General features: G+C 55.3%; 3 protein-coding genes across 4 annotated transcripts in view; all 3 read right to left on the reverse strand.

Annotated features, from left to right (window-relative positions):
• Nucleotides 1-15544: 15544 nt before the first annotated feature.
• Nucleotides 15545-26528, reverse strand: TXN2 (thioredoxin 2). 2 transcript variants are annotated; one of them, XM_036019571.1, is made up of 5 exons: nt 25832-25853; nt 25295-25557; nt 23096-23219; nt 16081-16201; nt 15545-15592 (listed from the first exon to the last, which is right to left on the reverse strand). In XM_036019571.1, exons 2-4 carry the CDS (start codon nt 25555-25557, stop codon nt 16088-16090), a joined length of 501 nt encoding a protein of 166 aa, XP_035875464.1. In that variant the 5' UTR covers nt 25832-25853; the 3' UTR covers nt 15545-15592; nt 16081-16087. The 2 variants fall into 2 exon arrangements, with proteins under 2 accessions (XP_035875464.1, XP_028388022.1); XM_028532221.2 differs by lacking the exon at nt 25832-25853 and adding an exon at nt 26355-26528 and having other exon boundaries at nt 15559-16201.
• Nucleotides 26529-40309: 13781 nt separating this feature from the next.
• Nucleotides 40310-56896, reverse strand: FOXRED2 (FAD dependent oxidoreductase domain containing 2). The gene is made up of 9 exons (XM_028532172.2): nt 55663-56896; nt 53555-53806; nt 53136-53399; nt 51778-51944; nt 49053-49218; nt 47464-47705; nt 46143-46313; nt 40900-43144; nt 40310-40701 (listed from the first exon to the last, which is right to left on the reverse strand). Exons 1-8 carry the CDS (start codon nt 56208-56210, stop codon nt 42885-42887), a joined length of 2070 nt encoding a protein of 689 aa, XP_028387973.1. The 5' UTR covers nt 56211-56896; the 3' UTR covers nt 40310-40701; nt 40900-42884.
• Nucleotides 56897-60864: 3968 nt separating this feature from the next.
• EIF3D (eukaryotic translation initiation factor 3 subunit D) overlaps nt 60865-68596 on the reverse strand; it is a 13079-nt gene continuing 5347 nt past the window's right edge. Inside the window, exons 7-15 of the mRNA XM_028532998.2 lie at nt 68123-68235; nt 67229-67361; nt 66614-66761; nt 65877-66007; nt 65126-65211; nt 64888-65017; nt 61962-62104; nt 61484-61767; nt 60865-61019 (exon numbers count right to left, since the gene is read on the reverse strand). Of these exons, the coding sequence (XP_028388799.1) occupies nt 61006-61019; nt 61484-61767; nt 61962-62104; nt 64888-65017; nt 65126-65211; nt 65877-66007; nt 66614-66761; nt 67229-67361; nt 68123-68235 (1182 nt within the window). The 3' untranslated portion in view covers nt 60865-61005. The remainder of the gene's footprint in view (nt 61020-61483; nt 61768-61961; nt 62105-64887; nt 65018-65125; nt 65212-65876; nt 66008-66613; nt 66762-67228; nt 67362-68122; nt 68236-68596) is intronic.

A 68596-nucleotide genomic window follows, 5' to 3' on the forward strand; every position in this document is an offset into this window, starting at 1 on the left:
TTCAGCCCTGCACATCGTGTTGGGCTGCGGACCTCCAGAACGGCATTAAATAAGGTCATGAGTTTGTCTCATTTCAAGCCATTCAGCATGTGGTCATTGACTATGCGAGCCGTAGAAAATTCACCCAAAACCCAAGGCTCAGAAGGATGCGGTGGCAGGGACAGGACTTGGATGCAGCCTTTCTTCTGTCTGAGAGAAGAAGCCCAGACACCTAACCACCAGGCTGACTCAGCCACCGCCCAGGTCTGGGAGTGGAAGGCCCCAACCCATTTTCCCTTCGGAGAAGACAGGACCCTGGGGGGCGGCAGAGAGGAATTCTGCTGTTGGTTAATGGCAGAAGGGTTGTTATGGGAGAGAGGAATGTTTGTGGGGAGGCGCAGCAAGGAATTCCCATCTATTGGACAAACTCCAGTCGACGAGAACGGCTGCCTGAGCTCTGCGCAGAGCGGTACATCTTAAGGCTGAGCCCAGGCTCCAGGGGAAGTGCGCTGTGACGGGCAACGCTGATGTGCTCACTCATACACTGAGTGTATGCATATGCTGCTATGGATTCAATTCCCCGGGGCTGGCACTGGGTTTGACTCATCTCTTTCTTCCCAGGGTCTAGCGGTGCGCCTGAAGCAGAGCAGGCACTCAACATGTGTTAGAGGGAGAGAGGGAGGGAGGGAGGGAGGGAGGGAAGAAAAGAGGAAGGAAAGGAGAGGGAAAGCAGGGCAAGAGAAATTTATTTTCAGGGAGGCCAGGACCAAGACTAATGAGAAGAGTTTGAGGCCGGAGAGCTTTGCTCTTACCTCCCAGTACTGATTGTCGCAGACCCTTGCTTTGGGGTTCCTCCCCGTTCCCCTTCCACCTGGTTAGAGCGTGACTGCCAATCACAAGGTCCTGTCCGTCCTACCCAGGGGTGGGCCTGTGACTCGAGCCAGGCTGCCCCACTCTGTTTCACAGAATCTGGACCTTTTCCCTGATGGCCACATCCTGGAGGGGTGGTCCACACACCCAGCCCCTGAGGAGGAAGTGGTGGAGCTCAGAGGAACCCAGAGCCATGGGACTGCTCGGACAGAGCTCCCCCCATACTCCTAACCGTGAGGTTGTCTCTTTTGCGATCCACAGCCCTAGGCGCAGGGATCAGGAGGAAGGTAGCCTGCCAGTGAGGTCCAGCCGTCTGGCTTTTCCTGCGTTCCAGCATCTCCGCTGGTTGTGTTCCAATAAATACATCCACCTCCATCTTATTTTTTGTAAGATTTGAATGAACGTATTTTTAGAGAGACAGAAAGGGAGGGAGAAAGACAGGGAGAGAAACATCAGCTGGTTGCCTCTTGCACACGCCCCTAACCAGGGACCGAGCCTGCAACCCAGACGTGTGCCGTGATGGGAAATCGAGCCGTCTGCAGGACACCGGCCAACCAACTGAGCCACCCCAGTCAGGGCCACCCACCTCCATTTTCATTCTGCCCAGTTATTCAGAGTAGTCAGTTCCCATGGCTTGAAACCCAAGAACCCCCAATCCACATTATACAGTCTCTCTAGAAGGAGGAGCCAACAATCAGAGCTGTTCAACTTTGGAAAAATCTCTTTAGTCAGGGACTTAAGAAAAGAGGGTACAAGCCCTGGCTGGCATAGCTCAGTGGATTGAGCGCGGGCTGCAAACCAAAGTGTCGTAGGTTCGATTCCCAGTCAGGGCACATGCCTGGGTTGCAGGCCATGGACCTCAGCAACTGCACATTGATGTTTCTCTCTCTCTCTCTTTCTCCCTCCCTTCCCTCTCTAAAAATAAATAAATAAAATCTATAAAAAAAAAAGAAAAGAGGGTACAGGCAGAAAGGCTGTGTCCCCTGAAATTCTTACGTTGAGGCTCCCACGGGATGGTATTTAGAGGTGGGGCCTGTGGGAGGTGGACCCTCACGGTGGGAGTGGCATCCTTCGGAGAAGAGGGAGAGAGCTGAGGCTTCTCTCTCTCCCTCCCCAGCGAGGCCACAGTGAGAAGACAGCCACCTGGAAATGGGGATGGGAGCCTTCAGCAAGCACCTGGCCCTGCTAGCACCCTGATCTGGGATCTCCAGCCTCCGGGACCATGGGGGACGAATGTCTGTTGTTTAAGCCCCCGGCCTGTGGAATTCTGTCACCACAGCTGCTCTAAGACACAGGGGCTGGGACCCGTCTGGTGGGAATGTCGTCACGTCGGGTGGGTGGGTCATGGGAGGGAGGGTCGAGACCCCCATGGCCAGTGAGGCGAGCATTAGGTTCCCTGCCCATGAGCTGTAGGGCCTGGGTAAGTCCTTCTCTCTCTGAGCCTTGGCGTCTGGGAAAGGAGGCGATGAGCATATTTCTCTCACTGGGTCCCCCAAGGCACACAGGGACAGTGCCGATGAAGCACGTACAGCCCAGGGCTTGTCTCCTCTCCACGAGCTTGCACCGCACAGTGTGCCAGTCTGTGAACACGCCCCTGCGGCATCTCATTAGCGAGTGCCTGCCGCGTGCCAGCCACAGCGCTAAGGACTCGAAGAACGTCACCTATAATCCTTCATCTAATCACCAGATGGTGGCAACTATCTTCAGTCCACAGAGGAGGGCTCTGAGGCACAGAGAAGTTAAAGACGCTATCCTCAAGGCCACCCTGCAGGCCAGCAGGGGCTGGAGCTTGGACCCAGGCACTTTCCATCGTGAGCCCCAGATCTCAGCCAGGACCCATGCTGGCCCCTGCGCCAGGGGAGGGGCCTGAGACCTCTGCCTGCACTCGAACTCCCTGATTGCAGATGTAGGGTCTCAAACTTTGCCCAAACAAGCCGAGGGGCCCGTTGGAGAGGAGACACCCACACAGAAAAGGAAAGAGAACTGGAAAGGCAAAGCGTGCGGGGAGGGAGGGCCCATGGAGCCAGAAAGACTCTGGGAGGGGGCAGGCCCCTCCACCTGGATTTCAGGCCCGTATCCAGTGTCTCCAGAAAGAAAGGACGAGAAGCCACCACCCTAATCCTGAGGCCCCAGGGGGAGCGACAAGCTCCCCGGAGAAGACAGGTTCTCACAAGTTTCATGCACCCTGTCACTCCTCCAGGTGCTCAGGCTCGGGGTGGGGGGGCAGGGGGGGCGAAGAGGAAGAGAGGGGCTCCCCCTATGTTGGGGTGGGGCAGGAGGGCTCCCCCACCCACGCTCACACAAGAGAGTGCAGCGTGGCTCAGGCTCAGAGCCCCGGGGCTGGAATGACACTTGGGTGATGTTTTCCAAACTGCAGGTCACAACCCACTGATGGATCTTGGAATTAATTTGCTGAGTCCCACTCAGAACTTAATATAATAACGATGCTGATAACAAAATAGGAGAGAAAACATCAGAGTGAGTCTTGGGGAGTCCATCGTCTCATGAAACTTGTTTCAGTTTTGTGTGTTGTGCCCGGTTACGATTTACGTAGGTCTCACTCCTAGTCACACAAACAACCTCGCCAGCCACTACCTTCGATTATGCACCTAACCCTTTGTTCACCAGCAGCAGGACGTGAGCTGGCTCGTGAGACGCTTTTCAAAGGGCCCCACCTCCCTGTTTCAGCTCCCCACGCCCCGACCACAGGTTCCTGCCGCACCCAGCGGGGGGCGGGGGGGATGGGCCCACCCTGGGGCTGCACACGCTTACACCTCTGCTCCTTCAAATTCCTTTTTCTCTCAGCCTAACACCAGCCCTGCCTTCCCCCAAGGAGGGCCTGCTCCAGTGACAACTCTCATCCCCCAGGGGGCCAGGCAGGACAACCCCTCCCTTGCTGGTGGCGCCAGGATCTGCCACGGCATCGCGCTCACCCACGGTGCATCAGTTGGCTGGGCCACATCAGGGCAGCGCGCCACATCTGATGGATGAACAAACTCAAGTCCATTCGTAACGAGGGGATAAATCAGTGGTTGAAGGTTGAACTGCTCTCGGTGAGGGTTCTGTTCGGAAGCCTGCTGCTTTAAGTCATCCAACAATTGCCATGCACCTACTGGGCGCCTCGCACCCCACAAGCTACTGGGGACACTAGACCAACCGGAGTACAGCGACTCTCCTTGAGGAAGTCATGGTCCAGAGTGAGAGACAGGCCTGTCAAGCAGCCCCCAGCGTGATAAGAGCCTCAACAAAGGCACATGCAAGGGGACCCCATGCAGCCAGGGACTCTGTGCTGACATCTAGGAGGGGGCGGGGAGCCACCGCCAAAGGACTACAGTAGGGCGGGGTGAGTGAAAAATGTATTTTATGCCCTGACTGGTGTAGCGGTGGGGAGGGGGCGGGGGCGGCAGTCAGTGTTTCTTGCACGGATAGTTCTCTCCCTCTCTGTCTCCCTCCCTTCCCCTCTCTCTAAAAATAAATCAACAAAATCTTTAAAATGTTTAAAAATTTTACTCTTAATTATTTCACTCCCGCACTGAATACTAGTAAACTGCAGGACCATGCCTCCTGAGCTACCGGCCACTGCTGAGCACCATCTCTGGGGAGGCGTCCGAAGGCGGTAAATATTCACTGCAAATGGCCCACATTGGCCCGAGAGTGAAATGCAGGGACGGAGTGCCAGCCCCGAAAAGCACCTACGCCCCCTGCTAAAGGCTGGGCCTTCGGCCCGCCCCGCCCCACGCAGGCACTCCCCAGCGGAAGTGTTTAAATGGGAAAGAGGCGGGAGGTAAGACTCATGGTTTAGGAAATTCCTCTGGCTCCAGGGTGCAGACTGAGTAAGTGCCTGGGACCCGGCAGCGGAGACAGCGAATGCAGAAGTAACCCAGGCGAGGAGACTTGAGCCTAGAGGCAGCCAAGGGGGGCGCCCTGGCGCCGGGCAATGCGAGAGTTGCAGGTGGCGGCAACTGAGGCCCAAGCCAGACTCTGGGGGACGCGGCGGGCCGCGATCGCCCCTCCTCCCGCCTCAGGTGGGAAGGCGAGGCCCCGCCCATTCACTGGCCCGCCCTGCAAAGCGCCCAGCGCAGCCCCAGGCAGTCCCTGCAGAGCTCAGGCTCAGCTTCGCCCTTGCGCTCCTTTGTACTTTCATGCTTCTCATCTTCAAAACCAGCTCGCATTTTAACACTGTTCTGTCTTTTAAAAAGGACCGTGAGAGGGATAGATGAAGGGTCGTGGTGCTGTTACCCACCCCCGCCCCCCGTGCCCTTGTATGTCTGAACATGATCACACTAAAAACATCGAGGGAATGCTATGTCAGGACCATGTATGGAAAGCCAACTGCCCCGAACATTCATTCTAACTCTCCTTGGAAACTCTCAAGTCACCAAACACGAAGTCACGTTGTTAAGTGTGCCTAGCTCCCACCTTCCGCCCAAGGCTCGCGTCTGAGGGCTGTCTTCCCTTTGCTAAAAAGGGACACTGCTGAGGAGGTGTCAGAGACGTTCCCGCACAAGCTGTTCTGTCTCCTCGGCCCCAGTCAGGATTCACTGGAACGTGAAAACAAGTGCCTGGATGTTTTTTTAAATTCTAACCTGCGCGTATGCCCCCCCCCCCCACACTGGCAAGCAACACCCCGGTCTACCGCTGAACTCAGGGCCAGACGCTGGGATTTGGGTCTCACCTTTGACCCTTGAGGATGCAACCTTTCAGGGTCCATTATTTATCCAGGCTCTGCAAACCATTCTGCCAAAACTTCCGAAACGTGCTATCTTGATGTCAACACATTTTGCACTCAGCGGCCCCCTGAGGAGCGGGCCATTAGCACCCCCATTTTGCAGATGAGGACACTGAGGCTCGGAAAAACGCTGCGACTTGCCCACAGCTCACAAAGCCAGTAAACAGCCCAGCTAGATTCGAACCCAGGCTGTTGGCTCTTACCAAACCATACCTCGAAAGTTGGCACAGCCGATTTTTTTTTAAATTGGGTTCAAAGCCAGACACTGAGCAGACACCGGGTGGGCTGGGGCGTCCTGGAGGAGGCTGATTTTCTACCCCCGCCCCCCCCCCCTCGCCCGCCACCGCTTTCGGGTATCCCAGAGTTCCCCCCAACCCCGTCCTCACTTTCTGGCCCGACAACTCCCCTCCCCCCCCGGGGCCCCACCGCTGGCGCCGCAGGCCCAAGGCTCCCATGCAGAGGAATGGGACCGGGCACACAGGTACCGGAGACCCGGCCCCAGCCTGGGCGTAGTCCGGGTCAAGCGCTCCAATGAGAGCCCACACCGGGCAACCCAGGGCAGCCCCCGGGGATGGCGGGGCGCCGCTGTTCTTCCCGGCAGGAAGGCAATGGGGGGGCGTGGCCTTGGACAGGTTCCCCTCTTCTGGCGAGTGTCGGCAGCGGGCAGACTCAGGTGACGACGCCCCGGGGGCGCGCAGCGCAGTGCTCACCTTATATGGGCAGGCGCGGCGCGGGAGGGCTGGGACCGGACGTGGGGCGGGGCATGGGTGGGGCGTTCTGCCCAGTGGACCCCGCCCCGAGACCCCGAGAAATTGTGTGGGGGGACTTCTCTGCGAGGGCAGGGTCTCCTCAACGGTGCCTCCAAGTTCCCCTGCCTTCCCCTTACGCCCCTCACCTTGTTGAGACCCGTGCTGGGCCCCGCCCTACAGGGGCTGAACGTGACTGTGTGTTTCTTCCTTCACCCCACCGCTGCTGTAGCCGGCTGGTCCACACTAGGTAGCTGGTGCGGGGAGACCTTTAGTGCCTGCACCTTAGAGCTCACAGTTACCAAGCCTGTGGTCAGATAGTGAACCTTTTGGGCCCCTAAGGAGTCTCTGTAACCCCAAGGTCCGCCCGGGGCCTTGCGAAACATTAGCATTAATCCGAAACATTAGCATTAATCCCTCGGAAGTGCTTGGTTGCCCTTGTACACACTCAGACAGATACTCATCCTTCAAAAAGAAAACAGAAGCCCCTCCGTGACTTCTGTACTGGTTATTTAACCTTTCCAAATCTCAATGTCTTCATCTGCAAAATGGGAATTAAATAATCACCTCCTAACTGAGAATTCAATGAGTTCATGTCTGTACAATGCTCAAGGAAGTGCCTGGGTCCTGGTTGGTGTGGATCAGTGGATTGAGCACTGGCCTGCGAACCAAAGTGTGGTTGGTTCAATTCCCAGTCCAGGCACATGCTTGGGTTTCAGGCCAGGTCCCCAATAGGGGGTGCATGAGAGGCAACCACACAATGATATTTCTATCTCTCTCTCTACCAATAAATACAATCTTTAAAAAAAGAAAGAAAGAAAGTGTTTGGCACATAGTAGGTGCTCATGAGAATTTTTGTTGAATGCATTCATCCTACTGTGCTCTGGCTACCCATGCAGGTGCTCCGAGTTCTGTGTCTTCCTTCCCTGCCCATGCACATCCGGTGCCTGGCACATAGTAGGTGCTGATTAGTGTTTGTTGGTGAACGAATGAATTTCAGGCGGTGGGCGGGACGAGAGGATAGGGTCTTTCACCAGGATGGCCACTGCTGAGAGTGAGAAAACAAACCTCAGTGAGGTCTGCTGGGATCTAACTTTCTCATCACAGTCTCCTAGGAGCTTTGTGGCAACCCAGGGGACACGGGATAGATGTTAACCCCATTTCCCAGGTCACCCTCTGAGATACGGGGAGATGAAGGGACTTACCCACAGTTAGACAGTGAGTGGCAGGGTCAACACATGTCCCACTTGTACCACTCCAAGTCCCACGGTCCAGGACTCCCTTAGGTCTCAGGCAAATCAGGGTGGTTGGCGACCCCGGATCAAGCTCCTAGTCCCGGAGGACCCCACCCTCCATCCTCTCCTGGGCCAGTGTGGTCGTCCTAGAGCTTTTCAGTGAACTTCCTTAAGAGGAGACAATGCTGTCTAGCCCAGAGGGTCTGGGTGTCTACAAAGTCACTCTCTGCCAGACTCACGGCACAATGGGGGCAGGGGCAGGGGTGGGGTGGGCTGAGGGACAGGAGCAGCAGAAGGACCCAAGCTTGGTGCAGGAGTTCGGTTCACTCTCACACAGCCTCATGGGCCACTCCCGTCCTGGGGAAGGAGAAAGCCAGCCTTGCCCGCTAGGGCTCTGGGCCTGGTCGTGGAGATGAACGTGTGGGCAGGCGGCAGCCTGGTTGACGAGCAGCTGGAGAAGGGAGGAGGGAGCTGATGCCTCTGTGGGGTTTTATGAAGAGTCACCTCCTGGTTTAGCCACTCCCCAGCTGGCTGCAAGCTCACCATCCCGGTCCCCCCAGCCATCTCCCCTCCCCCCGGCCTGGTTTCCTCTGTAAACCCAGCAGCAGTGGGAGCTGGTCTCTGAGGGCCTTCCTGCCCTGAGGTTCATGACTTGGGGACAGCAGAGTTCTGGGAAATGTGGCCTCTGGAGGGAATACATCAGAGGCCAGGCACACGTACCCAGGCCTCACATGCACAAACAGCCTCATCTTCCCAGGCTGCCCGGGGCCTGAGCAGGCCCAGCGCTGGCCCCGCCTGCCTCATTCTCCCGGGCCACTGTCCAGGGAAGCCCTTCTCTCTCTCTGCCTGTTCCCGGAGCCCGTGGGGCCAGTGCCGGGACACGGAGGGCCTGGGCCCAGCCCAGCAGGGTCTGAGTGCTTCCCTTGGCTGAGGAGAAACCCCACTCTGGTCGAGGGCTGAGAGCTGCAGCCCTGGCGCTGGCCTGGCAGCGGCTCCGTGGTCAGGGCCAAGTGCTGAGCAAACACCAGGGCCACCGGGCAGCCAGGCCTCCACCTCTGGCCACTGAAGAGCCATTCCTGGGCCGAATGGGGTGCTCAACCAGGCAAGCAAGTGCAGGCATGGAAGGAAGGGCCCCCCCCTTCCTGGGGCCAGGGATTGGGCAGGAAGAAGGGAGCCCCGGGGGACTAGTTTCTGCCCCCTCCCCTCCTTCAGAAATCATCTTCCCCCTCAGCCTCCCTGCCGGCCTCGATCAAGAGCAACCCCGAGACTGGCAGTGGGAGCCCAAAGCCACCGCTGGGTTCTCTCCTCTTGCTTGCTGGTTGACCTCAAGCAAGAACCCTGCCCTCTCTGGACTTCCATCTTCCTCTCCTCGTCCAAACGTGGTAGCGCCCCTCCCTCACCTCAGCATCATAGTGACCCGTAGGGAATAATAAGGGAACAACAAACCCGTCTGTTTTGGGGGGAGGAAGGACACGCGGTGGCTCAGGGACACAGAGAGGTGCCCAACGTCCTGTGGGAGTGGCAGAGGTGCTGGGGCCCAAGAGGGCCTCCTTGGTGGGGAGAGAGGGGCCTTTATAATGGGGTCTGGGCAGTGGAATAAGGGTGCAGTCCGGGCTGGTCATGGGGCCTGGCACAGAACAGCTCCTGGGTAAGGTTACACACTCGACTCATTCATTCATTCATTCATTCATTCATCTTGCAGATTCCTGCGCCCTCCTCTGTGCCCGGCCCCAGGAGCAAGTCAGGGGTGTGGAAGGAAGGATCATCAAGGAAGAGGTGGAAGAGGATGGGCTTGGAAAGGGCTTTGGTCTTAGGAGCTGCGTTTTCTCAAAGTGTCGGTCGGGATCCCCTGCATTTAAATCACAAGGGCTTTAAGAATGAACATTCCGCCCTAGCCAGTGTGGCCAGTGTGGCTCAGTGGGTCGGAGTGTCGTCCCACAAACTGAAAGGCCATAGGTTTGATTCCTGGTCAGGGGACTTGCCCTGGGTTACAGGTTCAGTCCCAGGTCCAGGCACATGCAACATGCAAGAAGCAACTGATTGATGTCTCTCTCCCTCTCTCCCTTTCCCCCTCTCTAAAAAAATTAATTATTTTTTTTAAATGAACGCACATTCCCAGCTCCCACTCCAAACCCATAAGCATAACCAGATTCTTATATGATGGTTGCTTTGGACTCAAGATCTCTGAAACACAAGAATTTAGGGCCTGGAACTTTATAAGGCAGAGGTGGCTGGAGGTGGGACAGGTCCGATGACATTCCTGCTGCTCAGCCTCCCCTCCCCCAAAGTAAACCAGCCGGCGGGAGGTGCGGGTGCTTGGAGGGCACCCAGCTCCATTTTCACACTTGGGGACACCCCTTCCGGGCTCCGAGGGACAATAAAACTCTCCCTTGGCCCTGGGAATCCCCGTCTATAAAATCCAAAAGAGGAAATAAACTCTATGCCCAAATACGTTCATTCCAACCTCACTTATAACGCACAAACATATCAACTGAAAAAAATACCTATATATTGGAGAATGGGGGAAAGGTTAAAGGTGTGCCCCTAGCTGAGTGACTTCCCCTGGTTTTCAATAGGCTCAAGGCTGGCTGTGGGCTTGCAGGGAGGGGAGGGCGGGAGAAGCGCGGGGACCCCGGAGTCAGACCGTGAGCTCTGCATCCTGCCTCTGCCCCTGGCCGTGGCTGACCTGCAGCCGAAACTAACCGCAGCTGGTCATAGACCTCTCTCCTAGGGCTGGGCGAGCGTTGAAGGAGTCACTCACTGCTCAGAGTGCTCACAGCAGTGCCTGACACCTCTGTGTGTTCGCCGTCGCTATTAAACCTTGTAACAGGTGCTAGGGGCTGAGTCGTGTCCTCCCCCGGGTATGTCGAAACCCGGACTCCTAGGACCCCAGGGGTACTGTGTTTGGAGGGAGACCCTTTGCAGAGTTGATTAAGTTAAACTGAGGCCATCAGGGTGGGCCCTGACCAAATGTGACTGGTGTCCTTACAAGAAAAGAAAACTTGGGCCCTGGCTGGCGTAGCTCAGTGGATTGAGCGTGGGCTTCAAACCAAAGCATCGCAGGTTCCATTCCCAGTCAGGGCATATGCGTGGGTTGCAGGCCATGACCTCCAGCAACCGCACATTGATGTTTCTCTCTTCTTCTCTTTCTCCCTCCCTTCCCTCTGTCTAAAAATAAATAAATAAAATCTTAAAAGGTTTTAAGATATAAATAAATAAATAAATAAAATCTTTTAAGATTTTAGACAGAGGGAAAGGGAGGGAGAAAGAGAGGGAGAGAGACATCAATGTGTGCTTGCCTCTCAAGCGCCCCCACTGGGGACAGAGTGTGCAACCCAGGCATGTGCCCGGACTGGGGATCAAACTGGTGACCCTTCGGTTTGCAATCTGGTGCTCAATCCAACGGGCCACACCAGCCAGGGCTGAAGTCTAGTCTCTTTTTGTCACCTTGCATTTAACCCCTTTTACCCTCTGTCCCCCTCCCCCCACCATGACAAAACCCTTCTGGAATGTCACCTTCTCTCCACAGCTCACCTGACAGCCCTGACCGATTTGCTCCTCTTGACGACTTCCAATCATTCTGTGCTTTATCTTCCCGATGGTGAATGGCATTTGTTTGTGCTGTGATATTTATACTTTAGATTGTACCGATATGTCTGCTGTGAGCTCCTTGAGGGTGGGGCTGTGGCCTCTGCTTTGAAGTCCTAATTCCTAGCACCAAATGGCCCTGCGGGGCACTCACACACCAGCCCACTGAGGTCAGGCGCCGTGTGGGGACTGGAGAGAATATTCTAGCCTGAGGAATAATAGATCCTGAGCAAAGGGAGTCTCCTGCCTCCTGCAGGACTCAGGGTGGGGGAGGCAGATGAAAGCGAGAGGCTCGAAGTCCCCGCTGTGGGCATGAGAAGAGGGCGTCTTTGACCATCCTCGGGGTCACAATGTGGCAAAGGGAAAGGCTGAGGGATTGGTGGGTCAGCCCACCCCAGGCCCGTTTCCCAGGACTCGGCTTGGGCATTCTGCACCACCTCGCTGGGCCTCAGTGTCCTCGTGTGTGAAATGGGCACAACAACCGCTACCTCCATGGGCGCTGGGAGGGTTAGATGTGGGTGGAGCATCGGGCGGTGTGGGGCACCAGGGAACAGATGCCCAACTGCCTCCCTGCTGGGAGACCCAGGCAGGTGGCAGACCAGAGAGGGACCGCCGCTTGCCAATGGTTACTCAGTACGCTGGCCGAAGGTGGGGAACCAGCTCACCCCGATTAGTAATTAGTAACACAGGTGCTCCCACCGGCAGCTGTGTGTGGTGGGCTGGCTCAGAGAGGGAGGCGTGGAAAATGGTGTATGGACCAGACAGAGGGTGCATTCCAGTGGGCACCACCTCTCATGCCCCGGGGCTGCCTGAGTCACAGCTGCCCTGAGCCAGCTCCAGAGCAGGAGGGGGTGGGAGCGGGGCCAGGACACAGAGCCAAAGGTAAAACCCTCAGGCTGCTGTAAGGACGGAGCCCCTCCCAGGGTGGGTACTGTGGTCCCGATCTTGGGAAACCTGGTGTTTCTTGTTTAAGATATCGCTTCGAGTAGGGGGGACCTGGGGGCGGGGGCGAAGCAAGGTGATGGACACTTCTTGAGTGGCTACCAGGCTTGCATGTGCTTTGCCATTTCATCCACACTGTGACCTCATTCGGCAGTGATTAGTACCAGCTCCAGCGTGCAGATGGCGCCCTTGGAGTTCACGCTGGTGAAAAGCCTTGCCCCAAAGGGAGGGCAGTGTAGCCCCTGGGTGAGGACACGAAGACTGTGGCGTGGGACGCAGCCGAGCCCCGATGCCTGTTAATGCCAGCTGACTGCAGTTCCCTGAGCCTGTTTCCTCGTCTGTGAAATGGAAACAATTACAGTCCCTGCCTCTTGGGGCTGTTGTGACATTTCAGCGAGATGACGTATGTGACACGCACTAAGCCAGCGCTGGCCAGCATCATCCCCATTTTACCGATGAGACAGCTGAGCCTCAGAACGGCGAGGCACCTTGCCGGAGGCCATGTCAGGACTTGAAGCCAGGTCTGATGCTTCCTGTGCACCACTGTGGAGCTCCCAGGGGTGACGCCTGGCTTCCAAAAGGCTGTCAGGAGGGGACTGGAGGAGCGAGGCTCTTTGGGACAACCCGCAGCTCAGATTTCTGATTGGCCGTGGGAGCTGGCCCTGGGGCTCGGGGCTCGGGCTCAGGCCTCCGGGCGGCAGGGAGCGCGGCAGCTGCCTGGAAGCCTTGCGTGTCCCGCGGCGTCCTGGCCGGCCACCGATGTGGGCCCAGCATTGTTCTCCGGACGCTCCCGGCCCAGGGCCCGCACATTAGGGATTTCCGGAGTCCTGGCCAGAACTGCGTTCCCTTTCCGGAGAAGCTTACCCCCCGCGACTGGAACGGGGGCTGAGCTGGACCCGGGCCCCCTGCGCGGGGCAGGGACTGCTGGGAACAGCACTGGCGGCAGCCCGATCAACATCCCTTTGACCCCACGTGTGTCCTGGCCCCAGAGGCTGCCCCTCTCGCTCACCTCCCCTGGAGCCGAGGGCAGAGCAGGCCGTGACTCACTTTCACTTTCAGGCTGGCTGAAGTTGGGGCGCTTGGCTTCCAGCCCCTTTCACAAACGCACCGTGACCTGGGCACGTCTCCCCCTCTGTGCCCTTAGGACGGAGACTGGAAAGTACCCGAGGTCCCTTCCGTGTCTGCCGCTGGGCCAGGAGTGACCTGCAGCCCCGTGCTCTGCTGTCTGAGCAGCACCTTCTGGAGGGCGGGGCTAGTTCTCCTGGAGTGCACAGTGGGCGCTCAGTCTGCACACCCAGGAGGTGGGGAGAACCCTGCCTGGCTGGCAGGGGCCTGGACGGGGTGACAGCAGAGGACCCCAGTGAGGGAGCCAGCCCAGCATACTCAAGCGCCCACCCCCACCTCCCCCCCAGGCCAACTGGATAAACTCTGCATTGGAATCAATATCCAGAAGCCACACCCCAGGATGTCTGGGAGCTCGGGGCGCCTGTGGCCGAGACCCCCTTCGGCAGCTTTCACAGGTGTCTGTGCTGCAGAGGGCTGGAGGCTGGGCCCCTGGCCCCTCCCACAGCAGGACCAGCAGGGGACCACCAGGCCCTGAGGCCTCCCAAGCTCTCTTCCACAGGCCTGGGGCCTGGGGTGGCACCCGCAGGGCGACAGTGGGGCAACGCTGCAGAGGCGGCTGCGTCCGGTGAGTTCAGCACCTCGGAATCAGTGGAACGGGATCACCGGGGGGTTCTGTGAGCACTGCCATGACTCACGCCAGGAGCAGCAGCCTCGTGGGCAGCAGCTGCCAACCTGGGGCCGCGCCGCAGCTCACCTTTTAAGGAGAGGGAGCCGGGCAGACCCGCCTCTGGCTGTGTGCGAGGCCTGTGCCGGGCACCCACCAGGGGGCAGAGAGGCCCGATGCCCACCTGTGTTCAAATCTGGCGTCGTCACTTTTCAGAGGTGACCTTGGGCAAGTCCTCTGAACCAGTTTCTTCACCTGTGATATGGAAATACCGCTTGCCTCACGAGAGAGGAATTAAATGAGGTAATGTGTGTAGAAACAGCTTGGCGGAGGGCACCTTTTAAGGAATGGCAGCGGGGCAGAGTGGAAAGGGCCCTGGCTTGGGAGTCAGGGTGCTGGGCTCCGGCCCCGCCCCTCCCTCCCCAGGGTGTCTCTGAAAACTTGGCCTCGGTGCCTCTTCTGTAACGCAAGCCGACACTGCCTTGTCAGCTCGTTGTGGGATTAAGACCGCAGGTACGCTGCATTTCGTAAGATGACAGGGTGGGGGGAGGCTTAGGAGCAGGGGCCGCCCTGCCTGGCCTTGAACCCCAGCCCAGGTGCCTGTGGGCTTCACAGCCTTGGGCGAGGTTCTCCTCCTCTCCGAGTGGCCCTCCTGTGCGGAAGGGCACAGGGACGGCCACGCTCACCGAGGGGGCCCCGGGGCGGGCCGCTCGGAGAGGGGCCTGGCACGTGGGACGTGCTCCGAGCACGGGCTGCGCTCACTCCGGTGCACGGCTTTCTCCACTAACGGCACCGGCCGGTTTACTGCCCCCCCCCACCGTCGCCTTCGAGAGCGCCCAGGCCTGAGGCCTTCCTGAGGGCACAGGCCCCACTCTGTAGGCAACCCCCCTCTCCTGATGGTCACGGCAGCCTTCCCAAGGCAGACCCTTGGGCGGACCCCTCCCAGACCCCAGGGTAACTCAGGAAGTTCCAACAGGGACAGGCAAGCCACTGAGACTGCCGCACATGGCAGTGGGCCTAGGGCCCCAGGGCCGTGGGGCAGGGTGCCAGGATACCCTGGTTGTCGAGTGCACGCGGTGCCTGGGGCCCTGGCACCTCAACCCCAGGAGGGAGATGAGGGCAGGCTCTTCACTGGTGAGCCTGGCCCCAAGGCAGGGTCCTTGCAGCATGGAGAGCCACCAGCTCCTCCAGTGGCACCAGGCTCTGCGCAGGAAGGGCCTCATGCCGGGCAGGAAAGGAGGACCAGAGGGAGCGGCTGGAACAGCCTGGGCGTCAGAGGCAACCCTGCCTGGGCAGCAACCCTGGCTCTGTGCCCCGAGAGCCCGTGTCCTCATCTGCGCAACAGGGACAGCAAGCACCCTCTTGCCTTGCGTGCGAAGGCAGCCCCAGGACAGTGGCCATCGCTGACAAGTGTTAATGACAAGAGGGCTGGTCATGGGTGAGCAGGTGGTGGGAGGCCCGAGCAACGGGGAGACAGCGGCCTGGGAAGGGGTCACAGGGCCCTGAGCCCAGACAGAGAGGAAGCTGTCGAGGGCACAAACCCCGGTTTTATTGGTCTGGTCTCTTCACAGGGAGCCTCCCGCTCAGAGAACCACAGGGCCCGCTAGTGGAGGGGGAGGGTGGCGTCCGCAGACTTCCAGAGTCCAGCCCAGTGCGCGCTCAGCGCCCTGGTGCTGGGAGGAGAGAAGGGAGGTGGCTCTCTGGGTGTGGGGCCCCGGGTCCTTTCTTCACAGCGGGAGGTAGAAGGGGTCACATAAAGTTCTTTATTACAGACCTACAAAAAATGAGAGAATTATATATTACTCTCATTTGTTTGGGTTTCTCCTTTCCTTCTTTTTCTTTTTATAAAACAGCAGGGAAGAAAGACGCAGGAGGCAGAGGAGCCAGGCACCGGGGTTAGGATGAGACGCCGGGGCCGGGGAGATGAGGACCAAGCCATCCCTGCTCGACAGTAACGCTGTGGGCTGGCCCAGCCTCTCTCCGCGGGCCTCGGGAGAACTACGGCAGCCCCAGAGAGAGTGGGTGGGAGACAGCTGTCCCCAGACCAGCAGCAGCACCATTCCTCTGGAGGCCACCCTGGCCGCCGGCCGGGTCGGAAGCACTGGAGGAGGACCCACACTCGGAGGCTGGGTCTGCCCAGCATGGGCCCTCGGGCCCAGACGGAAGGGAGGAGGCGGGGTGGGCCTACACTGGGCTGTGAGCTCCATCGGGTGCCCCGGGGACCACGGGGCCCCAGCGGGCAAGGGCAATCGGGGCTCTTCCCTGCTGCTCAGCCGATCAGCTTCTTCAGGAAGGCCTCCAGCTGGTCCTCATCCTTGATGCCCACAAACTTGTCCACCACGTCCCCATTCTTCATGGCCAGCACGGTGGGCACAGCCGACACCTAGATGGAGGAGGCAAGGGAGGCCAAGGCATTCAGAGGTGACGTGAACTCTTCAACTGCCATCCCCAAGCCTTCGTGGGGAAGGCCAGTGGCTTATGTAGGGCAGTGACTGCCCAAAGCCATGGGCGGGGCCCTCTCCCTGGTGCAGGGGTACTGCAGGGCCCGGAGGTCCAGCCCTGCAGAAACTTTTCCACTGTGGGCTCCCAGAAGTACCCTGCCTCCCCCAACCACACGGCTGACTCACTGGCCCAGTGGTTTGGCTGGAATGACAGGGGATTAAAATAACCCTTGCAGCTGCAGGCCGGGCTGGGGGCAGGGCGGAGCCGTGGGGCAGTCCGCACTGGGCAGAGACCGGGAGGTGGGAGACTCTGCCTCCTGGCTCTGCCCCTCACGGGCTGGGGGCCGTGGCCGGGCCACACCTCCTTCAGGGCCGCACGGCCCTCTTCCATCCAGCAGGGGTGGTGGTACCTACCTACGCTGACGGTTTAGGATAGGGATTACAGGCTTAGATACAAAGTTGAGTGATTAGGAGCATGGGCTCTGGAGCTGGCCGACCCCATCCATCTGGGCAGCTATGGGCGAGCCACTCCATCACTCTCAAGTATCAGTGTTACCATCTGCAAACCGGAGACACTGGCGGCGCTTACAGCAGAGGGTATACGGGTTGAACGAAACCGGGAGTGCAGACTCTCAGCACAGCGCCCCGCACCTGGCAGGGCCGGCAGCAGTGGTAGACTCCGGCATGGCGCCCGACACGCTGTGGGTGCCCCGAAAATGGTGGCCGCAGGGGGCAGGGCAGGAAGATCTAACACAGACCCCTGGGGAGCCTCTTTAGCTCCATGCCGTGCCGGTTAACGGGGTCCAGAAGGTCACTGACTCCTTCTGGACAGTGTGGGAAGAGGGCTCAGCCATGCAGGACCTGCCGATGATTTATAGCGGGGGCAGGAGACAACATTCCTGGCCTACGAAGCATCTTCTCCAGCTGCCGCAGGGGACATGCACAGGTCACGTGCTACGTAAATAAGGCCCACGGCTTTGGCACTGAGCATTTTCTGTTCCCCGGGCGCCCTGCCTGACACTGGTGGCCACTTGAAAAAAATATATAAACAGAACAAGATAAACACGCTTTTCTTACACACAAGTTAACTACAAAGTAACAGTAGTGATTTAGACAAACATACCAGGCCCTCACATACCCTGAGGGCTGTCCCACCCATGAGTCATCTTGAGGAGCCAGCCTTAAGATTTACAGTGTTTCAACTCCATATGTCAGTTATAAGAAAGGACAGCAGGCCACCCGGAGACTTCACAGGGCAGGCTTGTACCGCTCCCCCCCACCATGGCCTTTGGGGACAAAAACAGCAAGTAAGATGACACAGCCCCTGTCCTTGTTAGTATCTTCAGGCCCCTTCAAGGACCATCCTGGGGCTAATGTGGGTGGCAGGTGTGTGCAGACCCATCAGGCAATGGGCTGACCACATGTCACTGGTTCCTGTCCCTGGAATTTTTTTTAAATAAAGACTTTATTTACCTATTTATTGTTTTAGAGAGAGGGGGAGGGAAGGAGAAAGAGAGGGAGAGAAACATCAACGTGTGGTTGCCCCTCATGCGCCCCCAAATGGGGACTTGGCCTGCAACCCAGGCACGTGTCCTGCCTGGGAATCAAACTGGTGACCCTGTGGTTCAGAGGCCTGTGCTCAATCCACTGAGCTACACCAGCCTGGGCCCTGTCCCTGTAATTCTTGACTCTGGCATGGGCGACTGCAAGGGTCCAGCAGCTGGCCCGCTCTGTCACCAGGCACAAGCTTGCTCCCGGATGCACCCAAGCCTCTGAGACGCAAGGTTTGATGGTAAGATTACAGGGCTGGTGCTTTGTGCTTTTGCCCCCTCTAGTGGTCTGTGAGGGAATTGGCCTCAAATCTGGCAACTTTCAAGTACCAGTCAACTCTGCCCTTGTTCAATCCCACCCTGTGCTGTTTCTTTCTTTTTTTTAAAAAAAAAAATTTATTTGTTTATTTTTAGAGAGGGGAAGGGGAGGGATAAAGAGAGGGAGAGAAACATCAATCTGTGGTTGCCTTTCAGGCAAGCCCCTCACTGGGGACCCGGCCTGCAACCCAGCCATGTGCTGTGACTGGGAATCAAACCAGCAACCCTTGGGTTTGCAGGCCTGCGCTCAATCCACTGAGCTATGCCAGCCAGGGCTCTGTGCTGTTTCTTAATAAAAGCAAAAGCTGTATGTCAGTGCACGAGAAGTGACCTAATTGTCTTTACGTGTCCTCTGAGCAGGACTGGACCCGCTCTGAGGTGGCATGGAGTGGACTCAGTTTCCCTCAAGAACTCCAGACGGGGGAGTCGTGCTGTGATCGCGCTGGTGTAAACTCCCACGTGCGCTCGCACACGCAGATATGTGCGGCAGCTGCGTGTACAGCACCCGTGTCACGACTGCATTTTCATGACACCAAGGTCCAGTCACTCCTGGCCACGGGCACGCTCTGAAGGCTGAGCGTGCGTGCACACACGTGGCCGCGGGTGTGCCACAGGCAGGATTCCCCACACTGCAGGGGTGCCTGGGCTGTGCCTGGGCTCCCCTCACCTCCGAGGAGGGGCTGGTCCCTACAAACACCGCCTTAAACGGAAGTGCACAGGTGCCGGGCACGTTCTTCCGGAGCAGAGACGCAGGCGTAAGAGGGGCCACGGTGAAGCCAGAATTCGGCATCCTTCCCAGCTCGGGCAGCCCTGAGGGCCGAGGGGCTGGAGGATGGTGGAAAACTGTGCTGGAAGTGCTCCCTGTCCTGTGCACCATGCAGCCACCTGCCGGCCACCTGCCATGCCTGGCTACAGGCCCTGAGAACTCAGGACAGGGGCATGTGTGTGTGTGGGGGGTCTCTTCCCGCTGACCCGCAGCCCACCCCCACCCTCCTGCACTGCCACTGAGCTGGCTGGCCCTGCCGGGTCTCCTCCCGCCTCACCCGGGTTTCCTCCATTTGCGAGTTGTTAAGGGTCTACTGAGGGACAGGCACGGCGCTAGGTCTGTGAGAGACCAGCGACTTCCTCCTGACGGCAGAACGGAGGCAGAGAAAGGTCACCGTCACCCGGCTACCACATCCTGGCTGCTTTTTAAGTGGCAGGGACGACACTAACCATGTGTGCCAGCTACCTCAAATGCTTGCCTCTTTCCAGATCTGAAGGCTGAAGTGGCGAGGAGCGGAGCTGGGATTTGAAACAAGATCTGTCCGCCTCTGCTGCTGGCGAAGCAGTGGCCGGATTACACCAAGCCCGGCCGGCCGAAGAGTGAGGAACGGGAGATAGACTCTGAGTCCCCGCAGGGCTGGGGAGCGCGTGCGGAGGAGAAGCAGTAAAGGAGGCCCTGCTTCGGCCGAGAAATGCCAAATGCTTTGCAGAAGCTTTTAGATACAGGAGGCTTCTTAGAAAAACTATTATTAAAAAAATCAACTATACAATCAACTATACAACACTCTGGAAGAGGCAACAGCACCTCGGAGACAGTAAAAAGGTCAGGGGTTGCCAGGGGTTCTGGGGGAGGAGGGAAGAAGGGGTGGGGCCCAGCAGATCCCTAGGGTGGTGCCACTGTTCTGCAGGACGCTGCACTAGGGGACGCAGCTGTCACCCGTCTGTCCATGCAAGTGAGATCCCCACGCGGACAGGCAGCCTGTGCCCCCAGCAGGTGGGATGGGCCTTCACAAGGACGCCGCGGCCCCAAGGCCAGCCCGGGGCTTCAGAACTTTTGCTCCTTGATAGCCGGTTGGAGACTCTGCAGTAGCATTACCTGGAAGCCTGTTAGAAATGCAGAATGTTGGGCCCTTCTGGACCTGCTCAATCAGGCTGCTTTTCAACACCCCGGGTCATGCCCTGGCTGGTGCGGCTCAGTGGACTGAGCGCCAGCTGGATTCCCCGCGGGGGCACACGCCTGGGTTGCTGGCTGGGTCCCCGAATGGAGGCGTGTGAGAGGCGACTGATCAATGTTTCTCTTGCTTCTTTCACATGTCGATGTTTCTCTCCCTCTTTATCACCTCCCCCATAAACAAATAAACAAATAAAATCTTGAGAGGCACTGACTTAGAAGATTTTCAAAATAGTGGGATATAGCAATGATGGAAGTATATAGTACCTTCCAACTATGAAATATTATTAGTTGAACTGTCTGTGAAGTTATATGGAACATTAAAAAGAAAAAAACGGAAACGACCCAAATGAGGTCCCCCAAACACGGGCAGTCGCCGTGCTGGGGTGGTAGGACTAGAGGCGACTCCCCCGCCCCTGTAGCTGCGCGGCTGTCTCCCAACGCTTCTCAAAGGGCAGCCCGGAAGATGAGGAAACAGCAGGGTAACACTCCAAGGGGGAGGTCAGAAGCAGAAGCCCCGGCGGAAAGCATAAAGGCCGACGGGCCACAGCCACATCCAGACCCAGTTTCCCGCCCCCTGCCCCCCGGCTGGCAAGGCCTGAGTGCCCCCAAATGCCCAGCTGTTCTGCGGGCACCCCAGGGGCAGGGAGAGCTGAATGCTCTCCCACTCCCAAGCCAGGGCAGCGAGGAGTCTAGCGCGGGGCCGTCCACAGACACCAAAACCCCACGGCCCCGCGTGACTTTCCCTTCCCTCTCCTTTGGGAGACAGTGAAATTCCAGGGTGGGCAGTTGACTGAAGCGTAACATGTGGGAGGGGTGGGGGGGCATCTGTGTGAGGAAGGAGACCACCCATCCTCAGGGTGTCCTGAGCTGGGCGCAGTGCTCAGGAAGAGGTGCCTACTTCCCTGCACAGAACCTTCAGCGTTTTCTCCAACAAGTGATCCAAACGTATGGAAAAGCACTTCAGGCCCCGGAGGAAGCTATCCCAGCAGGGACTATGGATCCCTTAGCTGAAACTTCCTTCTCAGGCTCTTCCAAAAGAACAGGTGTGCCGGAAGGAAGAAGAGGGCTGGGGGAGGGGTCAGGAAGCATCCCGGCTGGAGCTTCCGAAATCTGCAATGACGTCTGCCCGAGCTCAGCAAAACAAAGGGGTAGGGATCCGGTGCCTGGGCCCAGCAGCCTCAGGGGCTTTCTGCGTGGCCCGTGCATGCTACCTGGGCAGTGGACAGGGAGGAGGACAGAGATCTCATGAGACCTCTCTGCACTCCACAGTTCCCAGGCTTAACCCAGGACTCTGGTGCCCAGCTCTACATCACCAGGCCCCCCGGAATGCAGACGGGTGGCCTGGGGAACTCTCACCACCTCCTTGACCACTGTCAGCAGGGACTGGGTCACTCTTCTTTGCATCTGCACCAGCTATGGCAGCTCCTGGCACATGGCTGGCGCTCAGCATGTGTCTGCTGAAATTCCACTGGCTGGGGGCGGAGCCTAACCCCCTCCAACCCGCCCATCACCCTGCTAGATCCAGATATTTCAAGAGAAAGAGAAATCTGGATTTTTGTGGGAAATCTTCTGAGTTCTAAATAGCAACATCTGGGTTGGTATTTTAAAAAAAGCACTTGGAGAGCCAGTCCAAACCTGCCCCGGGGCTGGCCCTGGCCCACAGGTGCCACCGTGGCTCTGTAGTAACACGGTCCTTAGCGCGGTTGTGCAGACCCCTCCAACATGGCCACGGTGGCTTTCCCAGCTGCCTGCTCCTTGCTGCACCCTTCCCTCCAGCCATCCAGCCACGACGGACACCCGCCCTTGCTCTAACTACAGTGGTCTCCAAGGCCCAGAGGATGCCCCCACTTCCCGCACATTTCCCGTTCCTCTTCCTCCAGCACGCTCTGCTCCACAGGCCCTGCTGTTCTGCGAGCACGCGGGGGAGACCCTGACCTCAGGGCCTTTGTATGTGATGTCTGTGCTGCCCAGGCTGCTCTTCCAAAGGGCTGCATGGTTCACTCTGTGCTCCCAGGTCGTAGTCAGATGTCAGCTTCCCATCGAGGCTGCCCCCAGCCCACCCTTTAACAAGGAAAGCCTCCCCAATCCCACACTCTGCACTCCTGCCCCTTCTCCAGAGTTGTTTGTGTCTGTGCTGTCTACGGCCACTTCAGGGCTACACGCACGGGATCTGCAACAGTGACCAATGCCTACGAAGCCTCAAATATGCACCACCTCGTCCTTCAGAGACAAGTTTGCCAACGCCGACCTAAAATGCCACAGTGCAGGCTCCATGGAGACTGGAGGTTGTCGGTTTTGTTCACTGCCACATCCTCAGCACCAAGCACAGCACCTGGCATGTAAGGGACTCTAAGTGAACGGCGGTCGAATGAACACGCAACCAAATTGAACACGTCGGGTGACGTCACATACTTGCGTGTGCTGTGCTCCGGGTCCCTCCTGCTTCGTGCATCGTTCCCAGCTATGCGCAGAGAGTCCCTCTAACAGGACGCCTTCCCTGTCCCCTCCAGCCCCGCCCCAGGTGCCATTGGGTCCTTCTTCTGTGCATCTCTTCTCCCAGTCCTTCTCACCCCACACTGAGGTGATCTGTCTACGTGTTCCTTCCCACTACACTAAGAGCTGCTTGGGGTCAGGGGGCTCATCTCGTCTGCGCCAGAGTCACGAATGCCCGGCACACTGCAGGGCTCGCGAATGACTGCGGGCTGAGCATGTGGATGAATGCACTCAGGAAGGAAGAAATGCACCCATGTCCTGAAGTACACAGAACCACCCGCTGTTTGGGGTCACGCATTCTACTTCCTGAAGGTGGTAAAGAGGGACACATGGCTCAGAGGTTTGATGGACTCACCTCTGTCAAGTGCTCTGAACCCCTGGGAGCTCAAAAAAAAAAAACAAACAAACAAACCCAAGACACCTCCCCTTACTGGCTCTCTGGTGGTCCCCAAGACACCCACCGACTGCACCAGCTATCCTGTGGCCCCAAGCACCCCCAGACCAGCTGCCCTGGGCAGTCCCCTGCCGATCCATACCTCATACTCTATGGCGAGGTCTGTGTGGTCGTCAATGTCCACCTTGGCCATCACCACCTTTCCATGCTGCTTGGCCACCGCCTTCTCTAACCGTGGCCCCAGGATCTTGCAGGGGCCACACCACCTCGGAAGGGGAGAAAGGAAGCATCCTGTCACAAAAGTGCTCACCAGCTGATCTCCGTTCTCCCCAGAACATGCCCTTGACCCACATCTTTCTGGGGGACCTTTTGCCCTTATTACCTCTGTTTACAGTGTCTGAATATTAACCTGTAATGTCGACATGCCAAATGGTAATGCTAAGAGATTCGGCAACAGGGGAATTCTCACAGGTCCCTAAGTTCTAAAACAAAGGCCTCAGACTCTCACGACGGTTATTTCGCTTTCTTTGACATGTCTAAAAAAGACGATTCTCGCTGGCTGGCGTACCTCAGTGGATTGAGCGCGGGCTGGGAACCAAAGCATCGCAGGTTCGATTCCCAGTCAGGGCACGTGCCTGGGCTGCAGGCCATGGCCCCCAGCAACCACACATTGATGTTTCTCTCTCTCTCTTTCTCCCTCCCTTCCCTCTCTAAAAATAAATAAATAAAAGTTTCAAAAAAAAAAAAAAGACGATTGGTCATGTGGAAGGATATGGGATTGGAAGTTAAAAGGTCTGGGTTCAAAGACAGGCTCCTCCTCAGCCAGCTGGCTGTTCTGGGGCCCAGTTTCCTCACTGGAAAAAGACAGGCCGCGCCTCTCAGGGCTGTGATGAAAAATCAGCTAAGGCACCGTGGATCAACATGGTACATAAGATACAGCATTCCTTCAAATACCTTATTGACAGAACTAAAGGCGAAGAAACCGATGGCTAGAGTGTCCACGACACGCCAGTCACCGCACCGGGACCTTCTCAGCTTTTCCTACCTAGAACCCTCCACGCTGCCAAGGAAAGGAGAACTAGGAAACTGAGGCCCATACCAGTGAAGCAACTTACGCAATGGCACGGAGCTGGTGAGAAGCACAGCTGACACCACAGCCCAAGGCTGTGTTCCAAGTGTCTTCTTTCAGCCCCAGGCTACCCTGCGACTCCCAGGCCCTGCCACAGCGGCCAGCGCTGCAGCACTGAACACAGGTGTTTCCCTCAATGGGGTGAGCTTTCAAGAACCGCCGTCTTCCCTAGGCACGTGGCATTAAGGACAGCGCCCGGCACTGAAGGAACAGGCCCACACCCTGCTTCTGTGCTGGAGAAGGGAAGGAAGCAGCATCCCATTCACCACCTGCCTGGGAAGCCCCCTCTGGAGTGCGCACCATACCAGGAGGGCAGGACAGCCCTGCGTCCCACGACTCCCTGGCTGGTGACTCCTATCTTACTTTCAGCCTTTGAAATGTTTTCCATTCTGAGATGTCAATGAATGAACCTATCACACCTGAAAGCCCAGTCTGCGAGACCTTATCTCCCGCTACCAGTGAAGAAAGGGAAGCACAAGGACACCCACTGGCCTGCCCGGGGTGCGTGGTGAGTCAGAGAAAGAACGGGAAAGCAAGCAAAAGAACCTGCCAAGATTTGCACAGAAAGCCTCCCAACTTGTAACTCAGGCAATGAGGGTTCCTTCTAGAATGTCTCCTTCTGACGGGTTCATCCAGTTTTTTTTTTTTTTTGGTAGCCAGGCATCTAGCCAGGCCCCAAAGGTCTGGAAATGAAAAAGGTCAGGCTAAAAGTCAGTAGGCCACAGGCACTGAAATATCCTGAGAACAAACTCATGCAGCACCGAAAAGAAACTCCTGCCCACTCTATGCACGCCCGGGCGCCGCTGGGGTGGCACTGAGACCTCTTAGCCATCCCTTTCCAGCGTGGGTGGCAGGGTGTTAAAACCAAACCGACTTGTCTGCAGGGCCAGGAACTGGTACACACCAAGAGCCACAGAGTGCTACAGTTTTATTACCCCTGTTTTGGTACAAGCTGAAGACGACTCTCAGCCATTCGGGCAGTAGAGTCAGGACACAAGTGTTTCCTGGCACCAATAAGAGCTTGAAAGACTGTTTACTGGTCTGTCTCCTACCCAACTGCACTCATTTCTTTGGGAGCAGGGATTGGGCCTTGCCAGTATTTGGAGTGAGTCTGTGTATGAGACGCATCCAATGTGGTGCTGAGACAGAGCTGGCTCTCAAAGATATCTGAACAAGTGACACCCCAGTCTTCTCCTGGACCCCAGAACTCACTGCGCATGAAAATCCACAACCACTGGTGTCTCACTGTTGACAACTCGGTCTTGAAAGTCAGTGCCATCCTGGACGTTAAAGGTCGTTGTACAGACTCTGGTGGTGTATAATGACCGGGCTTGGCTGGCTGTTACTGTCGCGTCACCAGGACTGCCTTGCAGGGGCCGCAGAGCCCTGGAGGTGAGCGGTGCCCACCGACCTTGAGGGGGCTTCCTGGAGGTGACGAAGGCCAGGAACCTCCTCAGGAGAAGTCGCTGAGCCATCTGTGAGGGGAAGAGGCAGGAATAGCTTCAGCCAACAACCGGAAGTCAACACACCAGAGGAAGAAAGGTACTGGGAATACAGGTGGACTCAAGATGCAGGGCTGGAAGCAAAATGCCAGGAACTAAAGAACCTTTCTGGAGTAGAGGTGAGTGAAGGAAGAACCAAACGGTAGAAGGAGCTGCAAAGCAGGTCAGGAAAACTGGGTTGACAACCCAAAAGGAGTCAGGTTATCCGTGGAATTACAACAGAAGGGAGGCAGGAGCCGATATTTACCAAGCACGTGCCAAGGGCCACATGCCTTACATACATTATAATCCTCCCAGGTCAACTTTGGAGAAAGTTTCTGTAGTACTGCCCGTATTACCGATATGGAATCTGAGGCTCAGTTAAGTTGTGGTATGCCGAGAGTAACCCAACTACTACACGAGAGTCAACATAGAAACCCTAGGCCGTCTGCAAAGTCCTTTCTCTATCAATTACTTTTAAAAAGGTATTTTAATGGGAAATTAGGGATAAAGAGGGGTTGTTAAAGATCAGGAAAGAGGAACCACGACAATTCAAGGAGGAACTAAAAAGCACAGAACCAGGTATGTATGTGTGGGGTAGCTAAAAAACAGGGGACGCGTGTGTGGAGGGAAGTGGGGAAATCGGCCGTCGCCAGGGACCCCTGCTCTCCGGCGGGCACGTCCTCCCGCCCGGGGCCTCGGCCCGCTCGGTCGCCGGCCCCCCGCAGGAACGCGCCCGCAGCGTGCCTCAGCCGCGACGCCACCTCCCGCCATCCCTACGGGCCTCCTACCTCCCCGTAGCGCGAGCGGAGGGTTGCACAGCCCGGCCCGCCCCGCCCCGCCTGTCAAGGGCACTTCTGCCGTCACTTCCTTAGAGGAGGGGCTTATCGTCACTTCCGGGGACAAGCGACCTGGAGCACGTCTCTCTGCAACTGGAGGGTCGGCCCGGATTTCCCGCGAATGGCGGGGAAAGACCGCTAAAGGGGCGGAGCCTCAGTTAGGAACCTGAAAAGAGGGACACAGGCCGAAGAGACCGGAATAGGGAGGGCGGACCCTTGGGGAGGGACCGGAAAACGTGTTGACTGGGGGTGGGGGGAGGGGCCGGAAGAGGCGGGCGGGCCCTGGAGGACGGACCGGAAAAGGAGGTGAAAGGAGGGGGAAGCCCGAGGGAGGTGCTCTTGGGAGAGAAAGGAGGAGGGGAGGAGTGATTGTGAAGTGTGTTAACTCAGTCTGCTTTAAAGTCAGCCAGCACTGGCCGCCCCTCTGCCCCATTTATCGTCTCCCCCAAAACTCTTAGACTTGTTGGGAGGTGCTTTCCTTTCACTTTGCAAACGAGGAAGCTACACTCCTGAATGGGTATAGTTCCCGTCAGTGGTCAAAAGACCCTGCCTAGGAGTCAAGAGACTGCTTTTTGTCCCTTGTCTGTAACATACGACTGCATGACCTCGTGGTTTTGGGGGAGTCAGCCTGCCCCCGGGGCCTTCAGTTTCCCGTTCTGTGGCCTGAAGGTCTGGGCTTGTCACGCACCTCTTTGAACTTGCTGGGGAACTGGGCACCAGATGGTGGGGATACCTGGAAGGCCTGCCTTTGAGGCCTTGGGTCAAGTGTGGTGACCTGTGAACCTTGGGCCTGGGCCTTCCTTTCACACTCTGGGGGTTCAGACCTAGGCACCCCAAGATGCCCTTTAGTGGCATGGGAATTGTTTTGAGCTAAGGACAATTTTAACTTCAGGCTCAAGAGTAACATCTGCCCCTCTCTTTAACTACCTAGAAACACATGAATTAGGGGCCTTGCCCATAATAAGAGATTATCAGTGACAATGTTTTTGACTCATCTGCATGACAGGGCAGACTTCTGTTTACTAAACATCTATTCTTAGCATTTTGCAATGACCCTTTGAAGCCCCCAAAGTACCTTACGTCATCAGTAGCTCAGAGGATCTTACATACTCACGTTCTCTTTCTCTCAGCCTCTCCTGCACATGGCGGTCTGCAACTTTCTCATGTATGTGAGGTTGCCCTGTAAATGTAGGACATTTGCTTATTTTATCTTGATAATCTGTCCCATGCCTATTTGATTATTAGACCAGAAGAAAGAACATTGAGAGTGGAGGAGAGTTGATCGCTCCTGCCAACACCTGTTGTCACTGTCACGGACAGTGGGAGTGCTGACACCTGTGTGTCCCAGGCTGGGGTGTTCGGGCTGCCTGTCACCTACCAGACCCCATAAGCACAGACAGGGATCGAATCTTTTGGGGCACTTTATTCAGATGGCCGGTGATCTGAGAAGACAGTGAGTTTGTACCCTAACAGACCATCTTAAATTTTATTTTAAATTGACCAGTTTTAGTGTCGCAGGTTCGATTCCCAGTCAGGGTACATGCCTGGGTTGCAGGCCATGACCCCCCAGCAACCGCACATTGATGTTTCTCTCTCTCTTTCTCCCTCCCTTTCCTCTCTAAAAAATAAATAAATAAAATCTTTTTAAAAATTGACCAGTTTTATAAGAAAAAAGTGTAGGTAAGGGGTTTGGAATTCAGGGAAAAGTCAATCAGATAAAAAGCTGCAGCATTCTTTCATCTGTGTCCTGGGCGGGGTGGCCTTTATCTCTGTCCTGGGCGGTGGGCGCCTCCCCCTGGAGCACAGTGGCTCAGATACCATCTTGATTGTTTGCAGTCCTCCTGGGGCACAAAGGTGGAACTGATGGGGTCTCCTGGAGTCAGGGTGGGTCATACCTTCAGTTCTTGAAACAATAGCTTAAAAATTTTATTTATTTATTTTTAGAGGGGAAGAGAGAGAGAGAAACATCAATGTGTGGCTACTTCTTGCTCCAGGTCCCCTACTGGGGACCTGGCCTGCAACCCAGGCATATGCCCTGACTGGGAATTGAACTAGTGACCCTTTGGTTCACAGACCAGTGCTCAATCCACTGAGCTACATTAGCCAGGGCTGAAACAATAGCTTTTTACATACATTGATTACTAAGTTTATTAGCTATTACCTGAATCTAAAAATTTTCCAACAATTGATTATCCCCAGTCAGGGTCACAGCCACCTCTTGTGTCCCCTGCAGCCATGTGCAACCACTCATGGCTTCTTATGGTTATATGAATAAATCAGTGTGTTTTTTCCCCTCCTCACCTTGCTTTTTTCTCTCTTCACTTGCTAGAACACCTAGGTTACTCGTCACCATTTCTTTGAGCAGCATTAATCGCTTTCTTCTCTGTAGTGCTTTATTCATAACTCTCACATAATGCTGACCGCATGTTTCCTAAGAGTAGGGATTTGTAGCTTTCATCTGACTCCATATGCCCAGCACCAACCTAATACAGCACTTCGCTCACAGAAGATGTTCAATAGATGCTTATTAAGCCCTGACTGCTGTGGCTCAGTGGGTTGGCGGGCGTCCCACAAACCGAAAGTTTTCTGGTTTGATTCCGGCAGCCGCAGCTTCGCAGGGATCTTCTTCTGGGGTGAGGCGAGGGAATGCTTGGGATAGGTCTGCTTCCCCTGGCCACTGGCAGCCACGTTGGCCTTCTACTCAATAAAGCCCCGTGTTCATCGCACGCAGAAGACTAGATGAGGACATGGGCAGGCATGGCCTGCTCCACCCTATCTGACCCCTTGCTTTTGCCTCTGTCCCTACCTAGGACCGGAGCCCACCATGGTGATCCATAGAGGGACCCCAGTATCCCTGGCCGGGTGGTTCAGTTGGTTGGAGCGTCATCCCGTACACCAAGAGTTTGCAGGTTTGATTCCCTGTCAGGGCACATACCTAGGTTATGGGTTTGATTCCTGATCAGGGTGCATACTGGAGGCAATTGACTGATGTTTCTCTCAATAAACATCTTCGAGTGAGGATTTTTTAAAAAATTATACATATTTTTGTCAGATCGGCAAAAAATACATTTTTGGTCTGCCGGAGTTTTAGTAGTTTATGCGTGCCATGAGGTGGGGAGGTTGAAAACCGCCGCTCGAGACTGCTGCCTCTTCCTGGAGTGGCCCCAGGGAACAGCCGGCCCATGTAGGCCATCAGAGGGCACCGTGGGCTCAGACTCTGCAGCTGGCCGTGCGCCCACTAGGTGGCAGTGTGGTTCTTTCAGCGTCCTCCACAGCGGGCCGGGCGAGCTGGGCTGGTCTTCCTGGGCTCCCTTTGGACCTCAGGGCTGATCTCAGGATGTAGGGTGCTTCTCCCTGACCGTGTGTCATAGGGTTTCATGACTGGGGGGAGACACCTAAAAAAAAACAAAAACAAAGAGAAGTGATGGGCCACCCAGTCTAAGCTGAGTTCCTCTCCAAGAGGTATTGCTCCTAGAGTATCTTTGTTTTCAGTTTCCATTTGGATAGTATTTTTTTTTAAAATGCTGTGGCAGAACAATTGGAACTATGATTTATGGTTTGCAATTCATCAAGTTGGTTTTATGTTCTGGTGTGATTCACGTTCTGTTGCCTTCCCAGCAATGCCCTGCCTCCCTTTCTGAGCATGAAGACTGGGTGCCGGAACAGTAACGTAACCCTTCATTCATAGACTGGAGACTGCTTCATCCTGCAGTGGTTCATCTGGAGCGTCGTGGCTGTGATGGAGGTCGTGGCTGTGATGGAGGTCGTGGCTGTGAAGGAGGTCGTGGCTGTGATGGAGGTGGGCGTATGCTGTCACGCACACTTGCTCACCCAACTCTGAGGCCAGTGCCCTCAGGGGACACATGCAGGCTGGGGAACGGTGCGTAGGGCTCATTTCAGACCCTGCCCCCTGTGGGAGTGAGGCGCTGCAAGTGTTCCTGATTCTGGGGTGGAGGGGGTGGGGAAGAGGAGGGAGGGGCAAAGTCTGCAGCTGTGGGAGGCTGGGGAAGGGAGGCAGGAAAGGACCCTTCCTCTTTCCGTCCCTCACCCTTTGGCTTGCTCCTCCTCCCCATCCTGGAACCGGAGGCAGCTGCGGGTTAGAGAGGTGAGCCTGGGCCCGGAACTGGAACTGCTGCTTTCACAGGCTCAGCACCTGACCCCCTGAGTGCCCTCGGGCACCTTGGCCTACCCTCTGGCCTTGTTGCCCATCTGCATGAGGCTCTAACGTTAATGCTTACTCCACAGAAAGGCTGGGAGCTTTCATTACAGAGAACTAATAGCCAACACATCTGTGCTCCTCACCACATACCCCATTGTCCCAGCACTTCTCCTGCTGTTCCTCACAGTAAGCAAAATACTGTTATTAGTCACATTTTAAAAAAGATTTTATTTATTTATTTCCAGAGAGGGAAGGGAGGGAGAAAGAGAGAGAGAAACATCAATGTGCAGTTGCTGGGGGTCATGGCCTGCAACCCAGGCATGTGCCCTGACTGGGAATCGAACCTTCAATGCTTTGGTTCACAGCCCATGCTCAATCCACTGAGCTACGCCAGCCGGGGCTATTAGTCACATTTTACACATGAGGGAGACTGAGGTCCTGAAAGGACAAATAACAGCCTAAACCGTGGATCAAGCAACAGACAGGGCTGGGACTCAGACCCAGGCAGACCGGCCCCAGAAGGGGGGATGCTTAACAACTCAGCGCTACTGAGTCTTTAACGTTATCTGTACGTACCCTTTAAGGTAGACTCTGGTCGTCTTACAGGCTTCACTGGAGGTGCAGATCACAGACCTGCGCAGGGGAGGCAGGACGCGGGTGTGGAGCCCAGGCGGGTGACCACGGGGGCTTGGGTGCCAATGGACCTGCACTCGGGTCCCGGCTCTGCCACTTCCATGCAGGGCGATGCGACAGGGCTGGCAGTGTTCGCTTGGCTTGGCCAGGAAGTCCATTTAGTTTTTTCCGTAAAAGAAAAAACACATTTTTCATTTTCATCAACTTTATTGATTTGGATACTTCGATTATGTAGACTGTCTACTGCTATTGGCTTCTGGTGGGTAGAGGACAGGGCTGCTGCTGAACATCTTCCAATGCTCCACAGCAAAGAATTGTTTGGCCAAAATGTCAGTAGTACCAAGAAACTTCGCAAACCACTTTTGACACATAGGATCAGTCACAGCACCTTCTCCACACACTGTGCAGATCTTTTTTTGCATTTCAGTTGCGTTTTTACCTTCTTTGAAATAATGAAGCATGATATGCCAAAAATGTTGTGTATTTTCTTCTATCCTCAATATTAAAGTGGTAGCACAGAAATTCACCAATTTTGATAATTTTTTGAATGCACATTGATATGACAGCTGTCACAGTACAACCTAACAGAATTTTTTCGAATGCAGTTAAAAGCACTACTAGAACCATCGTAGGGAAAACACTAGGCGGAACTTTTTGGCCAGCCCACTATCTCTGACACTGTTCACAGAGGTGCAGTCAAGCCTCAATGAGGTCACGTGATTTACCGGGGCCACTCGGCTAGTGGGAGGTGAGGGCAGGCTCCCATCCAGGTCTTCTGGTCACAGGCCCTGAGTTTCCCCCGTTCACCTGCAAGGACGTGGTGGGGCCGGGTCTGAGGGTAAGCGTTTTTGTCTGTAGTTTGTGAAAGCGTCACTGGCAAAAATTACAGTGAGGTCCAATGAATGAAAGTGAGTTTTATTTTTGTGAGCCTTTGCTTCTTTATGTGTAACGTGGAGTTAATATTGTAATAATCCTTACCAATATCCTAGGGTTATTGTGAAGGATTAAATGGACTCATGCAAGTAGAGGGCTCATGGTTGGTGCTTTCAGCTCTCAACCTCGAAATTCATCAGGGCTGGCTTTGTGGCCCGGTCTGTGGTCTGTCTGTATGGATGCGCCACGTGAACTTGAAAAGGACGATTCTACGGTTGCCGGTGGCTGGTTCAATAAATGTCACTTGGGTCCAGTTGCTTGAGGACATGTTATTTAGATTCCCTGTGTCTTTACTGATTTTTCTGTCTAGCTGATCTATCCATTGCTGAGACAGGGATGTTATAACTAAGTATGATTGTGAATTTCTCTGTTCTTTCCTTTAAGTCCGTCAATTTCTGCTTCATCTCTTCGGAAGCTTTGTTATTAGGCTCCTGCACATTCATGATTGTTGTGTCTTCCTGGTGTACTGACCGTTTTGTCATTGTGAAGTGTCTCTCTTCAACTCTGACAACGCTCTTTGTCTCGAAGTTTACTCTATCTGATGTTTATAGAACCCTTCCCACCTTCTCATGGTTACCGTTTGTCTGATAGATCTTTTCAGTCCTTTTCCTGCCAGCCTGTCTGGGACTTTATAAGTAAGCACATCTTCCGTAGGAGGCACATGGTCGGGCCCTGCTTCTGTGTACGTTTTGACAATCACTGCCTTTATATCGGAGTGTCTGGTTTGTTTACAACAATGTAATTATTGATATGCTTTGATGTAGGTCTACTGTTTCACTATTTGTCTTCTGTTTGTTCTGTGTGTCTTTTGTTCCTCTGTTTTTCCCTTCCAGATTTATTTTGGGTTAGTTGAATATGTATTTTTAGAATTCAACTTTAATTTATCTCTATTGGCTCCTTAGCTATATACCCTTGTGTTATTTTTTTAGTGGCTACTCTAGGAATTACAGTGTACCTTCTTCGTGTTCCCGAGTTAGCGTGGAGTACATATTGTACCCGTAAGGTGATGTAAGAGCCTTGTGACTCGAACCTCCCATCTCCTATGCTGTGTTGTCTTGTGTGCTACATTTATAGGATAAGAACCCTATAATGTTGATATTTTTGCTTTCAACTGTCAGATATAATTTAAATCAATGAAAAGAAAATACAGTCTTTAATAATTACCCATATATTTGCCCTTTCCAGAGCTATTCTTTTTTTTTTTTTTTTTTTTAAATTTGTGAGCATTTAACGAACTTCCCTCTGTGTGGCTTCAAGCTGCCAGGACACAGACTCCCCGCCCCAACCTTGATCTTCCCCTCAGCTCTTCTGCTGAAGACTGTGGCCTTCACAACAACGGGCTGCCCTGGGAGCGTCCCCTTCCCCAGGACTCTGTGTGGCCCGATCACACCACATCAGTGATGGGAGCGGCTCCTGTCTTGTTTTGGGCAGCATTTCCCGAGTCTGCTCACCGACCAAGGGCCACAGCTCGTCAAGGATGACAGCGGGGCAGAAGCTCTGGTTCCTCTTTAAGTGGCCGTGCCTCATGCCAGCTGTCCCGAAGTGATCTGGGGGATGTTCGCCAGAGTTGATCCTGTGATGATGCCTCGGCCTCCCGGGGGGGCGGGGGAGGGGCTTCCTGTGCTTGCTGTTGCAGCCGTGGCTCACGTGGCCCGGAAGTTTCTGGGTCCTCCTCCTCAGTCTGGATGGCATGTTGGTGGCCAAGATGCAAGGTTCTTAAATTCTTGAAGAGATCCCAAGTTTTCATCTGATGTCGTTTCTTTTTCAGCCTGAAGAACCTACTGTAGCATTTCTTATAGTTCAGATCTGCTGGAAACCAATTATCTTCATTTTCACTTAAGTAAAAAATGTCTTTATTTGCCTGCAGTTTTGAAGAATATTTGAATCAGATATGGACTTCTGAGTTGATAGCTTTTCCCCCTTTCCTGTTATGACTTCAAAGGTTTCGTTTCACTGTGTTCTGGCTTCCTTTGCTTCCAGTGAGAAGATCGGCAGTTTTGTTGTTCCGTGTGTGTGACGTGCTGCTTTTCTCCTGGAGCTTTCAAGGTTTTTTCTTTCTTTTTGATTTCCTGTATTTTATATAATGTGCTGTGGTTGCTTGAGGTTCACTGAGATTCTGGAATCTAAATCTATGTCTTTAGTCAAATTTGGGGAAGTCAGGACATTATCTCCTCAGAGATTTTTCTCTTTTCCACGAGCTCTTTTTTTCTCTTCTGGAACTCCAGTTGCACATGTAGCAGAGCTGTTTATATTGTCCCACGGACCACTTGGGCGCTTGGGTTTCTCAAAATATGATTCTGTGTTCTTCAGATCAGGTGATTTTTATTGGTATATCTTTAAATTCATTGATTTTTTAAAGACATATTTTATTTATTCATTTTTAGAGAGAGGGGGAGGGAAGGAGAAAGAGAAACACCAATATGTGGTTGCCTCTCACATGCCCCGCACTGGGGACCTCGCCTGCAACCCAGGCACGTGCTCTGACTGGGAATGGAACCGGTGACCCTTTGGTTTGCAGGTCTGCCCTCAATCCGCTGAGCCAGCCAGGGCCCTTGATACATTCTTCTGTCGTCTCTCATATGTTGTTAAACCCATCTAGTTAACTTTTAATTTAAGATACTGCATTTTTTTGTTCCAGAATTTTCATTTATTTCTTTTTAAAAGAGAGAAACATCAACTTTGATTTGTTGTTCCACTTACTCATGCCTTCATTGGTCAATTCTTATCTGTGCTTTGATCAGGGATTGAACCCACAACCTTGGCGTATCTGGATGATGCTCCAACTGTCCGAGCTATCCAGCTAGGGTGTCACTCAGTTGTTCTATGAGGGGGTAACTCCTCAGCTCAATAAACAAGAGGCAGAAGTTGGGAACAAACTCCATGTCCTTTATTTTTACTTTTCATTCACATACATGCACATGATACAGGTCACCTCTGCTTCATGTTTCCTGAAACTCACGGCTCTTGGAGGACAACGTTGTTTCTTTCTTGGAATTCAGGGAACTGTTTTTATGTTGGGAAAATAGTTAACTTTCTTTGTTCATAGCTGTCTTGCGGCTTCCCAGCTGGGTCCAGGTTGAAGCCATGTCCTTTGGCCCTTGGTGTGCTGAGCCCGAGTCTGAGGGCGGTGAGGCAGGAAGGAGCAGCCGCTCTGGGGAGTCAGGGGCCTGCACAGTTGCCATCACCAGCTTCCCTCCAGACCCTAGTTACCCGTCGGGAAAGATAACTTGGGTTATCCTCAAAGGAATCGGTGATCAGGTTTTAAGGAGATCATTCTAGAACCCAGGGCTTCGCCCCGTTGTTTTCATACACAAGGAAGATTTACGGATGGCCTACAGTCTGTAAGGCATAATACATTTGACAGGTATAGCCTGTTACGGGCTGAATGTCTGTGTCCACCCAGAGTTCTTATGCTGAAGCCGAAACCCCCATTGGGATGGTATTTGGGGCATGGCCTTTGAGTGGTGACTGGGTTTAGGCAAGGTCATGAGGGTGAGGTCCTACATGGGACAGGGGGACAAAGAAACAGGGAAAAGACCAAATATATATTTCTTGTGGTAAGTCACAATGTCACCAGTGGGAAAAGAGGGGCGTGGACCAGGACGTGACATTGACATTCCTGAATACCTGTCTTTATCCTGAGGCCTGGTTGCTATCTGATGTCTGTGTTGCTATCTGATGTCTCTACGGGACTGCAAGCTCCATGAGAAAAGGGATTGTGGGGCTCTCTCTTTCCATTCCAGCCTCCGGATGCCCAGCACAGCCAACTTACTATTATTTTCAGAGTGTTGCGAAGCTCCATCACCCGCAGATGAAGGACCTAACCCTCACCTGAACATGATGGGCACGCTACGGATGTCTGATGCGTGAGAAGAGAGGAGAAAGACTGCAGTGAGAGGCGGCTTCCATTGTGGTGTCTGTGAACGGAAGCCCCTTAGCCTGCCCCCAAGAATGTCCCTCCTGGAGGCTGTGTAAGTCAGGACTCTTCTGTGGTAAGTGTCGGACACCCACTCAGATCGGCTCATCCAAGTGGACCTACTGGGCCACAGGACTGGGTGCCACGTTCAAGGGTGCTGCTGTCTGAGGCCCCGATGAGATCAGGGCCCAGAGAACATCACTGGCGATGATGTTCCCTCCCTCATTTTGGTTTCTGCAGCCCGTTGGCGTCCCTCTCCACACAGTGGAAAAGAGGGCTGCTGTCACAGGAGACAAGCTTTGGTTTTACACTCTAAAAGGAGGAATGTTCTTCTCCCTCCCTGGGTCCACGTATCAAGTCTCAGGCAAGACTGACTAGGCCTGTTCGACTCACATGTCCAATGCTGGCTGTCACCGAAGGTCCCGCCTGAATGTGTCTGCCCCTGTGGCGGGCGGGTGGCCCCCATAGAGTCGGGTGGAAGCTCAGTGGATTCTCCAAAGGAAGACATGCATGCCAACCATACACATGCATGTCACACGGGCTCTTTTATTCAAGTCCAACGACGTTTCCATCTGCTGCGTGACTTCTCGGTCAATTGATGTCCAGCAAAACTGGGGAATCTTTGATGCTGGAGGAGGGTCCTTTGATCAGTGAAAGTCATGCTGGGCCAATTCAGTTTTGCGTAGGCGTGAACCCTTTAGAAGTGCAGAGTGTGAGAACCCGGTGAGACACCTGTTTGTCTTGCTGACTTGCACGTGCACATGACAGCAGGCTGCTGTGGCTCACCTGAAGGACAGACAGACATCAGACTCCCGAGTCTCCACCAGTTGATTTCCGGCAACCACATAATGTGTACCGATTGAGTCTCCAGGCGCTGGCTTCCCAGATGTAGCTTGCTCATTCTTCTTTTCTTTTCCCTTTGTCATTGACCCCTCAGTGTGCCTTAGGTACACCAAAGGGGGCAATACCATAGCTACGTTTTACATAGAGTGCCTTGATGCGCGTGTATTCTGCAATTATCTTTGTAACATGGCTCTTAACAATAGCTAATGCAGATATTATGCCTGCTCTTTCAAGTTTACCCTCACCAATCACCTTATATTTTGCTCCATGGTACCTATTCCACTTAACCTATTGTTGTGTAAGAAGCCATCCCAAAATGTATTTTGCTCATAAACGTGAAATTTGGGTGGGGCTTGGCTGTGACAGCTCATCTCCGCCCCACATAGGGAGGTCACGTGGGGCTGGACGATCCATTTCCAAGATGGTGTACCCACGCCGCGGCGAGCTGGTGCTGGCCGTCACATGGGCCTCTCCCTGGGGCTTCCCCTCCGGAGGGTGGCTGGGTTCCTGGGGAGCTGGTACAGGTCTCCAGTCTCTAAGGGCCCGTGCCCAGAAACTGTCATGGCGCCACTCCCCCCATGGTGCCGTCAGAACAGTCCCAGAGGCCCCTAATCAAGGGGGTGCGACCTAGACCTCACATCGTGATAGGAGTTGTCATAGAATTTTTGGCCTGGCTGGCGTAGCTCAGTGGATTGAGCGAGGGCTGCAAACCAAAGCATTGCAGGTTCAATTCCCAGTCAGGGCACATGCCTGGGTTGCAGGCCATGGCCCCCAGCAACCACACATTGATGTTTCTCTCTTTCTCCCTCCCTTCCCTCTCTAAAAATACATAAATAAAATCTTAAAAAAAAGAATTTTTGGCCATTTGCCTACCACAGTGCCTACAATAGAGGCTTCTAGGCCCCTTTTCTTTTCCCAGTAGACTGACCTGTTTAAAACCGAAGCGTGGCTGGTGTCTCCTGTGTTCTTGCAGTTGCTTTGTTCTAAACCGCAATGGCGGATAATGACGAACATTCTGAGCTAGTGCGTTGTTGGTTTTTTCTGTTGGTGGGACTTTTCTGTACCTAATTAATGTGTAACGATTTGGAATGATGTGAGAAACTGGTCTGGGATGGTAACGTCTCAAAAAAGAATAAAAAAGCAAGTGACACACTTTTCAAAGATTTTGCAGTTTGCTCTAAGCTTGGGGCTTTCTCCAGAAGAGCAGGCAAATCAGCCTTCTTTATGCAGAACCGACAAAGGAGTGAGACATTCTGTTGGGCCTTTCTCCGCTGCTTGAATACATCTGTTGCATGCTATTTTTTATTTCAGGCTTGATGGATTGGTGGTGTGATGCACTCAGATTAAATACTTGGGCTACAGCATCTCATATATTTGCCCATCAACTTCACTTTGTAGCAGATTTACATTCCGTCTGGGATGGCAGATTGAATTAAATGCTTTTTTAAAGCCTGCAGTCTGACAAAAACCATACCCCAGTCAGCGTTTTTACCATACTCAAAAAAAAAAAAAAAAAAAAAAAGCCTCTGCAGGGAAAGGGTGCAGCCTCTGGTTTCTCCTCCAGGGAAGGATCCAAGCTGGCTTTGGGGAGGAGGCTGTGACTGGTCAGAGCTGGCGTCCTGAGGCTGAAGCCGGGCGAGGGCTATTGCCCCAGCCTCGGGAGGGCTTTCCTCTTCCCATCTGGGGTCACCTGACCCTGCCCGGGTCCCAGGGTGTCTGGGTTGGCACAGCGGGTTAGTGCTCTTTTTGAGGGTACTTTTTGTGTCATTGCACCATGTCTCTGCCTTCCTGTGGGAACCACACACTTGCCTAGGTTTGGTCTCGGTATTTCGTTATCCAGCGTTCACCTGAGGGAAACTTGCAGGGATGGTGACGAGGAGGCGGTTGCTGTAATTGTGTAGTATTTGGAGGATGGCTTGAAGGAGGTGGGTTGTCAAAGCACTAGAATTGGTCCCAGCCTCAGGTTCCTCATCTGGAAACTAGGAATAGTAATACGTACCTCTTAGGATTGTGGTGAGAATTAAATTGATGTAGGTAAGTTACTTAATGCATGTATTAGTTATCTACCTATTGTTGTGTAACCAATACCCCCCAACCCCCCAAATTCAGCAGCTTAAAACAACAAAGCGTTATCTCAAGAGTTTCTCTGGCTCAGGAATCAGGCAGCTGCTTAGCTGGGTGGTTCTGGCTCAGGGTCTTTCATGAGGCCATGTTCAAGGTGGTGGTGGGGGCTGAGGTCATCCAAAGCCTGGCCTGGAGCGCGGTCCACTTCCAGGCTCACTCACATGGCCGTGGGCAGCTCTTAGTTCTTTGCCTCGTGGGCCTCTACATGCTGAATGTCCTTTTGACGTGACAGGCGGCCTCCTCCAGGGGGCGCTCCAGAGACAGAGGGGTGGCGGGTGGGCAGCACAGTCTCTCGGTGGATGAATGCGACTTTTTAATAGCTCAATTTTGAAAACAACACCCCATCATTTCTGATGTATTTTATTTGCTTTAAGTGAGTAAGTCCAGCCCACGCCCAACAGGAACTAAGCCCCTCTTCTTTAGGGGAGAAATATCAAAGAACCTGTGGACGTACCTTTAACACCACCACAGCGCAGTTCTGGGTGGTGTGGTGGGTACCCAGTAAATGACTAGACGTTACACTTGGCTTAGCACACAAATTCCCTTCTTGGTGAGCCAATTGCTAGGCAGCTTTTGGGTCCACCCCGGTTTTATTGGGTGAGAGGAATTTGGGACTCTCTAATGGATTGGGGGTGACACCCTGGGGACCTCCACAGAATGAGGATTCCAGTCTTTCATCTCCTGTCATGGAGCGGAGATCCTCCCAGAGCTCTCTGTTGCGCCGGGTCGGCCGGGCTGGGGACCCGAGAAGAGGAACACACACGGCACCTGCACCCAGCGTTCACTGCTCTGGGGCGAGACCGTTTTCTGCCCCGCTCTTGGCGTGCGTCTGCCCAGCTGGGCAGTGGGGGGACCCCAGGGGGACCCCACCCCTCTGGGAGGGGCCCCAGCTCCACTCGCCTGCAGTGACTTTAAATGCCAAACAGATGCAATTAAAAAAAACCCAAGTATTTCGCTGTAGAGTATAACCACACATTTGGACAAAAGAGGAAAAAAGCAAAATGAAGAAAAAAAAAAAGCCCTGCAAACACAGTACCACCACAGATGACATTTCGTGATGCCTCCTTCCTGTGGTTCCTGTGGGTGGTTCCTGCTTTCGGGCAGTGAGAAGTGGCTGCAGCCACAACTCCACGTCCTGCCCCCCTCCTGCTCGACTGTACTGCCCGTGTCTGCAGTGCGCCGTCTTTCTGCTTCCGCAGTCGAGAGCTGTGCCATACGCGTTTGGGGGAGTGTGCCAGAGCCGACTTCGTTCTTCTTTTAGTTCCGTCAGTGCTACATATAATAGGTACTAGTTATTTCTGATACAGTCTGCTGTAATTATTTTTTCCCCATGTTGTTTCGCCTTTTAACTTTTACCATTTTCTTTGAAGTAGTCCCATTAGTCCTATTAATTAGGTACAGGCCAGGTGAGTATACTTGGAAATGTTAAACCTTGTCATCTGGGAAATTCCTTTGTTGCTTCTAAAGACTTGGAAAGGTCTTTCTTTTATCACAGTACTCCCGCTCCATCTCTAGTTCTTATATGGCCTTAAAAAATTCATCTGGAATTGGTTCTGAAGTATAGTATGAAACAGGATCTAAAATTAGACGTATTTCCTTCTTCAAATTACTAACCAGGTGGTTCCACATTAGTTAATTGCATGCTCCTGCATGCTCTTCTTTGATGGTTTGTGATTTCTTTTGAAAATCACCTCCTTCTAGCCCTGGCTGGCGTAGCTCAGTGGATTGAGCGCGGGCTGCGAACCAAAGTGTCGCAGGTTCAATTCCCAGTCAGGGTACATGCCTGGGTTGCAGGCCATGACCCCCAGCAACTGCACATTGATGTTTCTCTCTCTCCCTCCCTCCCTTCCCTCTCTGGAAATAAATAAAATCTTAAAAAAAAAAATCACCTCCTTCTTACTTAGAATAGGGTCTGTTTCTGGCTTATTTTACTGATTTGTCTATTTTGCACCAGTGACTTTGTAATATTAAAAAAAAAAAAGAATTAATGAAGCCAGGCCTTGGCCAGAGGAGGAACTTGGCCCAGCTGGCTGCAACGAGAACCGCTGGGCGGGGAGGGGGAGGAAGGAGCCCCAGCAAATGCAGCGACGGTCTTCGGGGAGGGAAGTGTTCTGCTTGAAGCCAGCTGTTGATCTGGGAGACTATCAGGGACATTTTTGCTCAGACACCTCAGCTGAGTGAGAATGGAGCCGTGTCTCATTAAACACCAGTAAGGCTGGCTGATATTCTGATGGCATTAACAACTTGGCAGGTGATGGGAAAAGCAGCAGATGTCAGTACTCAGGCATCAGTAAACTGCTACAGCACCTCGAACTTTTATTGGAGAAGGGGCTCAGCCACTCTTCAGCAGTCGGGGAGGCAAGATGTGTGTGACCAGAGTTTGGTATTATAGGTACAGTCCTACTTAAAAGATTCACTTTAGAAAAGGTTTTAGAAAGGAAAGGTGGGCTGATGGACTCAATTTTACAGTTCACCTGTAATCTGTACCAATGCCCTGGGATTAGAAAGACAGCTTAATTTAGAAGTTTTAGCCGCGAGCAAACTTTGCCAAGTACCACCGTGGAGTGAACATCTGCTGCAGGCCAAGTTCTAACTCCGCAGAGACTGGAGGGAGCAGCATCTGCAGGTGGGGGTGGGGGGCAGGGCACTTGTATCTGACCAAGAGAACAGTCCCAGAAAATGGCTTCGGAGCAAGCAAGCCCAGGTCCCTCAAACTCTGAGTGCTTTACATGAAGGGCCAGCGAGAACCAGAGAGAAAGCAACCACCTGAGATCCCAGGCCTTGAAAGATGCCAGGATTCCTGTGTGTACGATGCTTGCCTGTGGCTCACTCATGAACCGGGCTGACACACCTGATGGGAGAGTAAGGAAGGGAACGGGTTCCTCCTGGTGAGGAAGGATCGTGGAGAAGAGCCAGACCGGCTGAGGGGACTGGAAACTGAAGTTCATCATTGGAATCGTGCAAATGCACTTACGAATGTCTCTGGACAAGCTGAGCAGGGCGGGCTCTGCTCAAACAGGGCTGAATCATCTCCTAAGAATCCCCACCGACGGACAGTACGGCGCCGCTTTGACAGAACCTGATTGGCCAGAGACGGGGGTGTTCGGAGTGTCACAGGGCGGGATGAAAGGAGGAGACAGAGACTGAGGATAAGTCAGGGCGTGCAGGGGAGAGGCCTGCTTCGATAAGGTGGCTCATTCAGCCCGCTAACAGCCGTGGGGCCCATAGCCAGGAGCCCAGCTCCCCGCCCCCACTTTCGGGAAACAGAGATGGGGGTGGTGTGGTGTGGTGTGGTGTGACAGGCTGTAGGGCTACCCAGACAGAGACTCCTGGCCAGGACCCTGGGAGTCACCTGACCTCTCTGAGCTGGTGTCTTCATCAGGGGTACTAGTTCTACCTGCCCCAGGTGGTTGAGGGTATTAGAGCTCCTGTGAAAAGAGCCTGCTACAAACCCTTATGAAGATGATGGGTTTCACCTGGGAAGATGATGCCCCCACCGAAGGCTGGGATTTGGGCCCATTTGAAGAGTGGACCAGGAGGAAAAGGAACCTCTGGGACCCTGATGGAGGCAGAACTGAGGGCAGCCTGGTGCCCAGTGACCATGCACTTACAGACAAGCCCGGCTGTGCAAGGCTGCTCCTACCTGGCAGAGGGTGCCCTCCTGTGGGCCCCACCTCCCAGGCACCTATGGACCCCACAGGAGGGGAGGAGACTGCTGCACGGCCACCCCTAGCCTCTACCTGCCCTCTGTGTGGCTTTGGTGCAGCCCCTGCAATGGTCCGAGTGGTCTTTGGCAATCACACATCGGTGGGGGCGTGGGCCTGCAGGGAGGGCAGGCTGACTGTGGCCTGGGGTGAGGTGGGGAACCTGCGCATCACAGCTCCTCCCTGTCGCTGTTCAGGGGCTGGACCAGAGGCCCTGGAGCCTGGGGCTGGTCTCCTGGCCCTTGGTAGCCAGGCCACTGGCCACTGTCCTCTGCGCGCTTGCCTGCAGTGGCATAGTCCTGCAGCAGCCCGCTGTCCACTCTGTGCTGCCGGAGGCTTCTGGTTCCCACCAGCCCCTGCGTTCTCAGGTACCCCTGCTGGCAAAAGGGCGGCAGCTTCTGGCGTGTCAGGGCGAACAGGAAACAGGACTCTAGAGAAAAGCCAAAGGAGATGAATGAGTCGAGCTGAGAGGTGTGGGGGGAGGTGCAGGAAGGTGCTGCCAGGGCCCCAGGGGCCTCCCTCGGGATCATCCATCCCTGAGCCTGGAGCCGACTTTTCTGGGTACCTCACTCGGCCCCCGAGTGGCCATGGAACTCAGCCCCTTCAGAGGTTCCAGCAATAGGCTGCCCTGGCTGTGGGAAGAACAAGGCTCCACAATGAAAGCAAACCACGGGAATGACTCAGCTTCCAGAGGCTGGTTCCAGCAGGGTGCTCTGCTTGGAGCCAGCCTGGGGTGGGGACTCAGTAGCTCAAGAGTGACCCTCCATTCCATTCTGAGGTCAGAGCTGGCTGCACAGATTTAGTCCCTCAGCAACATCGGAGCTGCAAACGCTGTGTGTAAGCCCTGTTTTCAGCACGTGGGGTTATAAAGACTAAATGGGTGCTCTGGGCAGTGTGGCTCAGTGGATCGAGCACCCGTCCGCAAACCAAAAGGTCACCAGTTCGATTCCCAGTCAGGGCACATGCCTGGGCTGCAGGCCAGGTCCCCAGCTGGGGGCATGCAAGAGGCAAGCGATTGCACATTGATGTTTCTCTCCCTCTCTTGCCCTCTAAAAATAAAAAAGACAAAACAGGTCCATCCGCATCTGTGATTTATCCGTGTCTGCCCCACAGCAGTTGGTGCGTAGGTCAAATCTGACCCGTCGGGAAATCACGTGGATACTTGCCATTTAGAAATGGGAAGAAACCACCACAAGAGCTAGAAGTAGCTCCTGGAGAACGAGCATGGGTGGGGGAAAAGCCTTTTAGCCAAGTATTACATAACTTTGAGTTGAAAAGTTGAAAAGATGAAACAGATAGAGGCTCCATCTCCTGAGGGATTAGAAGACGGAGTGCATGTCAGAAAACCAGCCCGAGCCTTTTATCTCAGAGAGGGGGCACACAGGGGTGGGCAACGTGGGTTTGCAGTTGTCCGTGTGGGAAAAAGACACGCAGGTTATGCTATGGCAAGAGCTTTATTAACTCAAAAGAGTGTCACGGGGCAACTGTAAACCCACTTTTGCTCACCCGTGTATCGCAAAGAATGTTGTGAGGTTTTCGTGGGTGAGCAGGCGGCTGCCCAAACACGTATCATTTCCCACTCATAGCACCAAGTTCTGACTCAGAGCACAGAGGGTCCCTGGCGGCACAGGCCCCGACAGTCCTCTCTGAGCAGGGAAGACAGCAGGTGTTGGGGGGAGGACGGCAGAGGGACAGCAAGCTGGCTTTTTGCAAGCACCGCCTTCTGCAGGCGCCAGGGGCAGGGAAGCCGCTCGGAACCCGGGGCCAGAACCGGCAGCTGCACGTCAGCTGAGGGGGTGGAGAGAAAGCCCGCCCGCCATCTGCCAGCTGGCCCTTCACCAGGAAGGATTCTTCCAAGCTCGAGGCAGCAACACACAGTGGTTTGTACCATTGAGCGCATGTACGTGGGAGCGGAAGCCAGGGGCCTAAAGGGCCTGGACGATGCACTGGTAGGAGCCAGACCTCGGGGTGGGAACGGCAACCCTGAGGCACACCGGCATCTTCGTGCACTCCTGACACTTCGAGACACAGGCGGGGACCTCGCAGCTGAGGTTTCTCGACCTCGTAATTGCACGTGTAAGCTGGGAGCTTGCAGAATGCTAACTATGGATGACCTCGGCTGGAGCACCTATATATATTTAGGCTACTGATTTAAACTACTGTTTTAAGCCGTCTCCCTTAATACATACATTCTTATTTCAAAGTGTGGACTGGGGGCGTCCCCCGGGGAGGAAACAAGGGCACTGCTCTCTGACCCGCAGGCCGCGGCCTGGCTGTCTCCGACCCGACCGGATGTGAGTGGGGCCCTGACCGGTGTTTGCCGAACAGAAAGGCGCGGGTGTTCTGGGCACTCGGGGTGGGGGGGTGAGAAAAGGCAAAACCTTGCCCGTTTCAGTCGGCTCTCCCTCTGGGTTATCAGACGCCTCTCCCCAAGTCCCTCTTCGGGTTCGGCTGTCAAACTATCTTCCAGTTTACCAACTCTGTCTTCCTCTCTGTTTAATTCATTATGGCATCTCTACGTTGAGTTTCTGGATGCTCATTTTTTTCCATCTCCAGAAGTTTCACGTGAATCTTTCTCAAAACTGACCCGTTGGTTGTGTTTCCGGCCGTCTCATTTCCTTGGCATCACATCTGTCGCATGGACTTTGTGTCCTCTCCCTGGCCACCCGAGTCCCCGCAGTCGGCCCGGTGGGAGCCCGGTCGCCTGTCTGGCGCCAACACTGCCTCCCGGGGGTCTGTGTCCGTGTGTGCTCAGCGACCTTTGCCTGGGAGTTCCTGTTCCTGGGCCTGGGCCCGTGGGAGTTTTCTGAGGCCTGGCTTTAACGTGTGCCTCCTCACAGAAGACTCTCGGCCACTTCTGTGGGTTCTGAGCCACAGTGACCGCGTGCAGGTCGGCCCCAAGCTCCCACGAGCGGGGCCCAGCGGTTGGGACTGCCCAGGGGCAACTTCTCGCCAGTTGACCCACCCGGGGCCGCGAGCACGCATCTCCGCCATCTCGTCCCGGGAGTGATTCCGCCGCCCAGTTTTCCCACCGAGGTCCAGGCCTATTAGACGGTCTCCGAACAGACCCATCGCCCTGCTCCAGCCTCACCTTCCCACCCCCAGGGGCTCAGTTACCCCGGCCCCAGTCCACTGACGGCCAGCAGGTGACCCACACCCAGCCTCGGGTTTTGCTTTTCTGAGTATCTGGACTCTGGAAGGCTCCCTTGTTTTCCTGCCAGTTCTTTACCCAAGACACGTTGTTCAGTGTGTTCAGGCGCACTGTACCAGGGGGCTTTCTGTGGCACCCAGCCCACCACACTGCGGGGAATGGAGGTTTGGGCTGGCGTCTCCCAATGTGCATCCTGAAACATCCCAGCGCCCGGACCTATCCGGTCTCTTCCCAACCCCTGGCTCAGTCCCTTCGTTCCCCGGGGATCTCAGGTTACCTGCATAGAAGCTTCGCAGGTCAGTGTCCAAACAGTTCTCCAGGAAGCGCCTCAGCGGTAAAATGTGGTTCACTGGGGCGGTCCAGTCTGTCAGGAAATCTTCCACGATGTGGTGGATGGCCGTGGGCCGAGGCAGGGGCCACTCCGCGGGCCGGAACCTCACGTCCTGCTCTGTGGGCGAGAGGCAGGGCCGCGTCAGAGCCCAGCGGCTGGGCGGTCCCTGCCCATGACCCACTGCCTGCCTCACCCACTCACGCTCGGCTTGCCCGCTCTGCCCCTGCGCTGGCTGTGGGCAGCCGGCTCAACAGCCACTTCCGAACGCTGGGAGGTCGGCATGAGGGAGCGGGACCAAAATGGACTTGCCCCTGGTGGTATCAGAGGGCAGGACTGAGACTGATCACTCGAACCTGGTGTTTTTCTAAGGCTCACACAGACTAAGGTCTACCACGGATGCTTCAAAGCTGGTCTGTCTGTGAGGAGGCTCAGGTCCCGCACCCAGAGGGGCCTTAGGGCGCATCTAGTCCACCTCCCACCCGTGGGGGACACCCTCCTGCAGTGTCCCTGCCAGAGGGCTTGAGCTGTGGCCCAGCACCCCTGAGCTGGGAAGTCTGACCCTAGGAGGCACCCCGTTCTACTGCGGGGAGGTGCTGTCAGTCGCTCCTGTGCTCCTGTCACCTCTGCCTGCCAATACCACCTCTGCCCTTTGTCAGACCCTCCTCCGAGGGACAGCCCTTCAGGATCGGAGACGGCAGTTGGGCTCCCGGTGGTTCGTCTCCGGGGAGCTGCCCTGTGCCCATGTTCTGTGTGCACTGCCTCGCTTGCCCTCGTACGAGGAGGGGAGGACGGCACTGTTTCTGTCCCGTCTGACAGAGGAGGCAGGCGGAGCTCAGAGAGGCTAAGACATGGTCCAAGGTCACACAGCAAGGGCAGGACAGCCCTGGGAGTGCGCCCCAGCTGTGCTGTCCCCCAGCGCCCCACTCCACTTCCGGTTCCTCGCCCCGTTCCTCCCAACAGTCTCCCAGTCTCCCCTTCCCACTCCGAGGTCAGCCCCCCTGGGAGACACACAGCAGGACAGTGTCCCTCTCACTGTGTGCTGCCTGGCGGGCACGCCCCTCCATGTGTGACCAGAATCTGGGAATGTCACTTGTCATTCTTGGACCTTGTGTCCCACTTGGCCCCTGGACAGAGTCCCCATGGTCCACTCTGTCAGCTGAGTGTCGTGTGAGGGATTGATGGTGACAGCTCGACACACAGCAGGGCCCCGGGAGTGCCCACCTCAGGACAGCCCACGTGGGGGGCGGGCAGCAGGGACCCAGCTCACCGGTGGGGAGGTGCCTGTAGTAGTAGATGACGGGGTGGAGGAAGTTAGACCGCCAGGCGTCCTCCGTGTGCCCCACGGACCGTTCATAAAAGAAGACGTCCTTGTCGGGTCCCGAGAAATTCCTGCCGTACTCCATGTTGACGACGAAGAGCCCATGCCTGGCTTTCCTTCCTGTGATCGCCTCCAGCTGGGCCACCATCTGCACGGGGAACTCCTCCAGGTACTCGTAGGCTGTGGCATTCCTGGGGGCGTGGCAAAGCGGGAGGGCGGGCCCTTCAGTGCCGCGGCAGAGGCGAGAGGCATGTGCCTGTGGGCCGGCGCGTGCGCCCGTGGGCCCGTGTGTGTGCGCGCCTCCCTCTGCCCAGAAGCGAAAATCACGCAGCACGCAGGCCGTGGTCAGCCCTGCACGTCCCAGTTAATGCTGCTCACAGCTGCGCCCCGATTCACAAGTGGGGTGGATGCAGAGAACTGATGACCTGACGTGGCTGTCAGGGGGAGGGGACCCAGGCTGAGCGAAGAGTAACGGAAAACCCTGGGGGTGGGGTGGGTGAATGTCTTGGTGTGTTCCAGGGACAGGAAGAGGCCAGGGTGGCTAGAGTGGAGTGGAGAGGGAGAGGCGGAGGCGGGGGTGGTTAGGGAGGTCCATGGGGGTAGGTTAAGGAGGGCTTGTGTGTGCAGAAGGGAGCGTCTGGTTTCATCTGGACTAAGGGGAAGCCCCTGGCTCCTGGAGAGTATTGAGCGGAGATGAATTTGTGTGAGTCGTGTATTAAAAGGACCACCCGGCCACCACGATGAGAGCGGACCGCTGCTGTATCCATGCATGTGAGAGATGCTGGTGGGCGGGGCCAAGGGGGCAGCGGCGGAGCTGCTGAGAGGAGGTCGGACTCTAGATGCCTAGAAGGTGGAGCCAATGGGATTTACGGACAGTCAGAATTCAGGAAGGGGTGTGAAAGAGCGGGGAGTGAAGGATGATGGGAGGCTTCTGTGCTGAGCGCTGCTGAATTTCCTGTCGCTGACCTTGGGGTGCTGTAGTGCTCCCTGGCTTTGGCTGTTCTTCCTCTGCTTCTCACCTGCCACCTGTCCTTTGAGGTCCTCGCCTTCACCCTTTCCTCACCGTCTCCTGCTCAGCAGGTGTTCTTCTATCACTTGACTGATAAGGAGCCAGCTGGGTCCTGGCCCCAGGGAACTCCCACATCACACTGTGTTACAGCTTCCCACTGGTCTAACTTGGTGCCAAACGCTTCCTAAAGTTCCCTTCAGTCCTTCCTCCAGTCCTGCCAGGTAGGGGCTACTGTCCCCATTGGGCACATGAGAGAAAGGCTCAGAGAGGCTAACTGACGTGCCCGAGGTCACACAGGGAGAACAGGCACAGTCCAGATGTACACTCAGGACTGTGTGTCTGTCTGCAGAGCATGTGGTGTTGACTTCATTTTCCAGAATAACTCCATCTCCCCTGCCCCCACCCCAGGCTTCATCTCAGGAGGGAACCCCTGGGCTCTCCCCGGCCTGGAACAGGAAGAGGCGGGGCGTGAGGAGTGTACAGTTACTGGTGAGGCGGGAGGGGAGAGGGGTGGGGGTGGGCTACTCACTCCTTCAGCAGCACCACGTCGGCCAGCACGCCGAACATCTGGTAGAGCCCAGAAGCCTCGTTCACGCGCCGGAGGATGGAGCTGGTCAGCTGTGTGATGGGGTGCTCGGTGCAGGGCCAGGCGGCGCCGTGGTGGCGGTGCTCCAGTAGCCGGTGAACAGCACGCACTGAGATGGTCGGAGGGAGAAATGGCATGCTGAGCTTAAGAATTTATCTTCTGCCATCGGAGGGACACAGGTCCCCATCAGCTTCTCTGAACTCAGCCCACACTGCGTGCGTGACGCCAAGCTGCCCTGAGAGTGCGGTCAGCCAGTGGTGTCTGTACAGGTCAGAAGGGGGCGTCTTCGGCTGTACCGAGTCCGCCGCACCAATCGGCTCTGCCTCTGGTGCAAAGTAGCCGCGGAGGAGGACCGCTAAGCGCAGAGGGCCGTGGCTGGGTTGGGTGCCTAGGCCCGCATTTCCCCGCCCCGTCCCCACCTTCCGCCATGTGCACTTGGAAGTCCCACAGTTATCACTCCGCATGTGGCATGTCACAACGAGACCAGAGCCCTTCTCTGCAACTGCACCCCTTCCCTCGCCCCTGCCTCTGTCAGATGCCCACGCGGGAAAACTCTGACTGCTCGCTCTCCCCCGGAGCCTAAATCCCGTCTGTCGTCAAGTTCTATTTCAAGGTGCTCTGTATATTTACGTGAGGGGAGAAAAACCTGGGGCTGCCACATACAGCTGTCGAATGGGGGTGCCACACACAGGCGCCTGCTTCTCCGAAACGCATCAACACAACACCCCAATGCAATAAGGGCAAGGACACAGACAATTCACACGACAGGGGATCCTGCAGGCCAGCAGTCACAGCAAGACGCGCGGCCTCACTAGACAGCTGGCTCTTGAGGAAACCGTGGTTAAGCTGAGTTTTGCAAAAGGTGGAGGAATTACACAGCTAGGGGCTTGGGAATGGTGCCCTGGTGAAGAAATGAAATCTTGAGAGTGTGGCACATTATGAGGCAGCTGAGGGACCGGGCTGGAAAGGCAAGCTGGTGCTGGCTGGGGCACAGCTCTCCCTGTGGAGATGGGGAACCCCTCAAGGTTTGTCAGCAGAGGAAGGACTTTTGTTTTTAAAGAAAGGTTGCTCTGGTGGGTACTACGGTGGCTGGACGCGATGGCAAGCCAGAAAGACCAGCAGCAGGAAGACCAGTCGGGAGATGGAGAGGCCCCAACCCAGGAAAAGTGAGGCGGGACAGACTGGAGAGAGATGGGGGGATGCGCGGGGCTTCCTGCCTCTCCGCCTTCCACGCTGGGGGGGGAGGGGGTCTATGCCTTGCACAGCGTCTTTTATCTCCTGTGGCTTCCCCCTGCCTCTGCTGTTTCCGAACTGTCTCCCTTGGTGCCTGCTTCTCGCTGAATGATGGGCAAGGTCCTGGCGGAATGGGGTGTATACAGCCACCCAGTCCCTCTCCTGCGTGGGGTCCTCAGCTAGCAGAAGTGGCCACAGCAACCTGTGGCCTGTGCGTCCAGGGTGTTGTTTCTCATTTGCCTGAAGTGGTACAGTGAGCTGTGCGCCTTCCGTCAGGCAGGTGTGGACCCAAATCCCACCTCTGCCATCCACTGGCTGGGTGCCTTTGAGCAAATTACTCAACTTCTCTGTGCCCCAGTCTCCTTAACTGCAAATAGAATTGAAATAACAGAGTCTGTCTCATGGGGCTGCTGTGAGGATTGGGTGTGAGCTGGGAGAGGGCAGAGGGCAGAAGGGAGCAGGAAGGATGGGGCGGCGTATGCTGGGGCAGTGGGTGCAGGGAGGGTGGCGTGCACTGAGTGACAGAGAGAGCGTCTCACTGGGGAGATGCGGCTAAAAAGCCCCTCTTCCCACCATGTGCGCATGTGCGCGTGTGTGCATGCGTATCAATGTGCAAATATTCTGCGTACAGACAGCTAACAGTCTCCCTGGGATCCTCCTCTGACGGCACACAGGAGGTGCAAAAATACTGCCTGGAAATCAACAGTAACACGCGCTGATCTGCCCCTGCTGTGCTGGGAGGGCAGTGAAATGCAAAAATGAGCCTCAAGGCAGTGCGAGGCATCAAAGTAAACACAGAGGCGCCAGAGTGCAGGATGCAGGACCTTGACAGTGTTTAGGACGGAATCACCTGGCCCACCTAACACTCGGCAGGCGATAAAGCACCCACCCAACAGCCCCCGCAGAGGGCAGAACATTTACACCCTCGGAACCTAGCCTTCCGAAAAAGAGTGAACATAATCCAATTGCAGTTCTTACTGAAATATGTCGGTGCCCAAAAACGGTGTGTGTGTGAGTTGCACGGTCCCCAGGCACGGCCTGATTTAGTCCTTACGACAGCCGGTTGAGGGCACGGGTTCACCTCATTCACACCTTGGACGTTGGGGTACCCCCCAGAGGCTCAGAGAGGTGGTGAAGCCTGACCTCTGAGGCCAGCCTGCTGGGGTGCAGCCCAGGTTACCATTCCTCCAGCTCCGGGTTCTCACCAGTACTTGGTGCTTCACCCGCACAGGGCAGAGGCACGTAACATGCCACCCCAGATCACGTACTTCTATCTGGTGCCTTTCCAGACAGATCCTCAGAGCACGAAAACACCTTGCCATCTGCCCCAGACACGGAATATGGAACAACTGACTACTAATGAGCATCCCCTTGATGGCTGCTGGAAGTTGCGACAGTGTTCACTGACCCTGGGGGTGGTTCCGCCCGGGCTCACCTGTGTATCGGAACCCATGGATGAAGCCCCCGGCAGATTTCCGGTAATCCACAGAGTGGCTGGCCGTGCCCAGGACAAAGAGGCCACGGCTTCCTTTGGACTCGTAGCTAGCCTTGATCAGTGGGTACTTCTTGCTGAACTCGCCCCCTGAAGACAGCCGGAGGGACCTGTGAGCAGAAAGCGTTGTTAACAAACATCGCTGCTGTGTATGAAACGCTAATTACAGGCCCGGTACTGAGCTAAATGCTTTATATTCCTTATTGCATTTAAATCATGCCACGACCCAGGAGGGGGGTATAATCATCTCCATTGAATAGATGGAGGAACTGTGGCTCAGGGAAAAGATGCAGTGGGTCAGGGCCAAGGTCAGGATTTAAGCCTGACTTGAGGCTGGGCTCTGGGATAAGACAAGGCTCCATGTGTGATCAGATGGGACAGGAGGGTCTGGTTCAGACCCTCCAGGTTCTTGCCTTCCTGTGCCTTGGCCAGAAGGAAAGGGAGACCCCAGATGCATTCTTTGACCCTAAGCCTTGTCGAGGTACTGAGGCAGCCATATCTAAAGATGAGGAAGCAAACAGCAGTGCTTCAAAATAAAATTATCAATAATTTCAGCAGTTAGCCCTGGTTGGCGTAGCTCAGTGGATTGAGCGCGGGCTGCGAACCAGTGTCGCAGGTTCAATTCCCGGTTAGGGTACATGCCTGGGTTGCAGGCCATGACCCCCAGCAACCGCACATTGATGTTTCTCTCTCTCTTTCTCCCTCCCTTCCTTCTCTAAAAATAAATAAATAAAAATCTTTAAAAAAAAAGATTAAAGTGAGAAGACTTTAAAAAAAAATTTCAGCAGCTAACATTTTACTAAGCATATAGTATATGTCAAGTACTTTTCTATATTTATCCCCACAATAGCCCTATTAAAAAAACAACAACTACGACCCCCATTTTAGCGATGAGAACTGGGGCCAAGCACAACTGGTAACTTTTCCAGAGCCGGCAGGTTTGGTAAGAGGATCACAGATCAACCCCAGAGCCCGCGGTCCCGGCCACCACACCGCCTGCCGGCAAATTCACCCCTGGTCCTGGCCTTCCCGTCTCCCGGGGGGAGGGTCACAACACATCCAACAGATGGAGACTCACTGTGGCCGCCGCCCCCCTCCCCCCCACAGGGGGCCAGGACCACGGGGACCCTTCTCGGCCGACAGGGAGCTCGTGCCGGGGCGGAAACCAGGCGGCATCCACATCCGGGCTGAGGGTGGAGCCCTTTCAAAAGCCCCGGTGCTGGCACTGCTGGATGGGGGCGCTGCTCCCCCAGGGTGGTCTCGGAGGGGTTTACCACAGGATCCCAGCTCCTCAGACTCACTCGTTGAAAATGGAGAAGTCGAAGTTCCAGCCCAGGCAGCGGATGACCCGGTCGTAGGCCACGCGCATGGCGAAGTTGTCACTGTCATCCTGGGGGAGGGTGATGGCTTCGGCACTCTGGTTGCCCTCCTCCACGTAGAACCTCAGGGTGATGTGGAACTTGCCCTTGTGGTCCTTCACCACGGCCAGATCCGCCAGGTCGGACTCCAGCAACCCGTCCAGGGACTTCAGCTGGTAGGTGTCCAGCAGGCCGTTGTTGATGGCCCTGGGGCCCACGGGACATGGCAGAAGAGAGAGAGAGAGGGGTCTGTGACGGGTGCAAGGAGACTCAGAGGCAGAGGTGGTCAGTCCCGCTGGGGTCAGGGACGGCCTCAGAGGGGCTGGGGCACACCCCGTACTCGCCGCGGCCACATGCCATACCTTAGGTCTCCCACGTAGTGCGTAGCCCAGGAGAGCCGGACTCGGGAGCGGCTTAGCATGTGGATAAAATTGGTGACACCCAGGATGTTCTCTGAAGTCTCGAAGGCCGAGTTCCCTCGGCCCAGGATCAGCACATTCTGACCCACAAAGTCCTTGGGGTCCACGGACACAGACTCGTAACCCTCCACGTGTTCGGAGCCGGGGAAGTCCACCAGGTTGGGGACTGACAAACCGGTGGCGACGAGAAGGACGCTGCAGGTGGGGGACAAAGGGAGGCTGGCTTAGTCTCTTAGCTGGAAGACACTAAGTGAAAATCACTCTTTGGACCTGCCGCCTGGCTTGCCCATGTGACCCAGACTGCTGGCTCCTAAAAGGAAACAGGACGTTCATTCATTCATTCATTCACTCACTCAGTCACTCGCTGGCCCATCCCTGTGTATGTAAGACTGCCCCTGCCCCTCCCTGAGCTCACTCCCGCGGACACGGTTTCCTTCAGCCCTTAATGGGATTATACTGAACATGAGAATTACTTAGACGGGCAGGAGAAGGTGGCACCATGAAAAATCAAGTAGAATGCATCCAATTCTAAACACGCAGTCAGACCAAGTATCACCCTCAGTGATGGAAACAAGACTTTTTGTCTCACTTTCCTGTTTTTGACTCGCCTGGCAGAGGCAAACGTCTGCTGCGAGTAGCTCTCGGCCAGGCTCCGTACGGCTTTGCGCATCACCTTTCTGCTCAGAGCAGCCCTCACGGGTGTTACATGGCCGGCCTCACAGGTGAGGAGACACCGTCCCCGGCTGGCGTCCAGAGCTCCAAAGACAGCAGAGCCAGACTCTGCTGGACCCCAGACCAGCCTGATTCCAGAGCCCTGCTCTTTCTATCGGTGGGTCTGCGGGGCTGCGGTGGGCGGCTGGGGAACCGGATCCCGCCACACCGCAGAATCATTTGATCGCAGGGTGGTTTCAACAGTCGGACTGTTTGGCCTGGAGAAGGGGCATGTGCAGCCCCTATCACGCCGTGTCTCGACTCTTGTCCATTCTGCTCAAATCGGACTCCCGTACCCTGTAGCATGGCTGTTTAAATGCAAGAGTCCAAAGTGGCTCACCCCTTCTTTCCCTGGGCCTCCAGCAAAAGATGGGACGATGAGCTCTGAGCACCTGCCGGGAGCCAGGTGCCTGGCTAACGGCCAGGAAGTGAGAGGCATGCTGGTGCAGCGGACAGGACACGGGCTTCAGGGTCAGTAAGACATGAACTCGAATTGCGGCTTATGCCACTTAGAAAGCTGTGTGACATAGCACCCATTACGCAACGTCTCTGAGCCTCAGTTCTTCTTCTGTAAAATGGGTATCAGTGAGCCTCTCCCATGGGGTTCTGGCAAGGATAAAACAAGTGCAGTTTCGCCTGCGACTCTGAATTTGGATTGTCTGCACACACTGAGCGAAAACTTAATGCCAGTAGCCCGGACTGTAGGGCCGTCTCCCTCCTGGGCAGTTCTGAAGTCCCACTGAGCCCCCCTGACACCGGCCAGACCCAGCGTTTCCCAGCACGTACTCTGGGGGACACTCCTTCTCGGAGATGCTCTACAAAAAGGGTTCGTGGGGACATAAGCTTAGGCCAGGGGTGTCAAAACTCCTTTTCACCAGGGGTCACATCAGCCTCGTGATTATCTTCAAAGGGCCGAATGTAATTTAGGACTGTATAAATGTAACTACTCCTTAACAGTTAAGCAAGCGCTCGGTGCTGCCGCCGGGTAAAACCATGGTGCCAGCCGGATAAAACAAGGTGGAGGGCCGGGTTCAGCACCTGTGGTTAGGCAATGCTAAATACCCAGTGTTCCTGGAGGGCAGTGGTGAATACGAAGCTACTAGACTGACAAATCCTGGAGGAAAGAATTGGTAGTATTTTCCAAACTCATCTGAGCACAGTATTTGTAGGACACACGTGGGAAATGGTGGCTAAACTAAACCTCTCAGCCCTGAATTCAGTGGGAGCAAGGGGCGGCAGATTTCTCATTCCTCCCACACCAACTGACCAACCACGAAGTGCCAGTTCCTCCAGGAGAGGCCCCAGCTTCAACAGGTGAGCTCTGGGACCCCCTTCCTTACCTGCATTGGTACGTCTGGCCCCTCTGGTCAGTCAGGATGAAATAATGGCCATTCCAGGCCTGCCGAGCCTTCTCCAGGGTGACGTGGGCAATGGTTGTGTTGTAGAGCACGCTCAGCCCCAGCCTGGTCGCGAAGTCGCCCAGGTAGCGCACCATGTCGCTGGCGTCGGGGAAGTAGGCGTCGGAGTAGTGTCTGAAGAGCAGCCGGGGATCGTGGCTGAGCAGAGAGTTCCAGTCGTGGCGGAGGTTGAACTCGGCGTTGGCCCTGCCCGTGTACCGCTTGTTGATGCTGATGAGCTTACGGTGCCGGGGGTAGCGCGTGAAGAAGCTGCCAGGCTCCGCGGCGCGTTCGAACACCGTGTAGTCCCTCCCGGCTCGCTGCAGGAAGTAGGCCATTTGCAGGCCCGCGGGCCCGGCGCCCAGGACACAGTAGTCCCGGTGTGTGGATGCTAAGGTCTTAGCAGGGTACAAGGTGAGAGCCGGGTAGAGGGCGATGGTTAGGAGCAGCCCCGGGGAACCCCACACTGGGGTCAAGGAGGAGAGGCCCATTCTGCGGCAGACCAGGTGAGTGAGGCCTCGGACCAGATGGCCTGTGGCCCCAGGTGATGAGTGAGGAATGGGGCCTGGAAAGAGGCAGAGGCTTGCCTGAGCGCTCACTGCTACTTGGGGAGGAGGCAGGACCAGAACCCAAGGACTTCTGAGCTCATTCGCTGGGAAGCGTTTCAAGCTTGGATCTGGAGCTCCCTCCAGGAACCCCCACCTCCTCCGTCCCCTTCAGGGCCTCGATTCCCGGGGTACCAGCCCACTCCTTGCCATGGCGGTAAGAAGGTGGGTGCTCCTCCATTTTCTCCCTAATTTGAAGGATATCCAACACCCCTTGGGGTCCTCCGCAGACTAGAGGAGCCCTAGGGCTATTAAGTGTCTTTGGCCACGCCCCTGCTCTCCGGCTGGGGCATGAAAGAGGTGTGGCCTGCGCAGACCCCAACCCAAGTCAGGTGCCCCCGGTCTCTTCCGCCACGCGACAGAGATGCCCAGCACACCTGCAGCCACGCGGACGCGCCCTCTCTCGGAGCCGCTCCCCGCGCGTGCGCGGTGCCCGCGCCCGCAGCTCGGGCCTCTATGGGGGACCGACCTTCTCCCCTTCCCGGCGTTCGCACCTCGCAGCGGATCCGCCGGCAGCGCGCAGAGAGTGAGGCCCGGGTGGGCTGAGCCGGCTGGCGCCGCGGAGACCGCCCCGCCTCCTGCCCCGCCAATGGCGGGGGGCGGGGTCAAGTGCGCAGCGCGCAGCACGCCGGGCGGGGGGCCTGCAGTGGTCCTCAGGCTGCGCCGGAGAGTCTACCGCGTGCGGCTCTCTGCGCTGGGGCTGCGGGAGGGAGCGGGAGGGTTGATTGTAGCTCCCGGGGATGTCGTTTGCACGCAGTGCTTTTTCATTTGTGAGCGAGGCGTGGGAGCAGATTGGTTTTGGAGGTAATTCCAGCTCTTACACTCCCATTAATGTAGTCAAAGACTAGTTGCCTACCCAGATTCCCCGGCCTGGAAACCAAGTTGGTGAAGCCAGGACAGAAAAACAAATTAACGAGTTGTTTGCTACTGTGGACTAAGAAGGGATTCTACGGAAAGTGATCTCACAGGCTGATCTGATAAATTCCTAACTGGGTGGGTCATGATAAGTAGTCATGCCCCAGGCATGGAAGTTCTTTAGTAAATGTTTTATGTTTGTCTTAAGCAAGCCCTGCCCATTGTTCCTGTGCCCCTAGGTTAACATACCTTTGAAAGGCCTCGGTTCTGATCCCTCAGGCGAAACCACCTTCTAGAGCGAGTACTTTTAACATAAAAGCTGCAAATTCATTCTGAGAAGCATTTTTCTCGGTCTGTTGAGATCTTGCTTCCAGGCATGTTCTCTGTTTGGCTCAAATGATTCTTCACAGGTTTCGAAATTCTTACCTGGACACAGTGGTGATTTAGTCTGTTTGATGATTTATTAAGAAACATTTACGACTGACTGGATCTTTCTAGTCAATGATTCTTGCTAGTCAATGAGGTAGTCAATGATTCTGTTTCCAACTTTGTAGCCATTGGCCAAAACCTCGATAGGTTTGGGCCGATTTGCATAAGATCACACACAAAGTGGAGCCTGGAATTAAGTCTTTGTTTTACTCAATTATGAGCTCTTTGCAAAATGTTTTTATTCATTCATGAACCATGATGTTTGTAAACGAAGTGGCCTGTGATAGGCCACCATAAAGACTCATAAACCCACGGCTGCCACACAGCAGCGGTGGCTGAAGCGGAGGGTGGCAGGACAATGCTGAACTGCCCTTCAGGGGAACTGGAGGGTCGCAGCTGGCCTTAAGAGGGGGAGTGCGGGTCCTCAGCATGAGACTGTACACTTGGACACAGGACTGAGTAGGAAATTCATCAAAAGTATTTACGAAAAATATGGCAGGCCTTGTGCACACACTGAACCAGACTGAAATGGAGGAGCAATTTCTAGAAGTAAAGAGGAAGTTATGGGGTGGGGAGCAGTTACCACCGAAGAGCTCTTCCAGTATAGGGCGTGGTAGGACCTATAAACCCTAGCTCCTCCTACAGACCCCGACCGATGATGGTTAGAACCTGTCAGAATTTCTGTCAAGATTTACATGGGTAGAATGAGGTGCATTTATGAGGGAAGTATAGGAACCTTCGAGAGACATTAAGTAGTGCAGTGAAATGGAGCTGGGGGTTCTCATGGACAGGTGGCCAAGCCTATTGTGGGAAGAACTTGATAGTCTCTAGCTTTGCATGGCTGGAGCTCTTTTTTTTTTAAATTAAAAATAGTAGCTGGTCCTAAGCCCCGGCTGGCATAGCTCAGTGGATTGAGCGCGGGCTGCGAACCAAAGTGTCGCAGGTTCGATTCCCAGCCAGGGTACATGCCTGGGTTGCAGGCTATAACCCCCAGCAACTGCACATTGACGTTTCTCTCCCTCTCTAAAAATAAGTAAAATCTTAAAAAAAATAGTAGCTGGTCCTGACTGGTGTGGCTCAGTGGGTTGGGCATCATGGCATATATTGAAAAGTCACAGGTTTGATTCCTGGTCAGGGCACATGACTGGGCTGCAGGCCAGGTCCCCGGCTGGGGACAGGCTACAGGTAACTGATCAATGTTTCTCTCCCTTTCTTACTCCCTTCCTCTCTCTAAAAATAAATAAAATCTTAAAAATAGGCGAGCCCTGGCTAGGTAGCTCAGTTGGTTAGAGTGTTGTCCAGATATGCCAAGGTTGTGGGTTTGATCCCAGTAAGAGGCAAATACAAGAAGCAACCAGTGAATGCATCAATAAGTGCAACAACGAACTGATGTTTCTAAAACTCAACCTAAAAAAAAAGTAGCTAAAACCTCTCTAGTCTTCCTGACCTCAGACCAGAGACCACGAACAAATGTCACTTAACTGTAATTTTCATAGCCCACATCAGCATCAGAGAAGAGTACCGTTAGAGCAGAAATGATCTTACGATGATGACCTGAGTGCCTTCTCCAGTACGAACATTTTTAAAGTTGTAATGCTGTCTTTTATTTATTTACTTTTAGAGAGAGAGGGAGAAAGGGAGGGAGAACACTGATCAGTTGCCTCCCTCGTGCCCCCATCTGGGGATCTGGCCCACAGCGCAGGCATGTGCCGTGACTGGGAATGAACCAGTGAGTGATCTTTCAGTTCGCAGGCTGGTGCTTAATCCTCCGAGCCACATCAGCCAGGGCAGGCAAAATACCTGACCAAAAATAAAGTACAGAGGTCTCCTTAGCCGTTGTGAAGATTTGAGAGTGGGAGTTAGCAAATAATTGAGTACTTAAAGCAGTCGCCGGTCTTCCTTGGTGGGTACTGGGAGACCTGGACTGCCAAGTGTGGCAGGGCCCTGAGACTGTGCTCGACCAGGATGGTAGCAGCAGGGTGCTGCTGAAGGTGCTCAAGACAGGACTCTCGAGGAACAATCACCTTGGTGGCCCCAACAGGCCAGAGGAAAACAGGAGACTGATCAGAGCAGTGGGGTATGTGGAAGCCGATGCGAAATGTTCTGAGAATTTGTGTGAGGCTGACTGCCACGGCCCACTCGTCCCAGCTCACGCCGCCGGACTGCATCGGGAGGGAGTGTCTGCCAGGGACAGCTCGGTGTCGGTCTGACTCCGAACCCCCTCGGCCCCCGTCACACCTCTTCCATGCACAGTGTTTGCTTTTCAAAAAAGATTTTATTTTTTAGAGAGGGAGAAACGGATTGGTTGCTTCTTGCACGCCCTAAACTGGGGACCTGGCTTGCAACGCAGACGTGTGCCCTGACTGGGAATTGAACCGAGGTCCTTTTGGTTCACAGGCCGATGCTCAATCCACTGAGCCACACCAGGAGGGATAATTTGTAGTTTTAAACACTCTACATACGTGAAAAACTCCTTAGGAAACACGTTTTGTGCTCTACCTTCCTAGTAACTCCAAATTTTGCTTGGTTTCTGAGGCACAATTATTTTAAAATATTAACTTTAGAAATGTTACTCAAAAGCTCAGCCTATTTCCTCATCTGTATGTTCTGTGTCAGGCTCGGGTATTTCTGGAAAGCTTAGTACAATACCTGGCAGGGTAAGTACTTCATAGTAGTTAGTGTCAAGAACAGAACACTAGCCTTCTCCTTTTAATGAGAAACAGCACTCCTAATAAAAAATGAAAGTTTACATTCCCTAACAGCTGTAGCTGTGGTTTGTAATGTTCTGCTCTGAGGGTGCCAGCTGGACACCATCACCAGCCCAAGCGGCAGCCTGAAGACGATGTCCAGACCGCTGTCATCGCCACCCAGGGGTCCTTCTGAGGCGGCCCCAGGAGCAGCATCCCACCTCGCCCTCTGGGGGCTGCCCTGCCTCACCGTTTACTAGTGACTGTGCCTCGGAGGGCAGCAGCTGGGCCGGCACACGCCGAGCAGGCCCTCATGCCTGTGGAAATGGACTTCTTATGGGGCCTCGCAACCGACACCCCTCTCCAGGAAAGGATACTTTCCCAGGGTTCCGAGAACAGACAAATCTAGGGCGTTCACCCTCTACCAGGAGGCAGAACTAAAAATGCTCCAGGGCAAATGACAGAACCCGGAGAACTCTAGACAGAAACTCCTGCCTCCCACCCTCTCCCAAGGGCTTCCCGGAGAAGGAAGCAGGGCTGACAACCATAATGCAGGCACGTGACGAGGGTGAGAGACTAGAGTGACACACTTTATTCCAGCAGTCTAACTCCAGGGAGCATGCACCAGACGAGCGTTCCACCGGGCACCTGAGGCCCTCCCAGGCTTGCTCTGCAGGTGTACGAACTCCAGCTCTGCATCGCCGTCTGGGTTAAGTTTCTTCCTCTGAAAGACACAACGTTTCTCCTGAGCCACATCAAACCGGTGGACCGCTTCTGCTTTCACCGCCTCTGCCCAGACGTCGAGTCTCTCAGACCCTCACGGGGCTACCAGGTACTTCCCTCCGCCCCAGCTGGTGAAGCAAGCAAGGGGGCTTTCAGCCCGTGCAACGACCCCGGAGCGCCTCTTCTCCTGCAGCCCGCTGCCACCACAGGGGACTCGCATCACGATTCTCCAGATGCTCCTTGCTCACCCTAGCCTCGGACGGGCCCCCTTCCTCCCCATCCCCTTCCTGCGGCCTGAAGGCCCCTGAAGCCGCTCCCGGAGCCAGAGCGAACGCCCCTCCAAATCAGCCAGGTCTCCGGCAACTCTCCAAGTTTCACCTCCACCTTCACGGGCACTGCGGCCGCAGAGCTGGGTCCCTAGCCTGCCCAGCGCTCACGAGACTCCACAAAGAGACTTATACAAACCTTCTTCCTCCTCCTCCTCCTCCTCCTCGTCCTCATCGTCCTCGTCGGAGCTGAAGGTGCCGTCGGGCAGGCTGTAGACGCGGATGACCTGCTTGTTGGGGTCCTTGAGGATGAGGTACTTGCCCTCCTCCAGCTTCATGCAGATGTCGATGACGCAGCGCAGGATGCCCCAGGCGTTCTCTATGCTCAGGTTGATCTGGCTGGCGAACTCGTTGGGCTTGAACTGCTGGGTGCCCAGGATGACGTGGCGCGAGGAGTCCTTCACGTGGTACCGGGACACGTAGCTAGCGGGGGAGTGGAGCGTGAGTGGTGGGGGCAGGCTGGCCTAGGGGCTGCTGGGGGCACACAGCAATTAAACGGGGACACCTGGCCCGATGCTTTTCCCAAGGGAAAGACAACGGCAAGCCCTCATCTCCCCGCCCGAAGACACCTCCTTGCGGGAGATGATCGGTTCCCAACTCCCGGACGGGAATCTCACCCAAGCTTGAGGTACTCGGACCCAGCCAGCAAAGCGCAGCAGGTCCACCGGGCCAACTTGTAGCTGTTGTTCTTCAGCTCAGTGGCAATGACGGCCCCTCGCTGCGAGTCCAGCTTCTGACGCCAGTCAACGCCATTACAGTGCTGCGGAAGGAAGGCCAGTCACGGGGGAGCTCTGGCGCCTCCTCTGGCAGAGGAAGGACTCCCTACCAGGCTTGGCCAGCAAGCAGGCGAGGCCACAGGGAAATCCGAGGTAGCACTCTTATAATTCAAGAGGCAAAGGTGTGGCCACCGCCTTGCCCGGCCCACCACACAGCAGGAACTCAACGGATCGCAGCTCCTCCCTTCATAAGAGCTCGTTTAGACACAGACACACACGCACAGAGGCTAAAAACAAGTGCCGTGTAAATGGCAAGAGGCAAGTGCTCACCACACGGTGTGTGGTGAGGGGTTCAGAGATGAAAAGCGGCGGCCAGCCGGGCAAAGAACATGGGCAGAGGCCGAAGGTGGAGGCCAGCGGGAGCGGAGGCCCGCCTGGCGTTGTGTATCCATATGTACACACAAAGCAGAAGCCCCTGGGATCACCTCCTCCACCACCTCTGTTAGAGATGTGGGGACTCCGAGTCAGAGAGAAGCGCTAGTTTTGAAGGTCGCATGGCCAAGATTCCCAGACTTCACCTGGTTCACGGCAATCGCAGACCAAAAGAAACACCGCAGGGTCCCTCCTATGAACTCGTCGGTTCCAAGGCACTTGGGGGTAGTATTCTGATACCTGTCCCTGTGTTCCCCTCAAAAATCAGACATACCCTGCAGCAGCCCGTGGGTGTGCTGTGGCATCTGAAGTCTTTCCACAAATCCGAGCTACACCACGGACACAGTGTTTGGGACGATTAAGTGGCAGAGAAATGGAATGGGGGAGGGGAGGAGGGAGCTAGGAGACAAATGTGAGGCCATGGGCGTACTGAACAGGGCCCGAAACCACGGAGATGCCGGTGAGCTCCAGAACCGAGTGAGGAGACAGACCGCGCCTGACAGCAAACAGCGGGGGGCGGGGGAGTTCGGGGCTCTGAGTGACCAGGCTGATGTCAGCTAAGCCAGAGGTAATGACAGAAATCAGGACCTGGGAGGGCAAAGTGTTCTAGTGGAAAATCAGTGGAACGGGGAATCAGAGTAGATTCCGAGTCGGGGCCTGGGGTAGGCGGAATTCTCGGATGACCCCCACGGTCCCGCCCTTGAGTATGGGTGGAACCCGTGACTCTGACGAAATGTCACTCCCATTCGTATGCTCCCTCACCGTCAAAAGGATTTCCAGGTACAGTTAAGGCCCCTTAAGATAGGGAGACCACCTGGGAGGCCCCACGCAACCCTGTGAGCCTCTTCAATCTGGGTGCAGAGGTCAGGGACAGAGCAAGTCAGAAGTTCAAGGCACAGGAGGATCTGATGTGCTGCTGCTGGGGTGACGATGGAGGGCAGCACACGGCAAGGACTGTGGCGGCGGCTAGGACTGAAAGGCCCCAGCTGGCTGGTGGCGAGAATGGGGGACCGCAGTCCAGTAGCTGCGCAGCCAGGTCCTGAATGGTGCCAGCCAGAAGGAGCCTGGAAGTGGACTTTCTTCCAGGACCTCCAGATGAGAATTCAGCTCTGCTGACACCTTTGATTTCATCTTTCTGGTGTTCTGAGCAGAGACCCAAACCACATGATGTTAAACGTCTGGCATACCGAACTGTGAGCTAAATGGATGCTATTTTAAGCCTTCAAGTTTCTGTTACTTTGTTATGGAGCAAAATAAGACTAATATAGAGCTGTCTAAAGAAGTAATTATGGGCCCTGGCTGGTGTGGCTCAGTGGACTGAGTGCTGGCTTGCAAACCAAAGGGTCGCTGGTTCAATTCCCAGTCAGGGCACATGCCTGGGCTGAGGGTCAGGCCGCCAGTAGGGGGTGTGCCAAAGGCAGCCACATGATGTTTCTCTACCCTTTCTCCCTCTCTACAAATATATAAATATTTTAAAAAAAGAAACCATGGCGAAAAGAGCTGTATAGGCAACTGACCCTAAGAGAAGGGTCCACCACAGATCAAAAAGGAGGGAACCAACACAGAAAGGGAGCTGAGAATGTGTAAGACCAGAGCCACATGGATACAACAACGCCAAATGCTACAGGGAGGCCAAGGTGGCAAGTCTAAGAAATGGCCTGGAGCTCAAGTCACGGCCAACCTCTCAGCAGGGCTGGAGACCAAGGACACCTGCGGGTGACAGTCAACAGCATTAACTGCTGGCCCTTCAGCCCTGACGAAGGCAGAGCTCGGTGGCCCTCTGTGCTCCGCCACTGGCTACTCCTTTAGCACATGCCCGGCCTTGGCGCTGTCCTTCCCACTGAGGAGAGAACTCTTAATTCTGTACAGCAGCACCCAGGGGTACTGTGCCCCAGTTAGAACTCAGGCACATAAGCCCGGGCAGCTTCAGAAAGGATAACAGCCCAAGAACCATGGCACCCCAGCATGGGAGACAGCATGAGAGGCAGCGGGAGGAGGAGGAAAACAAGGGAAGCGAGTTTCACCTGGGTGTCTCCCGAAGAGCCAAACAGGAGCTAATCTTAGACTGGGCTTGGTGAGTGGGGCGGGGCACGAACCGGAGGACGGAGGCAGCAGTGGCTGCCGTGTGGAAGAACGGGCCCAGAGCGAGCTGCCAGGCTCACGGCGGGGGAACCTGCCCACCCAGACCTCGGGGAGAGACCGCAATCAGATGCTCAGGGAGAAGTCCCGGAAGCAGGCCGTCACCGCCACACACAGTCTCCTGCCCAGTGAGGAAGTGAGTGGAGGGAAAACGCGGAGGACAAGCCTCAGGGGCTCTCTGTGTATGTGAGGGGGAACCTGCACCGCGGGCCTGCAACAGCGCGCCCCGCAGGGAGACAGACGGGGGATGCCTCACCCGGGAGTCCCACTCGTTGAGGGTCTTGATGTTGATAAAGGACACCTCCCCGTTGGCTCCCGTCATGACACCGTCGTGCTCACAGCGGACGATCAGGTCGATGTCGTCCCCGAGCTTCCACCTGCGGTACCTGCGGCACAGAACAGACCCCACGGGTCGCTGGAGACCCTCGATCCCTCGACGTCAGGTGTGTCGCCCCGGACAGGGTCAGGCCCGCGCACACCCCCCAGGGACATACCGGTACGCGACGGAGGCGATCTCGTTCTTATCCATGTCGTCCTCCACGAACGGGTTTGGGTTGGGGAAGTTGTACCGCTCTTTCCCCTGTAAAGACGACCGAGGTGTTATAGTGCCAGTGTGTCGCCAGACCCCGCAACTTTGCTGACTTACTGCCTAGGCTGGGTCCCCGGGACCTTGAGGGGCCGAGCCTACCGTGTGTCACCCGCCTGCTCCCCCTCCGGGCACAAGCACTCCGTGAATCACGACAGGCGGCGCTCACCGACGGCTCACACGTGCCAACTGTGTGCTCCCGTGCACGCTCATCTAATTACAAACCACACCCCTCCCGTGTCTGTGTTTCTCTGCGGCACACACTGCACAGTGCTCAGGGTTTACTGTTTTCCTCCTCACTAAAATAAAGCCTCCCGGGGGCAGGAACTTGCACCTGACGGTGCATTTGCACGTGACAGTACAGCTGCTGAGTGCCCGAAGCGATCTGCACGATGTGCCCACGTGAGACGAGTGACGTCAGTGCCACTCTTTTCCGGAGAAGAAGCAAGCCCACCACTACAGAGCTGTGAGGTGGTGGGGCCAGGGCCCCAAGCCTGGTGGCGTGACCTCAAAGTCCAAGCTCGAAACTCCTCAGGGACAGGAAGGATCCCACCCATCCCGCTCAACCTCGCAGGCCCAGAGGCCACTGCAGAGCAGACGCTCAACGAGAGCAGCGGCAGCCGACGAGGGCCGAGAGGCCCACACGCGCCCGCCCTCACCATCCTCAGGCACTGCTGCGAGAAGTTGTGGTTGATGTAGGTCGCTTCCATGGCCAGGTTGCGGGGCGAGTTGAAGGAGTTCCCTTCGTCTTGAGGGGGCTCGTTGGCTGTCTCGCTCACCGTCAGGAGGTCTGCAAAAGTGGCAGCACGTCACCCACGCACAAAACAGAGTCACAGGTGACGAGCAGAGCACCATGGGGAGAGATGGCGATCCAACGACATGGGCCCTTCCTTCCAGGAACTGCCATCTACTAACAAGGGTCTCCTGAGGGGGAGCGCTCCTGGATAACTTTGGATTCCCTCTCGTTACATAGGCCACAGTGTGTGCAAGCCATCCCTCTTCAGTCATTCCTCCAGAAAGTGTCTGATTTTAGTAGCTTTCACACAAAGACAAGGCCTGACGCACGGAGCACAATTACAATGTTTTGTTTCACTGCCGTCAGTGTCGAGCCACCTGGATTTCACTCACGGCGGGCACGTATGCGCACGTGAGTGGGATAAAACATAGGCACGCGTCTTTCCCTTTATAAGTGAGCAATGGCTGGGAGCACAGTTTTGGGGCGCTGTGAGGATGCAGAAAGCTGACACCCCAAGGAGGCACAGCCACAGCGCCTCCTCGTCTTTGAGGAGGCTGGCGGGTCCCACACGGCTGTGGATGTCTGCGGAGAGACGGACTCCTGCTACTCACTCTCTAGTACCGACGGACGGCTCGGAGCCAGTGAAAACAGGCTTCTTACCGAAGTCAGAGTTGTCCCTCTTGTCAAAGAAGAGCTTGGACCCGACCCTCTGCACCACGATGTCCCAGGAATACACGGAGCGGGTGCAGCTCATCAGTGTGGCCAGAATGGCGTCGGTGGCAAACACGTTCCCCTGGGTTTTTGCCAGCTGCACAGAGGACAGGAGGTGTGAGGACACCCTCGGCTCTCACCGCCCATCCGCCCCGAGGGGAGAGGACTCCTCGGTAAGGAGCTCCCGCAGCCACGCCCACACAACCTGCGCGAGCCCGCCTCTAGCTGCCCAAGGCTGCAGCAAACCATCCCGCAAGCCTCGCTGGCAGTGCCCACTGCGGGCTGCGCGGGCCTGCCGCTCACTGAGCACCTGCCCTGTTCCAGGGGAGCACGTCCCAGTACTTCCTTCCACCCTCCCCATGTACTCCCCTTAACAGGTAAGGAGAGGCAGGCCCAGCGAGGGGGAGCCAGGGGGCACATGCAGCTGGGACTGCAGTCCAGCCAGCAGAGCGCCTTAATTTTCATCTCATCCTAAGTCTGACTCGGGAGACTGTTAACTACAGGGTTTCCCAAGGCCCAACCCCCGGGTCCCCCGGGTGCGCCAGTGGCAGAGGGCGCGCACACCTTTCGGATGACGGGGTCGTCTGTGGTGGTGACGGTGTGGAAGATGCGCTTGATGCTCCGCAGGGGCTTCTCGCTCCGCGTGGTGATGCGGTCGAAGGCTTTGTCGTAGTATTCGAGGGCCCCGCAACACTCACTGCGGGGAGAGCGGCGAGACGTGCCCGTGAAGGGGGGGCCCTCCCACTTCTCCCGTCATGCCTTGGGATCTGGGGTCCTGCCCAGAAGTCTAACGTGTGTGTGGGGGAAGAGAGTCTCTGACTAGAACAGGAGGCGAACCGCCGGCGCCCACTTAGGCCCCCACTCCCTGGGCTCCTGGTGTGGCTCCACAGAGTCCGTGAACTCGGCCGCCTCCCCACCCTGAGGATGGGGGCTTCGGGGCGGCCGGCACCCCAGTGGGCTGGCTTCTGTCCGCCTGGTGTTCCAGCTGCCCACTGTCACTCCACTACTCGCCCACCCGGGTAAGGGGCTCTCTGAAACGCTTTGCTTTTCCCGAAGAACTGCCGCCTTTCTCCCTCTGCCAAAAGAGCTATAAAACTTAATTTCTCTTTTGCTCAAGATTCCAGGAAGCTGAAAGAAATCTGGAATTTAGTATCAGCAATTTTTTTTCTGCTTTTGCTTTGCTGCTATTCTCCTTCTGCCAAAAAGAGCTACACAATTTAATTTTTTCCTTTGCTTACAATGCCAGGAACTCCAAAGAGACCTTAAGTTTAAAATAAGTAAACTTCTTTCTGCCCACCCTCCCTCCCCGGCACTGGTTTCAAGCTCGTCTGTTATGCAATGTCTTTTGAGTAAGTGGCTTTTAAGTCCTTTCTGGAAATACTAGGGCTTAGGAAAACATTCGCCACCAGCTGCTCCACCCACGAGCGCACAGTGGAAGGAGTCCAAGACGCCACTTACATGTCCTGTGGTTCCGAGACTTCCAAGTAGCGCATCTTCATTAACTGAGGAAAGTCCATTTCTTCCTTCACCTCCCAGTCACTACGGACTTCAACCGAGGAGTCCCGGGGTTTCTGTAGAGGGAAACCACCGGAGGGCAGAGTCACGGCCAGAGCGAAACATGAGCAAAAGGCAGGTCAACAGTACAAAGAGCTTTTACTCAATACATATGCCCGGAACACTCACTACATGCCGGCCGTTTTGTAGCACAGAACCCCCCGACTCTTAGGAGCTTATAATCCAGGGGAGGACGGAAGGGATCCAGAGTTCAAACACAAGCGGGAATTGCACCCCCAGCTAAGGGCAACACCCAAGGATGCGGCTCTTTGTATTTCTGTGCTTTATAAAGGAGCCAGAGCAGCCCCTGGAGAGCTCTCTCGGGGCCCCAGCTCTCAGCTCCCGGCACGGCAGGCATCGCGCCCAGCAGAGCTAACT

Source organism: Phyllostomus discolor, chromosome 2 (assembly GCF_004126475.2).
Source record: "Phyllostomus discolor isolate MPI-MPIP mPhyDis1 chromosome 2, mPhyDis1.pri.v3, whole genome shotgun sequence".
Taxonomy (NCBI): Eukaryota; Metazoa; Chordata; class Mammalia; order Chiroptera; family Phyllostomidae; genus Phyllostomus; species Phyllostomus discolor.

Bases quoted from the DNA above. Each gene is read 5' to 3' on its own strand.
- FOXRED2 (XM_028532172.2), bottom strand. From the start codon at position 56,210: ATGGGCCTCTCCTCCTTGACCCCAGTGTGGGGTTCCCCGGGGCTGCTC. The intron at 53,807-55,662 runs GTAAGGAAGGGG...CCCCACCTGCAG, and splicing joins GGCCAGACGTACCAATGCAG to CGTCCTTCTCGTCGCCACCG. The intron at 43,145-46,142 runs GTAACCTGAGAT...GCTTTTCTCTAG, and splicing joins CCTGCGAAGCTTCTATGCAG to AGTCCTGTTTCCTGTTCGCC.
- TXN2 (XM_036019571.1), bottom strand. From the start codon at position 25,557: ATGGCTCAGCGACTTCTCCTGAGGAGGTTCCTGGCCTTCGTCACCTCC. The intron at 23,220-25,294 runs GTGAGTTCTGGG...TCCCCTTCCGAG, and splicing joins GTTGTGGATTTTCATGCGCA to GTGGTGTGGCCCCTGCAAGA. The intron at 16,202-23,095 runs GTATGGATCGGC...TCCTCCATCTAG, and splicing joins ACCTCGCCATAGAGTATGAG to GTGTCGGCTGTGCCCACCGT.